Genomic DNA, 72,089 nt, shown 5'->3' on the forward strand with positions numbered 1-72,089 from the left:
TATATATCTATTCACAGGGTTTGCTGTCAGTTTGCTTGCCAGTATGTCTGACCAGAGTGATAGCCAGAACAAATCAGAAGAGCAAGTGCACATGAGTGAGGGAACTAGTCCCTCAAGCAGCTACGATGATGGCAGCAAGAGCACTCCAAGCAATTTGCCCAAGGCAGCCACTAGATCAAGGAAGAAGAAAACCTCAGATTCTAAGGATGAGGACTATGTGGCTACAGAGGAAGAAGTTAGCTCCAAAAAGGAAGTTCTAAAGAAGGAATATGGTACTGCTGCTACAACAAAGCCTGGATTGCATAAGAAGGCCCCTGCCAAGATGGTGCCAACCTTAAAGACCAGGGTCTCAACTGCTGAAACATCTAAGCCAACTGAAGAGGCTGCTGGAGAGAGTAAGAGAAGGAAAGGGAGGGTCAAGAAGACCACTGCCAAAGTCATTGGTAGATCCTCTATAATGAGAGATCCAGGTGAAGAAGATGAAGAGGAAGAGGATATTGCACGAGCACCCAAGCCCCAAAAGCTTATGGGGATGCTATTAAGTCAAGGGCTGACCCTTCAAAGCCCAAGACTGCCCCCAAAGCTGCTGCTCAAGCTCAAAATACTTCTAAGACCAAGAGAAGCACCAGGAACATTTCAGCTGAAGAGAAGAACAAGGCCCCAGTGCCTGAGATGGAAGAAGAAGATGCTGAAGCTCAAGTGCTCAGGAAACTTAAAACAAAGATTCCAGATCACAATGATAGTCATCCAGTGGCAGAAGATATGAGCCTCAGGAAGGATGCAGGCCTAAGACTTTGGAGACAGAGTGATCCCTATGCTATGAGAAGGAGAATTGTAGTGGACTACAGGTTCCACACGAACGAACAACAAGATTTCTATGAAACCATTCTGCTGGACAAGAAGCCCATAGTCTGTAATATGAAATGTGTTGATTGGGAATTCATTGATGAGAATGAAGAATATTTTCCAGGAGTACATGAAAGCTTCAAAGCATGTGGAGTTGATCAGTTTGTGGGACAAAAGCTTACCAAATGGAATGATGAACTCATCATGCAATTCTACTCCACTGCTCATTTTTATCCAGATGGTAGGATTGTGTGGATGTCTGAAGGTACAATTTACCAGTCAACTGTTGATGAGTGGGCTAAGTTGATCAATGCCCCTAAAGAGCATGAAGGTGACTTGGATGTCTATGCCAAGAAGAAGAAAGACCACAACTCTATGGCCAACATGTACAAAGAGATCCCGGACAAAGCATTGGATACACATAAATTTGGGATCCTGGTCTCACCGATAGGGATCTCGGTCTCACCGAGATGGGATTGCAAACTCTTTGTTTCCCTTTGTAATGTTTCGGTCCAACCGAGATGAGCCATCGGTCCCACCGAGTTCGCAATGCAAACTCTCTGTTTCCCTTTCGTAACGTTTCGGTCTCGCCGACATGAGCGATTTGGTCCCACCGATTTTGCCTGCCCAACTCTCTGTTTGCCTATTAACAAAATCGGTCCCACCGAATTTGTGTAATCGGTCTCGCCGAGATTACGTTATGCCCTAACCCTAATCAAATCGGTTCCACCGAGTTGACATGTCGGTCCCACCGAAAATCATAATGTTCACATTTTGAACTAAATCGGTTTGACTGAGTTTTCTGATTCGGTCCCACCAAGTTTGGTAAATTGTGTGTAACAGTTAGATTTTGTGTGGAGGCTATAAATACCCTTCCACCCACTCTTCATTCATGGAGAGAGCCATTAGAACGTGCCTACACTTCCAACATTTATTTTCGAAGAAAGAACCACCTACTAATGTGTTGAGACCAAGATATTCTATTCCAACCACAAGAATCTTGATCTCGAGCCTTCCCCAAGTTCTTTCCACTCAAATCATCTTTCCACCAAATCCAAATCTGTGAGAGAGAGTTGAGTGTTGGGGAGACTATCATTTGAAGCACAAGAGCAAGGAGTTCATCATCAACACACCACCTATTACCTTTTGGAGAGTGGTGTCTCCTAGATTGGTTAGGTATCACATGGGAGCCTCCAACAAGATTGTGGAGTTGAACCAAGGAGTTTGTAAGGGCAAGGAGATCGCCTACTTCATGAAGATCTACCCTAGTGAGGGAAGTCCTTCGTGGGCAATGGCCATGGCGGGATAGAAAAGGTCACTTCTTCATGGACCCTTAGTGGGTGGAGCCCTCCGTGGACTCGCGCAACTGTTACCCTTCGTGGGTTGAAGTCTCCATCAACGTGGATGTACGATATCACCACCTATCGGAACCACACCAAAAATCTCCTTGTCTATATTGCGTTTGCTCCCTCCAAACTCCTCCCTTTACCTTCATATGCAATGTTTTACATTCCACTGCTATACTCTTAGACTTGCATGTGTAGGTTGATTGCTTTACTTGTTCTAAGTTGCTAAAATATACCAAGACATAAAATTGGTAAAAGTCTAGATTTTTATTTGGTCAAGTAGTCTAATCACCCCCCTCTAGACATACTTCCGATCCTACAATAATGATCATCCCTACTCCTTCTCTCTCTTGGTCGTGATTCATCTCTTTTACTTCTCCTCTTAGGTGAATCTTCTCTTTGCTGAGCCATACACTCATTGGAATAGTGTCCGGGTCTTCCACAATTGTAGCAATTACGATCACGACTAGCAGATCTTTTTTCATTATAGGATCTTGATTTTGAACTTTTCTCTTTTCTTCTACTCTTGTAGAACTTGTTGAAGTTCTTCACTATTAAGCTCAATTCTTCATTGGACACTTGTTTCTCACCTTGATGTTGTAGGAGCATCATTTGAAGCTTTATAAGCACCACTAGACTTGTTGTGGAGTTCTTCCTTATCCTTGAGTGACATCTCATGAGCAAAAATTCTAACAATGACTTCCGTGGGCTTGAGATCTTTATAATTGGGCATCATTTGGATCAAGGTGCACATGGTATCATATTTTCCATCCAAGGCTCTGAGGATCTTCATGATGATGAATTTGTCGGTCATATCTTCGCTTCCTAAGCCGACAATCTCACTTGTGATGAGAGCAAGCCTAGAGTACATCTTAGCAACTCCTTCACCATCCTTCATCTTGAACTTGTCAAGTTGACTTTGAAGCACATCCAATTTGGATTCCTTGAAGGACTCGGTACCTTCGTGCATATCAACCAAAGTATCCCAAATTTCCTTTGCATTCTCAAGGCGGCTAATTTAGTTGAATTCTTTGGGGCAGAATCCATTGTAGAGAATATCGCAAGCTCGAGCATTGTATTGCAAGATCTTCATTTCTTCCGCAGATGCTTCACGATCCGGTTCTTTTCCATCCTTGAAGAAATCACCTTCCAAGACAATACGGACGATTGCCCTAACGACAGGGTTATGACCAAGAATATTCATTTTCATCTTATGCTTCCAACTAGCACAATTAGTACCATCAAATTAAACACCTCTACGGTGGTAATTTCCCTCGCTAGACGACATACTCTCCTAGGTTGTGAAACCAAGTCTATGATCACCAAAGCTATAGAAATCAAGGCAAATGGAGACTAGAGCTCTCATACCACTTGTAGGATCAAAAGTAGGTCTAGAGGGGGTGATTAGACTACTTGACGAAATAAAAATCTAACCTTTTCCCAATTTTAGTTGTGGGCGGATTTTAGCAATTAGCACAAGTCAAGCAATCAACCTACACATGAAATTCTAAGTGTGTAGCAACGGAAAGTAAAATGTTGCATATGAAGGTAAAGGGATGGGTTTGGAGAGTACAAACGGAATGATGACACGGAGATTTTTGGCGTGGTTCTGATAGGGGGTGCTATTATACATCCACGTTGATAAAGACGTCAAGCCACAAAGTGTGATAGTTGCGTGAGTGCATGGAGGTCTCCACCCACGAAGGGTCCACAAAGAAGCAACCCTGTCTATGCCACCATGGCCATCTCCCACAAAGGACTTGCCTCACTCGGGTAGATCTTCACAAAGTAGGCGATATCCTTGCCCTTACAAACTTCTTGGTTCAACTCCACAATATTGTTGAGGGCTCCCAAGCGACACCTAACCAATCTAGGAGACAGCACTCTCCAAAAGGTAATATATGTTGTGTTGATGATGAACTCCTTGCTCTTATGCTTCAAATGATAGTTTCACCAACACTCAACTCTCTTTCACAGATTTGGATATGGTGGAAAGATGATTTGAGTGGTAAACAACTTTGGGAAGGCTAGAAATCAAAATTCTTGTGGTTGGATTGGAATTTCTTGATCTCATCGCATGAGTAGGTGGTTCTCTTTCACAAAATGTAGGCTGGAAGTGTAGGCACGTTTTGATGGCTCTCTCACATATGGATAAGGGGGTGGAGGGGTATATATAACCTCCACACAAAATCCAACCGTTACACACATTTGACCCAACTCCGTCAGACCGAATAGAAGAACTCGGTGAGACCGATTTAGTTCAAAATGTGAACATCAAGAATCTCGGTGGGACCGACTGCAACAACTCAGTCGGACCGATGTGCTAGGGCTAGGGCAAAACCTCATCTCAGTGACGCCGATTGCTTGAACTCGATGAGACCGATTTCAACAAAGAGCAAACAAAGAGTTGGTCAACTAAAATTTGTGGGACCAATTGCAAATTTCGATGAGACCAAAATAATTAAAACATGCAATAGAGAATTTGCAAGGCATCTCGTGAGACCGAGATCCACATCGGTCTGACCGAGGTGTTAGGGTTTCTGGTAGTGGCTAGGTCAAGTGAACTCGGTGGCACCGGATAGATCTTTTCGGTGAGGCCGGGTTTGACTTAGAGTTTTGGACATATTTGGAAATGAGAAAGTGGTTGAGGGTTTTGGAGCAATATCACTAAGCACTTTGAGCAAGTAGACCATTAGGCAACACCTCATACCCTTTTAATAGTATTGGCTTTCCTATGGACTCAATATGATCTTGGATCACTAAAATAGAAATGAAGAGTCTTGAGCTTTTGCCAATATGTGCCCTTAGCATTTTGAGGGGTCCACATCTCTAGTCCATGCCTGAAATATTTAACTTGAATGGATATTAGTTCAATGAGCTATAGGTTGTTATGAATTACCAAAACCACCTGGGGATTAGTTGCACTTTCAGAGGGTCATGACACGAACTTTTGCCGACTCTGACATTATACTACTCCTTGAGGTGATGAGGTCGCACTTGACCTGCTTATCACTCTCGAGGTCATCATTGCCACCACGTCCGCAATGCCTGAGTTGACCGCCTCCACCAACAACCATGAGATCTAGTGATGTCATGCTCCTTCCCTTTGACATGGCCTTCCTTGCTGGACCGACTCCACCGAGGGTGGCAATGTACAATCTTCTGTATCCTACTTTCTCTTCAACATCATAGAAACCAAATCCGGCAAGGAAGGTGAGATGTAAGGGAGGGAGCATATGAGACCATCGGGACAACATGCTCATGGGCCATCGGCTGCTAGCTTTGGAACTGCCAGGTCCTTTGGCGACAAGCAGGTTGATGGCTCATTGGGCAACAACATCGGTGGGGATCGCGGCTAACGAGTAGCGCCTCTAGACCCCCATGCCGTGAGCCGCACGTTGAGAGGAGACCACCACATCATGGGGTGCGCATAGAGAGAGGGGGTCTTGGGGATCGATTGTGGAAGAAATCAGTTCTATATATTCTAGCCATGTAAATAAACCAAACTGGATATGCTTCAATATTGAAAAAACCAAATGCGGGAGACAAATAGAGGGACATAGGAATGGGGTAACCATTACGATGACCATAGCTTACCCTTTTATAATAGTAAAGGTAAATATAATAAAGATAAATGAGGGTCACTCCATCTCCAGCCATGTCCTGGGAGGACAGACACCTACTACTTTGGCATATCAAGAAAAGCCAAACCAAACATAGCTTCTTCCCAGAACCTTTTCACATGAAAACGTTGAATAAGTGCATGCATAATATCTTTCAACATAGTAAGGCAAATATTGCATGTATTAACTACCTTTATTCGATGTATTTTCATTGTACATTGTTCACACTATTCCATTTGAACTCATCACCAGAAGACCCTTTGGCCCAAACACGTGAAAGTATTTAATACGAAGTTTTTTCCACAAAGCCATGGTGTCTTTACCTACTATAAAGCACCAATTGCTTCTGTCGGTTCACCATTGCGTAAAATTTACAAAAAAAAGTCCTTGACTTTTATAGAAATAAATCCCCGGTTCCAAAATAAGTGAGAAAAAACAATTCAACGATTAGGACGTTGTAGGCCGATGTTGCCTGACGCTACCTTTGACCCACCACAACTGCTTGATCCTGATGGCTCGGGACTTGGGGAACCACGGCGGCCGGGGTCGAGCGGCATTCAGGAGGGTGGGTAGGTCGCCAGTCTTGTAGGTTGGGCTAGCTGCAGTTGGCATGCGGGCATGGCCTAGGCGAGGCAGTGCTTCTATCAGCGCGCCATGGGAGGTGGTCGCGAGGTGCGGAGGTGGGCGGCGGTGGAGCAACAGAGGAGGAGCAAGAGGCCCAGAGCTCACTGACGTAGTTGCAGGCACGAGCAGCCGGCGAGGAAGAAGTTGGCACGGGAGATCAAATAAACAGAGAAGGTTGCGCAGAGGATACCCCGTGGCTGGCCATGGTGGTTGCAGCCATGACACTCGCAGCTCACATCATGACGCACGAGGTGCAGGCAAGGAGAGGCATGGGTTCCAGCGGACAAGGTCCAATAGCATGGAAGGTGTTAGCGCCATGGGAGGAGGGGAGGCGAGATGTGGATCGAATAGGGCTCTCCCTGGCGGCGCAAGGTTGAGGAGATGAGGGGGACTGGGGAATCGAAGAGAGTGGAGCGGATGGGGCTAGGTTAGGGGATTAGGAGTCAGTGCGGCTGGGCCTTGGCAGGTCGGATGGCTTGTGCACTACTACTCCCTCTCTCCTTTACTTTATTTCTCTAAATTCCTTTAAAGAAATTAGAAAGAAGAATAAGAAGAAGAAGAAGAAGAAGAGAAGGGTGGAAAATAAATGGCTATGATGCATGGTAAATGTTATAACTTTTAATGTAGATCCTAAGTGAAAGTGCAACTAATCCTCGGGTGGTTTTGGTAATTAATTACAACATATATCTCATAGAACTAATATCCATTCAAGTTAAAGATTTCTGGAAGTTCAATGATTGGCGTTGCAAGGACTAGTGATTGTGGACCCCTCAAAATGCTAAGGACATGGACTGGTAAAAGCTCAAGATTTTACATTTTTGGTTAAGATGAGGTTTTCATGATGATCTGGTTGCTCAAGTGCTTAGTGACATTTCTCCAAAATCCTTAGCCACTTTCTCTATCGAAATATGTCCAAAACCCTTCAAGCCAACTCGGTTCCACCAAATCCTACCTATCCGGACCCACCGAGTTCATTTGGACATTACCGCAGCCAAACCCTAACAACCAGATCCAACAATATGGATCTCGGTCCCACTGAGATGGCCTTGCCAGCTCTTTGTCATCTGTTGTAATTCACTAGTACAACGAGCTGCTGTACAAACGTTTTTAACCCCTTTCCGCGGCGACATTTTAAACCATCACGTTGCCAATGTGGGTGATAGGGGAGTCGTTCCCACACGACCCAGAAACCATCGGGGATAGGGAGTAGCAATGCATACCTTTTTCATAACTAAGCGTATGCGTTGCCGGCATGTATCCCAAACGCGAATTTTCATACAACTGTTTGTGATATCTAGCATATCCCGAATGGTCCATCCTTGCTACTCATTTGTTCTCGCATTACCATCGCAGTCGGACTTCTGTGGTGCTATGTCTATGATGTGCGCCCCATCATAAACAGTTCATGATTGTAAAGCGTGTACGATAAGGCAACTATCACAAACATTTAGTTTTCCCGCACTGTTTGTGATATTGTCTGACATCATACATGATTTGCAAACGATGATTGTGTGCATGGTTACAAACATTTCCTCTCCATGAACCGTGTTGGATTATGATGTATATCACACATGTTGTGCTTTATAGACCTTGTACGCTGTAATGACCTGCAAAGCGAATTTTCACACTAATTTAATTGTTGCTATTTAAAATTGTACCGAATTTCAATTTGAAAGTAGGCAATAACTTCATTCATATCCATCAGGTTCAACAACCAATGGATTATTCGATTCATCGGTACATATGTTCAAGAAGTACATCAAAAAAAGAATTACATAAGCACCAAATAAAGAATGATGAACCAGGGTTGTATATTTGTACTACTAAAGTTGGTAAAGAAAGAGGCGAGAGACATTCTGGTTGCTGAACGAGGTGAAGCAGAATGCCCCTATTGTGCTCTCCTCCATGCAGAAGGCACGCACGACTTTAGTACAACCCCTTGTGGTGGCCAGGCACCAATCATGTAGTTTGAGAGGTAATCTAGAGTAAACTGCTTCGGGAACCACTGGAAAGGAAAAAGATTTCAGACATTGTCATCTAACACAACTCATTATGGGCAGTAAAAAGAAGGCTATAGAGTTCTTACTTACCATGCCATAGTTCACTATTGTCTTGGATAAAGTGTAAAAAATAGTTCAATTGACATCTTTTGACCAATTTTCATAACAATCTTTATCAGTTTCCTTATTTGATGTTGGTTCATGAATATCTCATTGCCCCATACGCAGAAAGGGTCGAAGCGTGGATCTTTACCAATGACATATGTACCTAAAAGCACCAAGTTAATATTACAAGCTAAATAACAATTGCACAATGATGTAGTACAACACTCCCTCTGTCCCATTATACAAGATCTTATTACATCCAATATACTCACATATTGGATGAGTTAACATCTTATATTATGGGGCGGATGGAGGTTATTGCATTGTTACAAATATCGGCCGATTAACTGCAGTTAACTGCTGCCGTGTTGTTGTTCTTGCTGCTACTCTTCCATGTATATCTAGACATCATCAGAACATTAAGATAACACTCTTACTTGTTGCTATGTAGCTTGGGATTGCATATTTTTTCATTCAGTACAATGCATGTTGCTATGTAGCCTCAGATATATTAAATATGGCCCTAATTAACCTACCAATAAATGGGTTACATATATATTCAGTGAAATGTCCGATTCGACGATTAGTCCCTTATCAGCCCCCGGACTATATGGTACCAGCTACTGATATCTTGAATAGTGAGTATATATAAGAAATGAGATGAAACTAACCTCGATGGAAAATAGCAGTTGTTCCCAATACTGTCATGTGTGGGTAGATCTAAAGGCATGTGAAGCACAACATGCTAAACATCAACCAAATATATATCCATGGTAGACAACATAATCTACAAATGACAGCTTCAGTGTGTAGGTTTAAGAATGCTAGTTAAGAAAAACAAGAAGTGGAAAGGTTTGTTAACTACAAGAGACATAACATTTAAACATGAAAGGTTTGTTAACTACAAGCAAATATAGTCATTCAAACTGGTATGTGCAGGTCTAAACTACACTAGTTATTGTTAAAACACGAAAATGCGTGTTAACTGCAACATCCATAATAACAACCAAATATCGTAATTCACAGTGGTATTGTTGAAACTATTATTCATCAAATTGAACTTCACAGTAAATAGTTACACATATAGAGCATCACATTGTGAATACCTGAAATAAACAAGGCACAAGGCCATCTCTAGTCGATCCCCTAAAAGTTAACGGAGTAAAACCCTTAGTGGGGTATATATATACTCCAACAATTTATGGTCGTTTCTAGTCGATCCCATAAACTTAACGGAATGAACTTTAATTTGATCAAGTTCAAAGTAGGTTCAACCAAAAGTAGCATGCATTCAAGCATAAAAATAGATAGTTTTGCATAATCAAACATAAAACATAAATTTAGGAAAAAAAACTAGCGCCCACACGGGTGGCATCTTGCATATCGCCCACACGCCTTCTTTACCACTCATTTTGCCACATGTTTAAAGATGAGATCAGCAGGAATCTTTTTGATTTTCAGCTTAAAAATGTTCTATCTCCTAATTAAAAAATCGAATTAAAAATCCGTTTTCACCATTAAATCTGTCTCGACGAGATCTTTAAAACTAGACCCCATGTCGATATGTTTCGACGATTTTTTTGCCTAAAAGTTGCCATGATGTTTACACTGTAGTTGCCATGGTGCTTAAACTAAATTTGCCATGTGGCAATTTCAGTTTGTAGAGCATGGAAATTTTAGTATTTTGATGATGGCAACTCCAGTATTTTGACCATGAAAATTATTTTTTGTATGAACCATGGCAATTTTAAGTGCATGTATCATGGCAATTTTAGTTTATGGTTCATGGCAAGTCTAATTTCTTAGTTCCCTGTTTTATAAATGTCAAAAATTACTTTTAAATGTAGAAAAAATAGCTAAAACATAACATGGCAATTTCAGTGTAAACACCATGGCAATTCATGTGCAATAGACATGGCAACTTTTAACCCAAAAAAATTTCGTCGAAATATATTAATATGGGATCTAGTTTCGAAGATCTCGTCGCGAGGGATTTAATGGTGAAAATGGATCTTCAATCGGATTTTTTATTTAAGAGATCAATCATTTTTAAAACTGAAATCCAAAAAGATTCTCACATGCATGCATGCGGTGACGTGGCGTAGTCTGTGTGTTATAGGGCTTGTGGGCGGGTTTCGCTCCCACCACACATGTGGGCGTTAGCGTTGTCCTAAATTTAAACTAAACTAAACTACTTCCCGTCGATGTAGGGATTGATCCAATCCTTCCTCGTCAGGTATGATGTGCCGCAAGCCGGGTCCGGGCCGGTGCCGTCGTCGGGGTCGTTGGGGATGACACTCCTCCACTTGTCGACGTCGATCTCATCATCCTCACCGCCCTTCCATGATGCCCTTCGCGCCACCATTCTCGCCGCCTTCCACCTCCTCATTGGAGGATAGCACGAGAACCTCGCTGCCCTCCGCATCGAAAAAGATCATTCGGTCTGCCTCCGTGAGTTTCGGGTCCTGCTAGCAGAGCTCTTGCATCTAGGCCTCATCGGCGGCCTAGGCCTCGAGGCGCTCCCTCAACTCGTGGTCCTCCCGCGCCATAGTCGAGCTCACCACCCCTGGCTCCGGTGGGACGAGGTCGACCGGACATGTGCTGAAGGGGAAATTGAGCCTAGCCCCCACGTCGTGGTAGCGGACCTGCCAGCGGTCGTACTCCATGGGCGCGAGATCGGCCATGTGGATGCTACTAAGATGCCGGCAGGTGTGGGTCTCCTGATCCGTTATCTTGGCTACCAAGGTCCCCCACCACCACTGCCGGACCCTGAGGAAGGACGTCGTCGACGGCCGGGCCTGAGGGAGGACGGGGAAGTCCCCGAACCTATGTAGGGGCGCGGCAGCGGGCGTATCATGCGACCGGCGACGGCGGCTCGATAAAGAGCCCGCAGAGGATGACGGGACACCTCGGCGGCCACCCCGCCAATGTCGGGCGAAGAGGCCGCGATAAACCTGTGTTGGGCCATTCGCTCCTCGACCTCCCCTGTACACAGGCAGAGGTTGACGATGGAGGCGTCGGCGGTGATGGCGGCGACCTACCAATGGTTTCCAGCGAGGTAGGGGTGGTGTGTGTCTATGTGAGCAAAGGTTTTGGGTGTGTGTGTGTGTGGAGGGGGCCAAGGTGGTGTTTGAGGAAATACCGCGGGTACTGAAAATTTTACTAGGCAGGAGTAATATGCCTAGGCTACTGAAAATTTGGATCAAGGGCGAGCAAATATTTTTGAGATTGCGAGGGATGTAGGCTGCAGTAAAATGTCAGGGCTAATAAAAATTTGGATCAAGGGATAGAACTAGAGCGGGAGTTACAGACATCGCACACAGTCAAAACATACTTATCATGTGCTATCAAATAGAAAAACCTCTAGGCGAGCAGATATTTTTGATATTGTGAGGGATGTAGGCGGGAGTAAAATACCAGTGCTACTGAAAATTTGAATCAAGGGCTTGAAGCAGAGCGGGAGTCACAGACATCTCACACAGTCCACACATACTAATTATGTGCTATGAAACTTAAAAACCTTCCAGGCGGTACATATTTTCGAGATTGCAAAGTAGTAGATATTTTTTAGAGCGGTAGGGAAGCCTCGTGGAGCCCAGTCTAGTATGCTGATATGAGTGACGGGGCACGGGCAGGGCACATGGGTAGTCTGAGCGAACCATGTCTGTTGCGTCCCAAATCGCAGACAGTTGCTGCATCCAACTCGTCTGTTGTTTATAAATTTGGCAAAAAATAACGAGGGAAAGGGTTAGAACACAAACACACTTGCATGTGAACCAAATATATGTATGAAAAGGGTGGTTTCATGTTCAAATAGCCAATGCACAACTTTGATGCGGCACATGTCGCACAAAGCGCACAGTATTGCTAGTTCGCAACCCCCTATGAACCCCACTTCGTGTCGGCAGTAAGGGAATCCTAGCTATGAATGCATGCCCCAAATAGCTAGGTCTAAAATCTCACCCTACCATAATAAAAAACCTATAGAAATCCATCATGGTCAAACCCCCCTTTCGCTTCCTGACAAAGGTGGGCCGTGTGTCGGCCCACAAATGTGTGCTTGTGGCACAAGATGGGTGAGACCATATATGAACCACCCGCGGGTGGCCCTACTATATGTATGAAAAGGGTGTGGTGTGATATTTAAATACCATTCACAACTTTGATGTCGCACATGTGCCTCACAAATTAACCGTACTTCCCCGTCCCCACGGAGGTTGCAGGTAGTGCGAAGTAGCCCCCCACCCCCACCACACACACACGCATACATCGGTGGAAGAGGGCATCTCACCAAGACGTACTGTAACATGGACCAAGCAGAATCCAACTTGGTTGTATAACCTCTCTCGCTTGTTGTTGGTCAAAGTGCTGGAAAACCTCACGAGGGAGTGCCTGAAGACAAAACCACTATGTGCATGAGGCCCAAAAATATGTATATGGAAGTGGTGTGTGGTGTTTGAATACTCATTCATAAAATTTGATGTGGGACCATGCTTTGGAACCATAAAATCCCCACACGGATCAAGGGTTCACGACGCATAGCATGCGCTCAAATTTAATTAGATCTGGAATGATCAACCTACTATACAGTAACACGAACCAAAGAAGAACAATCCACCCTGGTAACCTTTCTCGTTGTCGGTCGAAATTATGGACGTCCACGCGGGCCCATGAATATATAGGCTTGTCACCGATAACCAAGCAAGTGAGAGTGTCCAAAGACAACCATTGCATGCATGTGTCCCAAACATATTTATGGAGGTCCGTGGTGCATGCATATGTGTTGAATACCCAATGCAGAACATTGATGTGGTGCATAAGTTGAAAATCACACAGTCCCCACACAGAGAAAGAAGTTCATGACGTGTCATGTGCTCGCCCCCCCCCCCCCCCCCCACTTTGATCCAGCAGGATGGATTCATGTGTACCTATGCGCTATTATGTAATCTCACATCATGACGTATACCGCGAGACAAACAAAAAATTAATCCCCTCCTAAGTCAAATTAATTAACCTCTCTCATAATCGGTGAAAGTGATGGACCAACTAGGCCCACAAATTGAAGCATCGCAGATAACCACGTGAGTGAATGCTAGAGGACAACCACCATCACTTTCATGTGTGTGGAATATATATATATGGAGAGGTGTGTGGTGATGTTTTCACTACCTAATGCACGACTTTGATGTGGCATCTGCCTCGAAATCCATAAAGGCCCCACATGGAGTGAGGTTCATGACACATATTATATGCTGGTCCCGTCCCCCTTCGACGCATACTATATACTCCTACCATGACACAACCCTAAAAGAATTTCCTTACGTAATTATCTATATCTATACCAATATAAAAAGACCCAAAGAGGCAGATCCAATTAATCTCGGCCATCAAATCATGTCAATCCAACAATCTAGATTGCTTCAATGTCGAGCGCTATAACGCCCTCGATGCGGCTATAGCTCCCACGTGTCGAGGCACGACTTAGAGACATAACCGCATTGAAAGCAATGTCGCAAGTTAGGCAATCATCACAAAATCCCATGTAATATATAGAGTAAAAGGGGAGATACATAGTTGGCTTACACTCGCCACGTCACATCAAAGTACATAAATAACATCCATCATACAAACACTCATGGCCCGACTATGGCGCCGAAATAGAAGAAAACCCAACATGCGACAAGGCCCTGAATCAAACCCCAACTAGGCACCACTACTGATCATCAGGAAAAGACACGTAGTAACGCTGAGAGTCCTCGTCGAACTCCCACTTGATCTCGTACTCGTCACCTGGAGTGGAATCACCTGGACCTGCATCTGGAGTTATAGTATCTGTGAGCCACGGGGACTCAGCAATCTCGCACCCTCGCGATCAAGACTATTTAAGCTTATAGGAAGGGTAAGGCTAATATAAGTGGAGCTGCAGCAAGCGACTAGCATATATGGTGGCTAACTTATTCGCAAAAGAGGGCGAGAAGAGGAGGCAAAGCGCGAGCGAAGAACTAGAGAACAACCTGCGCAAGCATTACTCCAACACCGTGTCCACTTCCCGGACTCCGCCAGAAAGGGGCCATCACGGTAACACACACGGTTGATTCATTTTAATTAAATTAAGGTTCAAGTTATCTACAACCGGACATTAACAAATTCCCATCTGCCCATAACCGCGGGCACGGCTTTCGAAAGTTAGATCCCTGCAGGGGAGTCCCAACTTAGCCCATGACAAGCTCTCACGGTCAACGAAGGAATAGACCTTCTCCCAAGACGTTCCGATCAGACTCGGTATCTCGGTAACTCAAGACACTTCGACAGGTTAAAACAAGACCAGCAACATCGCCCGAATGTGCCGACAAATCCCGATAGGAGCTGCACATATCTCTTTCTCAGGGCACACTCAGATAGGTCAAGCTACGAGTAAAACCAACCCTCAAGTTTCCCCGAGGTGGCCCCGCAGGCTGCCCGGTTCGGACCAACACTCAGAGGGAGCACTGGCCCGGGGGGGGTTAAAATAAGATGACCCTTGAGTCTGCAGAACCCAAGGGAAAGAAAAGGCTAGGTGACAAATGGTAAAACCAAGGTTGGGCATTGCTGGACAAGCTTTAATCAAGGCGAAATATCAAGGGGTTCCCATTATAACCCAACCGCGTAAGGAACGCAAAATCTGGGAACATAACACCGATATGACGGAAACTAGGACGGCAAGAGTGGAACAAAACACTAGGCGAGAGGCCGAGCCTTCCACCCTTTACCAAGTATATAGATGCATTAAGATAACATAGCAATATAATGATATCCCCACAAGTAAATAAATTTCCCAACAAGGAACGGCTCCAATCTTCACCTGCAACTAGCAACGCTATAAGAGGGGCTGAGCAAAGCGGTAACATAGCCAATCAACAGTTTGCTAGGACATGGTGGGTTAGAGGTTCAACATGGCAATTGGGAGGCCGACAAGCAAATGGTAGGCATCGTAGCATTGGCATAGCAAGAGCGGGAAAACTAGCACAGCAAAGATAGTAGTGATTTCGAGGGTATGATCATCTTGCCTGCACAGTTGTCAGAGTTGACTGGATCCTCACAAGCAAACTCAACGGGCTCCTCGGTAGCGAACTCGTCTCCCGGCTCTACCCAACAAGACAAACAAGCAACAAGGATACAATCAACCACGTGCAAGACCAAGCAATATGATGAAATGATGATATGCTATGCGGGATGTGATGCGGGATGCAAAATGCAAGATATGACAGGAAATGCATGAACTTGACCTCAACTTGGAATTCCAAGGGTGCCACTGGAAATATGAGATGAAATCGCTTGAAAACGATATAAAGAACGCCGGAATCGGAGTTACGGTTTGGAAATGGCAAGCGTTTTAAGAATGACACCGGTCTGCGATTTACAGCAAGTAGGCATCTAAATGCAACGAAATGAACATGCTAAAGCCACCAAAAATGACAACAATAAACATGGCAGGGATGCAAACAAGATGCTTAACAAAATACTAGCACTAAGCCACGGCCAATTCATCCATTAAGAGGTTCAAACAAGCATGGCAAAAACGCAAATGCAAAACAGATTCCAGACTTAGTGAAATTAACACTTGTCTGAAATTTCAGATCACGAAGCCCTCTTCGGAGCAGAAAAATAACATGAAACAAGACCTGATTAAGACAAGTAAGAACATGGCATGGAGCTACTCAACAAGCTTAACAAAAGACGTAAAGTGACCTGGGGCCAAAAGTGTTCACAAAATATACTAACGGGCACACGAACATGGCTAAAACACAATCAGTTTTCAGACTTAGTGAAAACTGAGACATGCTGAAATATAACTCACGAAGGCATGTAAACGAGCTCGATGCACTCACCACGGTGCAAGTCATGGCAAGGCAGGCATACATCCATTAAGAAGGCACAAAATAAAAGCTAGACATGGCAAGAACAATGGCATATCATGCATTGATCAACTACAACAATGCCGGCAAAATCGCAAACGAGTTGTCGATCTGCCCAGATTCACCACGAAGCAAAAGTAGAGCTCGATTGACTCAAGCTAGGGTGCTCCATAATTGCAAAAAAAGACATGGATGGATAGATCATAACATGATTAAGAAAACTCCTTTACTGATAATCCTCAAAAGAGGCACGGATCACTAGGAAACAAGCTGAACATATGGCATCATGAACTAAATAATCCCAGACTTAGTGAAAACTACTAAGTCTCTGAAAACAGATTTACCAGGTGCCTCACTTTGCAAGCTTGCACAAGTCACCACACACATCCTAAAAATGCATGGGTTGCACCTCTAGAAACAAGACAAAATGCTTAACAAAACATATGAAGGACTCACAGGCATAGCATGCACACAATAATCATGGCAAAAATGACAAAAGTCTAAGATGAACTAGCAGATCTGACAATTAACTCACGAAGTCCTCTTCTAACAGCATTTTGGGCATCAAGATGAGCTCAAATGAAAATGATGCAATGGAGCGAAATTATGTACTCGTCGAGGCGAACATTTTGATATATTATATGCCCAAAACGGATCTACGGATGCAAAGTTACGGGGCCTCGAACAGGAGCATATGAAGTGAAAATTCCTGGGACTTAGCAAAAAAAAATCAACCTCTCGGATTAGATCTAGGGTTTCGCACGGAAACCGAGGCGCGGTGCTGCACTGTAGCTGTTCGAGGTTCACCGGAAAAAAAAGGGGCGCGGCGGCCGGAGCTCTCGCCGGAGAGGCGCCGGGGAAGTCGGAGGAGACCCGGGCCGGGCGGATCCGGCGCCGGAGGACCCGCCGGCGACGAGGGCAGCCGCGCCCGAGGGCGGACGGTGAGGCGGCAGCCGCGGCGAAGGGCGGCAGGCGAGGCGGCAGCCGCGGGCGGGCGGCGGCGGAGGGCGCCAGCGACGAGCTCGCGCGGCTCGGTAGGAGGAGGGCGCGGGGGGGCGCGGCGGATGGGCTCGGGGGGGCGGCAATGGGCCTGCCCGGGCCGGCGGCGCGGTGGTAGTGAGGCGCCACGTGGCGGCTTGCGGGTGGACGGGCTGCGGCGGCGGACGCGTCCGGCCGGGGGCGGACGTGTCCGTCGGTGGTGGGGATCCTCTTTTTTTTTAGACTAGGGTTTCGGGGAGGAAGAAGAGATCCGAAAACGGAGGGGTGTATATATATAGGCATAGAGGGAGCTAGGAGAGTCCAAATGAGGTGCGGTTTTCGGCCGCGCGATCGTGATCGAACGCTCTAGGACATGGAGCAGAGTTTTGTGGGTTTTGGGCCAAAATGGAGGGGTATTGGGCTGCAACACACACGAGGCCTTTTCGATCCCTCGGTTAACCGTTGGAGTATCAAACGAAGTCCAAATGGTACGAAACTTGACAGGCGGTCTACCGGTAGTAAACCAAGTCCGCATGGCAAGTCTCGGTCCAATCCGGAAATGTTTAATCCCCACACACGAAAGAAAGCTAGAAATGACCACCGAAGGAGAACGAAGCGCCGGAATGCAAAACGGACAATGGGGAAAATGCTCGAATGCATGAGATGAACACGTATGCAAATGCAACGCACATGATGACATGATATGAGATGCATGACAAAGAAAACAACACACAGAGACAAAGACCCGAACCCGAGAATAAATATAACTTAACGCCGGAAACGGAAAGAGTTGGAGTACAATTAGGGAAAGTTACATCCGGGGTGTTACAACACTCCACCACTACGAAAAGATCTCGTCCCGAGATCTAGGACTGAAAGAACTCCGGGTACTCAGAACGGAGGTGATCCTCGCGTTTCCAGGTAGCTTCACGGTCGGAATGGTGTGACCACTTGACTTTGAGAAATTTGATTGACTTGTTGCGAGTCTTGCGTTCAGTCTCTTCAAGAATAGCAACTGGGTGCTCACGATAGGAGAGATCTTCTTGGAGCTCAATGTCCTCGAAGTTGACGGTGCGGTCAGGAGTCTTGAAGCACTTTCGAAGCTGAGAGACGTGGAACACATCATGAACATTTGCAAAGGTTGAAGGAAGCTCGAGTTGATAGGCGAGGTCGCCTCTCTTGCTGACAATCTTGAAAGGTCCCACATATCTGGGGGCAAGCTTCCCTTTGATACCGAAGCGACGAGTACCTTTCATAGGAGAGACGCGAAGGTAAACATGATCTCCAATCTCGAAAGCCAAATCACGGTGCTTACTATCATAGTAGCTCTTCTGGTGGGATTGGGCTGCTTTGAGGTTATCACGAATGACTTTGCACATTTCTTCCGCTTCTGTGATTAAGTCATTACCCAGCAGCTGACGTTCACCGGTTTCAGACCAGTTGAGAGGGGTACGGCACTTCCTGCCATACAGAATTTCAAAAGGGGCCTTGCCCGAACTTTCTTGAAAACTGTTGTTATAGGAGAATTCAGCATAAGGAAGACAATCCTCCCACTTCATGCCGAAGGAGATCACACAAGCCCTGAGCATATCTTCAAGAATCTGGTTGACGCGCTCGACTTGACCGCTTGTTTGAGGATGGAAAACTGTGCTGAAGCGGATGTTGGTGCCCATGGCCTTCTGAAAAGAATCCCAAAACTTCGAGGTGAAGATGCTGCCACGGTCTGAAGAGATCACTTGAGGAATACCGTGCAGAGAGACAATGCGAGAGGTATAGAGTTCCGCCAATTGAGCTGCAGTGATCGACTCTTTGATAGGCAGAAAGTGAGCCACTTTGGTGAGCTTGTCGATGACAACAAATATAGCATCATTGCCATGCTTGGACTTTGGAAACCCAGTCACGAAGTCCATTTCAATGTGGTCAAACTTCCATTCTGAAATGGCAAGAGGTTGAAGGAGACCAGCTGGCCTTTGGTGTTCTACCTTCACTCTTCTGCAGACATCACATTCATTCACGAATTGAGCGATCTCGCGCTTCATTCGAGTCCACCAATAAGCTTTCTTGAGGTCCTGATACATCTTCGTGCTCCCAGGGTGGATGGAGAGGAGAGAATTGTGAGCCTCATTCATGATCACTTTACGAAGTTCTCCTTTGGGAACAACAATACGATCCTCGAAGAAGAGAGTGTCCTTGTCATCAAGGCGGTAGCACTTGTACTTGGACTGACTCTTGGCAATCCCAATCTTCACCTTTTTCACCATAGCATCAAGAAGCTGGGCTTGGCAAATCTGGTCTTCTAAGGTAGGAGAGACTTGAAGGTTGGCGAGGAAACCTTGAGGAACAACTTGCAGATTAAGTTTGCAGAAAGCTTCACAAAGCTCGGGTTGATAAGGCTTGAGAATCAGACTGTTGCAGTAGGCCTTTCTGCTCAAAGCGTCAGCAATCACATTGGCCTTGCCTGGAGTATACTCAATACTCGGATTATACTCTTGAATCATTTCGACCCATCGAGTTTGCCTGAGGTTGAGATTAGGCTGGGTGAAGATGTACTTGAGACTCTTGTGATCAGTGAAAATATCCAGTTTTCTTCCCAATAGAAGATGTCTCCAAGTCAACAGAGCATGCACAACTGCCGCCAACTCGAGATCATGAGTGGGGTAGTTCTTCTCATTAGGCTTCAACTGGCGAGATGTATAAGCAACAACTTTCTTCTCTTGCATCAAAACTGCGCCAAGACCTTGGAGAGAGGCATCACAAAAGACCTCGTACGGCTTGGATTCATCAGGCGGAGTCAGAACTGGAGCAGTGATCAACTTCTCTTTCAAAGTGTTGAAAGCAATATCACACTCCGGAGACCAAACGTACTTGACGTGCTTCTGAAGAAGATTAGAGAGAGGCTTCGCGATCTTAGAAAAGTTTTCAACGAATCTCCTGCAATAGCTTGCGAGACCGAGAAAACTGCGGAGTTGCTTCACGTTCTGAGGAGGTTCCCAATTCACAATTATGGACACCTTCTCGGGATTCACGAAAATGCCCTTGGCAGAGATGATATGACCAAGATAAAGAACCTCATTGAGCCAAAATTCACACTTGGAGAACTTGGCGTAGAACTGATGTTCTCTGAGCTTATCAAGAACCAAACGCAAATGCTTGGCATGATCTTCCTTGTTCTTCGAGAAAACCAGAATGTCGTCGAGATAGACTAAAACGAAGTCATTGGTGTAGGCGTTGAAGATGAAGTTCATCATGCAAGAGAACGTCGGAGGAGCGTTGGCGAGGCCAAAAGACATGACAGTGTATTCATATGAACCAAAGCTTGTTCTGAATGCTGTCTTGGGAATATCTTCTTCACGAATGCGAATCTAGTGATAACCCATACGGAGATCAAGCTTGGAGAATACTTGAGCACCCTTGAGTTGTTCGAACAGCTCATTGATGTTGGGAAGTGGGTATTTGTTCTTGATGGTCTTCTTGTTCACTGGACGGTAATCAACACAAATTCGGTCCGTTCCATCCTTCTTCTTCACAAAAAGAACACCACAACCCCATGGAGAAGAACTAGGCCGGATAAGACCCATTCTCTCTTGCTCATCGAGTTGCTTCTTCAGCTCCTTCAACTCTTCAGGTCCGTGCTTGTAAGGACGCTTGCACACAGGTTCCGTGCGAGGTTCAAGTTCAATAACGAATTCAACTGGCCGGTGCGGAGGCATTCCTGGGAGCTCTTCTGGAAAGACGTCTTGATATTCGCAAATGACTGGAATTTGAGAGATGGCATCCAATTCACCCTTCTCATTGAGAGAAAACAGACGGATAGTATTATCTCGAGCGGCAAAGACAATTACATCCTCAGACGAATGAGTCAATTGAATCTGCCTGGCTGCACAATCAAGCTGAGCCTTGTGCTTAGAAAGCCAATCCATCCCGAGAATAAGATCAATATCCGAGTTACCAAGAACCGTTGGGGAAGAAAGGAACTTGTAGTCGCCCAACGTGATAGTAACATCTGGCACCTCCAGACTTGCACTCAAACGTTTGCCAGGAGAAACAATATCCATTTGTTTACCCAAATGAGAAGAAACAAACTCATGCTTGGTAAAAAATGGCTTAGACATGAAACAATGCGATGCACCCGTGTCAAAAAGAACTCTTGCAGGAATATCATTAATAGGAAGGTTACCCATGATCACATCTGACGAGTCCTCTGCCTAAGCTGCATTCATCAAATTGACCTTGGCATGCTTGGGGTTATGCTTGACCATAGCTGTACTTGCCGATCTCACAGGAGGAGGAGGAGGAAGATGCCTCTAGTTGAGACACTTGTTGGCATAGTGACCCTTCTATTGGCACTTGTTGCACGTGACCTCTGAAAGCGGATGGTGATACGGAGCACTCGATCTTGGAGCTTGAGACGAAGTCTTGTTCTGAAAGCCAGGGTTGGGTGGGTGGGAAGAACCACTACCACCTTTGCTCTTCTGCTGATACGGCTGACGAAACGGAGGAGGAGGAAGCCAAAACTTCTGCTGCTTGGCCACTTGAGTAGAGGAAGAAGGAGTAACATCTCTGACTCGCTTCCTGGAAGCATCGCACCTCAACTGAGCAGCCTCTTGCTTCAGTGCCATGTTGTAGAACTCATCGTATCTCAAGGGCTCAAAGAGAACAAGAGCGAGCTGAATATCTTCCCTGAGACCACCCCTGAACTGATATATCATGCTCTTCTCATCAGGCACGTCCTGCTTGGCAAAGCGGGCAAGCTTCTGGAACAACTTGTTGTAGTCATAGACAGACAAAGAGCCTTCCTTCAGATTGCGGAATTCCTCACGCTTGCTTTCAACCACGCTCTGCGGAATATGATGAGCTCGGAAATCTCGACGGAAATCATCCCAAGTGATAACACGTCCACCTCTGGAATCCTTGTACTGCCGGAACCATTCTGCAGCTTGATTTTTGAGTTGGAAGGAAGCGAACTTCACAAAGTCCTCAGGCCTGACGTTGTTGCACTCGAAATGCTTACACAGATCCACAAGCCAATCGTCAGCATCGGTTGCCTCAACACAATTGCTGAAAGTCTTTGGCCCGTTAGCAAGAAACTGGTTGAGTGTAGCAAAGTGACTCTGATTGCTGCCTTGATTCCCTTGACTGCCTTGATTGCGCTCTTTGAGAATTTGCATGATCAGCTGTGTGTTTGCATTGGTTGCGGCCATCACAGCTTGCCATGCCTCTGGAGGAGGTGGAGGTGGTGGCGGATCTTGATTCTGATTCTGACTGGTGCTCTTAGCGGGAGCCATCCTGAAGAGGTTGACCACCATTAGCACATAGACAGATAAATGAAGTTGAAACTAACGGAATGAAAATTGCAACATATAGTCTTCACATCCGAACAAAATGAACGAATGCATTCCTCTTCAAATGGTCACATATCCATAAATTGAGAAGCCACGTAGAATTAAGGTAGAGAAATAAATCAACAAGGTACGGATCAAGAACGAATAATCGGTAAGAAATCCCAATCTCAAACCAATATCCGTGGAAGAAGAACTAGAGCTACTAGAATTCCCACCTATGAAACTCCTGAACCTTTCCGGTTATGCAATCAGGTGTTGGGGATACAGGGGAAGCATAATATCTCACCCAAACTAGCAAATCCTACATCCAGCTGTATCCATCCTTCAACACATAACCAAGAAAACTTCGGAAACCATCTACCTCAACCTTCGAAAAGCACCCGTTATACAAGTTGTGGCGATACTCCCGAACTCCCGCCCCAGTACTGGGTGGCGTCGAGGTTATCTCACCAACGAACTGCATAAAAGAGATTTTCGATGTCGGCGAACATATCTCAAGTATTCCAGAATTGCAACGATAAAATTATGATGACAACACCTCAGAGCTCAACTCCCCGGGACACTTCCACTAAACCCCTGACAGGAGGCACCAAGACAATGTTCTCATCATAAGCCATCGGAACGATTCCAAGATACTCGCGTGATCCTAAAAAAAATTTAGTGAAATTTGAGAAGAGAAGAGTTAAAACTCTACGTCAGGATGCCTTACCAGAGCGATGAGCAGACTGGGAAGTAAAAAGAATTCCAAAACTCTCCGATATATAATTCCTAAGTGACTCAAAACATTTTTCTAGACACAACTCGGCCTCTAAAAACGATCAAGCAATGGGGCTCCTAAGGTCGGGGAAAGCTCTGATTACCAACTTATAACGCCCTCGATGCGGCTATAGCTCCCACGTGTTGAGGGACGACTTAGAGACATAACCGCATTGAAAGCAATGTCGCAAGTTAGGCAATCATCACAACATCCCATGTAATATATAGAGTAAAAGGGGAGATACATAGTTGGCTTGCACTCGCCACGTCACATCAAAGTACATAAATAACATCCATCATACAAACACTCATGGCCCGACTACGGCGCCGAAATAGAAGAAAACCCAACATGCGACAAGGCCCTGAATCAAACCCCAACTAGGCACCACTACTGATCATCAGGAAAAGACACGTAGTAACACTGAGAGTCCTCGTCGAACTCCCACTTGAGCTCGTACTCGTCACCTGGAGTGGAATCACCTGGACCTGCATCTGGAGTTATAGTATCTGTGAGCCACGGGGACTCAGCAATCTCGCACCCTCGCGATCAAGACTATTTAAGCTTATAGGAAGGGTAAGGCTAATATAAGTGGAGCTGCAGCAAGCGACTAGCATATATGGTGGCTAACTTATTCGCAAAAGAGGGCGAGAAGAGGAGGCAAAGCGCGAGCGAAGAACTAGAGAACAACCTGCGCAAGCATTACTCCAACACCGTGTCCACTTCCCGGACTCCGCCGGAAAGGGGCCATCACGGTAACACACACGGTTGATTCATTTTTAAATTAAGGTTCAAGTTATCTACAACCGGACATTAACAAATTCCCATCTGCCCATAACCGCGGGCAAGGCTTTCGAAAGTTCGATCCCTGCAGGGGAGTCCCAACTTAGCCCATGACAAGCTCTCACGGTCAACGAAGGAATAGACCTCCTCCCAAGACGTTCCGATCAGACTCGGTATCTCGGTAACTCAAGACACTTCGATAGGTTAAAACAAGACCAGCAACACCGCCCTAATGTGCCGACAAATCCCGATAGGAGCTGCACATATCTCTTTCTCAGGGCACACTCAGATAGGTCAAGCTACGAGTAAAACCAACCCTCAAGTTTCCCCGAGGTGGCCCCGCAGGCTGCCCGGTTCGGACCAACACTCAGAGGGAGCACTGGCCCGGGGGGGTTAAAATAAGATGACCCTTGAGTCTGCAGAACCCAAGGGAAAGAAAAGGCTAGGTGACAAATGGTAAAACCAAGGTTGGGCATTGCTGGACAAGCTTTAATCAAGGCGAAATATCAAGGGGTTCCCATTATAACCCAACCGCGTAAGGAACACAAAATCCGGGAACATAACACCGATATGACGGAAACTAGGACGGCAAGAGTGGAACAAAACACTAGGCGAGAGGCCGAGCCTTCCACCCTTTACCAAGTATATAGATGCATTAATATAACATAGCAATATAATGATATCCCCACAAGTAAATAAATTTCCCAACAAGGAACGACTCCAATCTTCACCTGCAACTAGCAACGCTATAAGAGGGGCTGAGCAAAGCGGTAACATAGCCAATCAACGGTTTGCTAGGACATGGTGGGTTAGAGGTTCAACATGGCAATTGGGAGGCTGACAAGCAAATGGTAGGCATCATAGCATTGGCATAGCAAGAGCGGGCAAACTAGCATAGCAAAGATAGTAGTGATTTCGAGGGTATGATCATCTTGCCTGCACAGTTGTCAGAGTTGACTGGATCCTCACAAGCAAACTCAACGGGCTCCTCGGTAGCGAACTCGTCTCCCGGCTCTACCCAACAAGACAAACAAGCAACAAGGATACAATCAACCACGTGCAAGACCAAGCAATATGATGAAATGATGATATGCTATGCGGGATGTGATGCGGGATGCAAAATGCAAGATATGACAGGAAATGCATGAACTTGACCTCAACTTGGAATTCCAAGGGTGCCACTGGAAATATGAGATGAAATCGCTTGAAAACGATATAAAGAACGCCGGAATCGGAGTTACGGTTTGGAAATGGCAAGCGTTTTAAGAATGACACCGGTCTGCGATTTACAGCAAGTAGGCATCTAAATGCAACGAAATGAACATGCTAAAGCCACCAAAAATGACAACAATAAACATGGCAGGGATGCAAACAAGATGCTTAACAAAATACTAGCACTGAGCCATGGCCAATTCATCCATTAAGAGGTTCAAACAAGCATGGCAAAAACGCAAATGCAAAACAGATTCCAGACTTAGTGAAATTAACACTTGTCTGAAATTTCAGATCACGAAGCCCTCTTCGGAGCAGAAAAATAACATGAAACAAGACCTGATTAAGACAAGTAAGAACATGGCATGGAGCTACTCAACAAGCTTAACAAAAGACGTAAAGTGACCTGGGGCCAAAAGTGTTCACAAAATATACTAACGGGCACACGAACATGGCTAAAACACAATCAGTTTTCAGACTTAGTGAAAACTGAGACATGCTGAAATATAACTCACGAAGGCATGTAAACGAGCTCGATGCACTCACCACGGTGCAAGTCATGGCAAGGCAGGCATACATCCATTAAGAAGGCACAAAATAAAAGCTAGAAATGGCAAGAACAATGGCATATCATGCATGGATCAATTACAACAACGCCGGCAAAATCGCAAACGAGTTGTCGATCTGCCCAGATTCACCACGAAGCAAAAGTAGAGCTCGATTGACTCAAGCTAGGGTGCTCCATAATTGCAAACAAAGACATGGATGTATAGAGAATAACATGTTTAACAAAACTCCTTTACTGTTCATCCTCAAAAGAGGCACGTATCACTAGGAAACGAGCTGAACATATGGCATCATGAACTAAACAATCCCAGACTTAGTGAAAACTACTAAGTATCTGAAAACAGATTTACCAGGTGCCTCACTTTGCAAGCTTGCACAAGTCACCACACACATCCTAAAAATGCATGGGTTGCACCTCTAGAAAGAAGACAAAATGCTTAACAAAACATATGAAGGACTCACAGGCATAGCATGCACACAATAATCATGGCAAAAATGACAAAAGTTTAAGATGAACTAGCAGATCTGACAATTAACTCACGAAGCCCTCTTCTAACAGCATTTTGGGCATCAAGATGAGCTCAAATGAAAATGATGCAATGGAATGAAATGATGTAATCGTCGATTCGAACATTTTGATATATTATATGCCCAAAACGGAGCTACAGATGCAAAGTTACGGGACCTCGAACAGGAGCATATGAAGTGAAAATTCCTGGGACTTAGCAAAAAAAATCAACCTCTCGGATTAGATCTAAGGTTTCGCATGGAAACCAAGGCGCGGCGCTGCACTGTAGCTATTCGAGGTTCACCAGGAAAAAAAGGGGCGCGGCGGCCGGAGCTCTCGCCGGAGAGGCGCCGGGGAAGTCGGAGGAGACCCGGGCCGGGCGGATCCGGCGCTGGAGGACCCGCCGGCGACGAGGGCAGCCGCGCCCGAGGGCGGACGGCGAGGCGGCAGCCGCGGCGAAGGGCGGCAGGCGAGGCGGCAGCCGCGGGCGGGCCGCGGCGGAGGGCGCTGGCGACGAGCTCGCGCGGCTCGGGAGGAGGAGGGCGCGGGGGCGCGCGGCGGATGGGCTCGGGGGGCCGGCGATGGGCCTGCCCGGACCGGCGGCGCGGTGGCAGTGAGGCGCCACGTGGCGGCTTGCGGATGGACGGGCTGCAGCGGCGGACGCGTTCGGCCGGGGGCAGACGTGTCCGTCGGTGGCGGGGATCCTCTTTTTTTAGACTAGGGTTTCGGGGAGGAAGAAGAGATCCGAAAACGGAGGGGTGTATATATAGGCATAGAGGGAGCTAGGAGAGTCCAAATGAGGTGCGGTTTTCGGCCACGCGATCGTGATCGAACGCTCTAGGACATGGAGCAGAGTTTGGTGAGTTTTGGGCCAAAATGGAGGGGTGTTGGTCTGCAAGACACACGAGGCCTTTTCGGTCCCTCGGTTAACCGTTGGAGTATCAAACGAAGTCCAAATGGTACGAAACTTGACAGGCAGTCTACCGGTAGTAAACCAAGGCCGCATGGCAAGTCTCGGTCCAATCCGGAAATGTTTAATCCCCACACATGAAAGAAAGCTAGAAATGACCACCGGAGGAGAACGAAGCGCCGGAATGCAAAACGGACAACGGGGAAAATGCTCGAATGCATTAGATGAACACGTATGCAAATGCAATGCACATGATGACATGATATGAGATGCATGACAAAGAAAACAACACACGGAGACAAAGACCCGAACCCGAGAATAAATATAACTTAACACCGGAAACGGCAAGAGTTGAAGTACAATTAGGGAAAGTTACATCCGGGGTGTTACAAGCGCTCAACACGTTTAGGGTGCAGTTAATTTCATGCCAAATATAGTGCTAATCACATAATAACACGCAAAAAATATCCTACTTAATATCTGCATGCACTTAATATACTTCCAAATTAACGTGCATTGCACGTACACATTGACTAGTTACTAAAAAATATGCATTTTTTTCTTTTGCAAAAGAGTTCTCACGCGCATCTCATCAGTTGTCTTTCACTGACATGTGGGCCAAGGCTACGTTGGCAGTCCACATGGGCGAGACATATACCCGGATATGTATAGAGACACCGTATTTGCACCATATGACCCAAACAGGCAGATCCAATTAATCCCGGCCATCAAATCATGTCAATCCAACAATCTAGATTGCTTCAATGTCGAGCGCTTAACACGCTTAGCGTGCAGTTAATTTCATGCCAAATATAGTGCTAATCACATAATAACACGCAAAAAATATCCTACTTAATATCTGCATGCACTTAATATACTTCCAAATTAACGTGCATTGCACGTACACATTGACTAGTTACTAAAAAATATGCATTTTTTTCTTTTGCAAAAGAGTTCTCACGCGCATCTCATCAGTTGTCTTTCACTGACATGTGGGCCAAGGCTACGTTGGCAGTCCACATGGGCGAGACATATACCCGGATATGTATAGAGACACCGTATTTGCACCATATGACCCAAACAGGCAGATCCAATTAATCCCGGCCATCAAATCATGTCAATCCAACAATCTAGATTGCTTCAATGTCGAGCGCTTAACACGCTTAGCGTGCAGTTAATTTCATGCCAAATATAGTGCTAATCACATAATAACACGCAAAAAATATCCTACTTAATATCTGCATGCACTTAATATACTTCCAAATTAACGTGCATTGCACGTACACATTGACTAGTTACTAAAAAATATGCATTTTTTTCTTTTGCAAAAGAGTTCTCACGCGCATCTCATCAGTTGTCGTTCACTGACATGTGGGCCAAGGCTACGTTGGCAGTCCACATGGGCAAGACATATACCCGGATATGTATAGAGACACCGTATTTGTGCCATATAACAAGTTATAGCACCAGTCTCGCATATTTTACAACTTTGGGCATCAAAGTGCCCGTGCTCGGCGGCTGGAATCCTAGCCGCCGCCAGGAGAGGCCATCTTTCAGCGCCGTCCTCCAGCGGCTCCCCTCTGCCGGCGACCTTGGTTGTGGTTGTGAGGGGGGTCGCCGGATTCATGCGTGGGAATCGTCTTTTACTCCCGTGTAGTTTAGGTTTTTAGGTTGTTCATCGTCTTCGCTTCGGCGGCGGCGATGACGGCGCTGAATAAATGTTATTCAGATTCTTCCCTGACGAGGACATTGGTCCTATGGTTGGGGATGAATTTGGAAACCAGTCTGTTCAAGCAAGTATGGCGTGGCGGCGACGGCATCCTCGTGGTGGACCTGTCCCCTCGGGTTTCGCCGTTGCGACCGTGTTTGCTCCAGCGTCGGCGTGGAGTTTGTGAGTTAGTCCAGGAGCGGATGCAAATTGTGGTCTGCATCGACGACATCTGAAAGACGGAACGTGTGCTGGGTTCGTGGTTCGTGGATGACATGTATGGTTTTCTCCTTCGACATCTTAGTCGTGGTGTGGTGCCAGATCTGGAGTTCGATGGCATGTCCGGGGTGTTGCCCCGGTCTGATTCGTTCAACGGTAATGTCTTCACTTTTGATGAGCCACCTTGGAGGTCCGCAAATATTGGAGCCGCGTCGAACTCGGGTGAGGAGGTGATCCATCATTCTTTTCTTCGGTGGCTGTTGTGGTGGTGTCGGAGGCAGGTGACGAGCTTGTCGGCGTTCTGGGAACGGGGGTCCCCAGACTTGCCTGCCTGCAGCCTGCGGCGTGACTCGAGGAGGGGCCCAGCACGGCCCATCTTCATCAACACAGACCCAAGACCCTTGTGAGGCGTCAAGCCTCGCGGGGTGGACGACACGGAGCTTCCTCAGGCACGGCCTCATCAGGCTGGCTCGCGAGGAGGCGGAGGGATCAAGGCGGGGTACCTCACGAGGTGCCCGTGACGCAAGCCATGACGACCAAGGGCGCCAGGCGGGCACCAGCCCGTGCAGTGTCCTCCTTTCCTCTTTGGTGCAAAGGGAGCAAGCGCAGGCGAGAGCATCAAGTCGTTTTGGTGCAACGAGACCAAGACTAGTCCAACGGCAGGGAGAAAGTCATTGTGGAGCCCAATCCAGCGTCACCACCAGAGCCTTTGGCAGGCGAGGACCAACTTTAGTCAGGATAAGTGTACCAGATGTTCCCCTTCAAAATGGCTAATTGTTGGCGCCCTTCCCGCTCAATATTTGGGAAGAGGCCCAGGGCCTTTGCCTATAAATAGGACTAGCCACCCCCAGGGTAGGGGGGGCAATCAAGAAGGGAGAATCTAGAAGCCAACAGAGAAACTAGCTAGGATCGGATCGAGTAGCATCACACACAGAGAGAGAGAAGGGCGACTGAACTCCTCCTAGCAGTTCATCCCCCCAGCCAAGAACAGACCCTCGCGAGGCTATTCTTCCTTGTATTGCTCATCATCATCAGCCCAAGAGGCAATCCACCACACCACACACTGGAGTAGGGTATTACACCACAACGGTGGCCCAAACCAGTATAAACCATGTGTCTCTTGTGTTGTTCTTTCCATAGCTTAGATCTTAGCGAGGCGGAGGGGTGCAGGTAGGTAGAAGGAGAAATCTCCGCGCGCACCCCAGTGTTCGAACCTCAAGGGTCTGCCGGAACCCGAAATCCGATATTTGGCGTGCCAGGTAGGGGTGCGCCGGAATTCGTCTTCCACCACCCCGTTCTCCTCCGACCATCGCGTCCATGTCTGACGCTCGTCGGGCCCGCGCCGAGCGCCGGGCTGCTCTCGCTTCCCGCGTTGCCCAGACGGCTCCTGTCGGCGGGCGTCCTCGCGAGGAACGCAGGACGCTGGGAAGACCGCTGCCCGCGCCAAGGGTGGCGCGATCGACCTCGCGAGGATCGCTGGCAAGACCCGCCTCGCGAGAGAGACTGGAGGGATCAGCCTCGCGAGGATCGCCCGCAAGGCAACGCAGGCCTCCCTCCGCTGTCGCCGCAGCCAAGGAGAAACGAGGACCGCCATCAAGACGAGGGGGTGGGGGCTTCTAGGAGCCGCGCGCGATCGCCTGCATCCTGGGCGGAGCTCAAGCCCCAGCCTCTCAACGCATCTTCAAGCAGTTCGCCCGCGAAGTGAATGCAGTCCTCCCCAAGCTCGAAGCCACGCGCCCTCTCAGGTGGTCGGCGTGCGCCATCACGTTCAGCTCAGCAGATCAGCTCAAGTGTGCGGCCACAGCCCGAGTCCTCCCGATACTTTATTCCCCAATCATCAGCAACGTGGTGGTCACCAGGACCCTCATCGATGGCGGGGCAGGGCTCAACGTCCTGTCCATGGAAATATTCAACAATCTCCAAGTGCCCTACAGCCAGTTTCAGCCAACCAAGCCTTTCTCCAGAGTCACCAACGGCTCCACGGTCCCGATTGGGCAGGTCCGCCTCCCTGTCACCTTCGGGGCACACGACAACTACCGCACCGAGCTCATCGACTTCGACGTCGCTCACATTCGCCTGCCCTACAACGCCATCCTTGGGTACCCAGTGCTGGCCAAGTTCATGGCTGTAACTCACCACGGCTACAACGTCCTCAAGATGCCAGGAAATGGCGGAGTCATCATGGTGCCCTGTGAAGAGAAGGACGCGGTGTGTTCTCTGGAACGAGCCTTTCAGGCCGCATCGCTGGAAGACCCGGATCGCGGAAGCAGGAGGCTTCCCGAGACCGCCCCCAAGAAGAAGAAGACATCGTCCGGCCCAGCCCCTCAGGAGGCAGGCCCCTCAGGGCCCGCGCCTGCCCAGGGGAAACCTCCTTCCATCGCATAGGAAAGCGCGCCCGACGCCCTCCTCAGGCAGGGCTCGGGGGCTCTCCCCTGGAGGGCCACCGACCTGGCTAAGGTCACGAGGGAGGTGCTTGGGCACCACATGGAGGCGTGTTTCGAAGCACGTTTCCCTCAAGAAGGAGTAAGGCAAGGAGGTCCAGACCCTCAAGAGTTCGTCAGCAAGGCCATTCAGGAGCTACAGGAGTCAAGAGTCATGAAAGGCGGCGGCCGCCTACCAGCTCTGGCTCCCCATCCAGGCGAGGATGGTGGGCTGCGCGTCTACATCGACATACCAGGGCTCAATCGAGTCGCCTCTCTGGAGCGCCTCTGGCCCTCGCGAGTGGGGCGCTGCGAAGGTCCACCCCACAGCTATGTTCGCATGCCTTACGGCTTGCCAAACGCGGCTGCCGCGTACCAGCGCCTCATGAGGGGTATCATGGAGGCTCAAGAGGCCAGGGCGTTCCACAGCCCTGGCGGAGATGGAGATGGTCCGCGAGGAGCCACCAGCGCCTCCGGAGCCTCCCGAGGCCCCTGGGCCTGGGGGGCTCGTGAGGATCGGCTTCCGCAGCCCACCGAGTCTGCTACACCAACACTCCTTCGTCCTCAACATCATCAGGTGACATCTTTCAAGTTTCATTTCCAGCTGGGAGCGCCCCCTAGGGCTGCATTATTCCCAGGCCGCGTGGGTCCGTCCCTGCGGCATGTATCCCTTTTATTTCATGTTGTTAGCTTACTTTGTTGGGGGCGCCCCACGGGCTACATCATCCCCAAGTCGCTCGGGCCTGACCCAGTGATGTCCGCCTTCCCAGCATCTATTTGAATGAATCCACTCCTTCGCGGCTAATGTGTTTGACCTAGTTGCCCGCTCAACTGACGCCAACTGACGGAGCTGCTCCCAAACGGCACGACGCTTGCGCATGGGTCCGTCCCTGCAACTAGGTCACTTGCGGGGAAGTCTGCCCAACTTCGAGGCCCAGCTGGGAATGCCTGTGAAGATTATCCTTTTTGGAAAAGGCCCAGAGCCTGTGAAGAAGGCGAATGCCTGTGAAGATTATCCTTTTTGGAAAAGGCCCAGAGCCTGTGAAGAAGGCGAATGCCTGTGAAGATTATCCTTTTTGGAAAAGGCCCAGAGCCTATGAAGAAGCCGAATGCCTGTGAAGATTATCCTTTTTGGAAAAGGCCCAGAGCCTGTGAAGAAGGCGAATGCCTGTGAAGATTATCCTTTTTGGAAAAGGCCCAGAGCCTGTGAAGAAGGCGAATGCCTGTGAAGCTGTCGCGTTTGGGAAAAGGCCCGGAGCCTGTGAAGAGGGCAAATGCCCGTGAAGCCTGCTCCCCTCAAGAAAGGCCCGGAGCCTGTGAAGAAGGCCAACGCCTGTGAAGCTCGCCGCCCGTGACACTCTCACGTAATAATGAGTTGGGGCTGTACACGCCCCGGAGTCTCAGGAGCTCCGGCCTCTGGCCCTGGGGCTCCCTCCCACGCCCAGTGGCAGCACTTAGCTCCGCGCTGGTGAGAAGACGTTGAAGACTAGATTAGGTGCCGGACGCGGCTTTTTCATTTGCTTTCCGCAGTTGGCTTGTTCATTCTCATTCGAAGTTTTATTGAAGCTGTTGCCATCTTTGACTTGTGGTTCTTCGACTTTTCACTCTCCTGCCTTGATTTCTCTTATGCAAGGCCTCGCGAGGGGGGCAGTCGAGCGCCCTCGTGAGTGTTTCCGTCCTAGTCGTTCAAAGGTTTCGCGACCTGGGTCCATTACAGGAGCACCCCTCCAGTCCGTGCCCCATGGGCACCACGACACGAACACAGGGCCTGGGTTGGTCGCCCCCCCACGGCTGGGGCCGGGAACTATCCACGCGCGGGCACGTAGCCGGAAGGCACGATAACGAAAGCAAAGCGATGATTAATAGCAATAACCCAAATACGCCACCGTGGGGCTCCACGCTACTGTCTTTTTACGCAGGAAAAAGGAAAAGAAAGAACAAATCAGGCGCAGCTCGCCTCACATCGGCCTGCAGGGAAGACTCGAGCTGCCTCCGGGGCTCAGGCAGACTCCCTCTCGCGCTTCACCGAGGCGCGACGGCGGGCAGACGCGCTACCACCTCCCAAGCAGGTATGACGGCGTGGAGGCTGACCGCGGCCACCGCTAGAAGAGTCGCCGCCTGAAGAACCGGTGAAGCTTGGGGAACCCTGAGCGCCGCCAATCACGCGAGCGCTGTCCTCTCCATCATCGCCGAGGCTGGGTCCCCGGCCGCGGTCGTCATCCTCAGGGCAGCACCCTGCGCGGTGACCATCTTCCCCAAACACCCTCACGTAGAGGGTGGCATCGCCGTCAAACTTGAAGTGCAGGGTGCATCGACGGCTCAGGCCACGCGCGCGGGCAAACGTCTGCCAACCACGGGTCAAGGCCAGGCTCCCGGCCGCGGAGACCTCCAGTGAAGCCCATGAGGCCCGACTGCAGCAGCCGTCTGCCTGAAGCCAGAGGCCGCCCGGGAGCTCGCCGAGGAGGAAGCGAGGAAGTTGAAGCCGGGTGCTAGTCGGCTCAGCCGACCACACAACGAACTCCGGCAGCACCTCTGCAGCGCGAAAGCGCGGCCTAGGGGAACGCGCAACCGAAGCGCGCCCCCCGGCCGCAGCAGTCCGCCCGTCACCGTGCTGAAAATCATCTCCACGGCCGCGGGGAGCTGCCGTGGAGGCCACAGGATGTTTGCGAGGGCGCCCTCGGCCGCACTTGGGCGGGGGAGAGGCAGGCTCAACCTGGCGAGCCTTCCCCTTCTCTGCGGCCGAGAACCTCCTCGACGGAGCCATGAAGAAGAAGGAGAAGCAAGGGGGGATGAACTGGAAGGGCGTGCGCCGCTCCGTACTTATAGCCGGCGAGGGCCAACCGTCGGCCCCCACGATCGCAGGTAATCATGACCTGCTTTGCATGCAGGGACTTGTCCAATCCGTGCAGTTGCCGAGGCGCCGTGGGGAAGTGGAGACGCCCACGTCCAATCAACCGCCACGCGGCGCCCAAGGCCGCAGGCTGTTAGGGCCCGGGGCGCTTCGCTCTTGCCCTTTCGCCTCCCTGCATGGCCAAGTCCGGGCGCGCCTTAGACCCGGGGGCTACTGTCGGCGTTCTGGGAATGGGGGTCCCCAGACTTGCCTGCCTGCGGCCTACGGCGTGGCTCGAGGAGGGGCCAGCACGGCCCATCTTCATCAACACAGACCCAAGACCCTCGCGAGGGGCCAAGCCTCGCGGGGCGGACGACACGGAACTTCCTCAGGCACGGCCTCATCAGGCTGGCTCGCGAGGAGGCGGAGGGATCAAGGCGGGGTACCTCACGAGGTGCCCGTAACGCAAGCCATGATGACCAAGGGCGCCAGGCGGGCGCCAGCCCGCGCAGTGTCCTCCTTTCCTCTTTGGTGCAAAGGGAGCAAGCGCAGGCGAGAGCATCAAGTAAAGGCACCCATTTCGGTGCAACGAGATCAAGACCAGTCCAACGGCAGGGAGGAAGTCATTGTGGAGCCCAAGCCAGCGTCACCACCAGAGCCTTTGGCAGGCGAGGACCAACTTTAGTCAGGATAAGTGTACCAGATGTTCCCCTTCAAAATGGCCAATTGTTGGCGCCCTTCCCGCTCAATATTTGGGAAGAGGCCCAGGGCCTTTGCCTATAAATAGGACTAGCCACCCCCAGGGTAAGGGGGCAATCAAGAAGGGAGAATCTAGAAGCCAAGAGAGAAACTAGTTAGGATCGGATCGGGTAGCATCACACAGAGAGAGAAGGGCGACTGAACTCCTCCTAGCAGTTCATCCCCTCAGCCAAGAACAGACCCTCGCGAGGCTGTTCTTCCTTGTATTGCTCATCATCATCAGCCCAAGAGGCAATCCACCACACCACACACTGGAGTAGGGTATTACACCACAACGGTGGCCCGAACCAGTATAAACCCTGTGTCTCTTGTGCTGTTTTTTCCATAGCGAGGCGGAGGGGTGCAGGTAGGTAGAAGGCGAAATCTTCGCGCGCACCCCAATGTTCGAACCTCAAGGGTCTGCCGGAACCCGAAATCCGACAGAGCTTGATGTCAAACTCAGAAATATTCTGCTATCTTTTTAATTTTGTCATGTCGGTTCTTACGTGACTTGTACTTTGTTCTTTATGATATGAATGAGACATGTATTATTATAAAAAAAAGACGAGTTAAGGCACTCCGATGTATTTAACTCAAAAATATACTCCCTCCTTTTATCTACTCCCTCCTTTCCGATTTATATGGCTCAATTCAAAAATCTCACCAACCAAGGTAGGTGATGAGTGATGGAATGATTTTTGTAGTTTGCAAAACCATATAATTAATGTGCTTGTTTTCCTCAAATAATTGTGTATACCAATGCATTAATTGCAGTGCATGCATGCATAAAGCACATGCATTGGTCAATTTTCTTTTAATACTTACATGCAATGATTTAATAAACTTTGAAATCTAAACATGTGATGGAGAACAACCAAATTGAGCCTTATAAAACGAGAAAATTAAAATTCTGAGATGAGCCTTATAAACCGACAAGGAGGGAGTATATTAGACCTAATGCGTTTTTCTGGACATCCTTTTACTATTGACGAGATTATATAACAGTACAAAGGCAGACGACCGAAGCAGCGGGATAGTCGCGGTTACCACCGAAAGAAGTCCTCACTGCTACCAGTCTACCATCACTGCTACCCTCGCATGGAGGCGGACGGCGCCGCCGCCGCAGCGGCTACAAAGGGGAGGGAGGCGGAGATCATGGAGGCCCTCCGCGCCCGCGTCCCCTTCTTCAAGAAGCAGGCCGAGTGAGCGCCTTCTCCACCTCTGCTCGTTTCCCCTTCTCGGACTAGTTGGTTGTGCGGGGTCTATGCCTTCTAGGGTTTTTGTCGGGCGACGCGCGGCGCGCGGCGCGAGTTGCTGTCCGAGGGTTTCGGCGACGGGGATGGGCAGCTTCGGAGTTCGAATTTCAGTCTGTCGCTCGTTGGTGTATGCTCTATTGTTCTGGAACCGAGGGTTTTGGTCGTCTGGATTCAATTTAGTCTGTGCGATGATGGTGGTCGAGGCAAGTAGATGCAACAGGCTGCATTGATTCCAGGTCCGTCCAGAATGTGGCACAGTACCTGTAGCTCCTAAGATTTACTCCCTCCGTTTCAAAATAGATGACCCAACTTTATACTAATCATCTATTTTGGAACGGAGGGAGTAGGTCTTAAGGGGGATGGAAAGGAAGCTCTAGGGTTTTATCCTTTAGACAGAGGGAACTGGAACCTCGTGGACGGTTAATTGTTGTGTACTGCTGGCTTTGTCGATTTTGTGGGCACTTCATTGCTGTGTATGGGTACATGTGTTAGCCAGAGGGAATGGACCTTGGTGTCCTGTAATGCAATGTGCATGGTTGGTTCTTCCTCTCCGCGGTGTTCTGCAAAGCTGTTGCAACTTGCAAGTGCTATACCAAATGCAGCCATTAAAGGTTAGTAAGGCCTAGGAAGCAGTTTTCTTGTGAGCAGGCGGCACTCGAAGAGATCATGACAACTTAAGGTGTTTCTGTAGACCTGAGTGCGTCGGGTAGTACCATCCATCTATGCTTTCTAGTCTAGAAGTAGAGGCCAGTGTTTTCTTCTTCCTTAAAGGAATTTTGGACGATTTGTGCCCTCTTGTTTTGCTTGGCCAACGCAGAAGAATATAATACCGATGTTTCCCCTTTTCAGCTCCTTGACTCTTGAAGGTGTGAGGAGAACATTGGAGAAGGACATGGACTTGAAGATAAATTCACTTGATCCTCATAAAAAGTTCATTAGGCAATGTGTAGACAAGGTATGATGGATGATAATGTACATGGGCTTTCCGATGATGCAATAATTAACATGGAGAAAATACCACAAGTGCAATTAATGGTTCCTAATGTTAACGATATTTTATCTTAACTTTGTTAAATGTTACTTCTATTATTTACAGAAGCTATTGGGCTAAATTATATAAAGGTATCCGTGGCCTTTATTGTTTTTGACTGCATGGAAGGTTAATTGTATTTGTTTATCTGCTAAGAAGGTAGCACTGATTATTTTGCAAATAGTGTATTCTGCAGATCGGCTTATCTTTTGACTAAGAAAATGAAGTTATTTATCTTGGAATTGTAGACTATTCCTGCATAGTCCTTAGTAGGTCGTAGGTGCCAACCTGCCGCCTGCCTAGCTCTTACTCTCTTCAGAGCACTGCATTTTTTTTCTTATTCCAAAAGTGTTATGTCTTACTACAAAAGTAAGCATGGACGATTGTCTCCAATTTAATCAAGTTTATTTAAAAAGTAGGCATTGTAGTTGACTAATTTATCTTCTTTTGTAATGCAAAGTTGACTGATTATCTTCATCAAAATAATAATGTGACTACTTACATGAATGTGAAAACTGAGTACCCATAACGTATTTAATATTTTGTGAAGACACCATAATAACATTTACTTGATATAACACACACGTCGTAGAACAAGCACTTTATAGTCCATTAACCTGTACCTATGACTAGTATTGGTTCGATTGCATGACTAATTCCAAATTTTTGATACACGCATGGCTAAGCACTCTAGGCCATGCAGTAATAAGCAGTAGTTTTTTTGCTATATCAGATGACTTGTCACTGAGAATGAAATCTGCTTAACTTAAGTGGCTGTTTGGATTGTGACTATATTTGCCATATATTGCCACATGATTTTTGCCACACTTGCCACACTTGTCTTACTTGAGTTGTTCAAATTGTTAGCCACACTTTGGCTTGCCTAAAGGAATCTTGCCACACTTTTTGTGTCTATGACATGTGGGGTTCACTGCTCATAAAAAAAATTCTTGCCTTAGATGTGGCTAGAACCAAATACCTAGCTAACTTGGTCAAACTTGCCTAAGGTGAGGCGTGGTAAGGTGTGGCTAGGAACCAAACAGCCCCTAAATGCATGGAGATCACCTTTTTCTATTGATTGAATATCAATGAGCAGGAGCCAGGAGGATATTTAGAGATTATCATTCATATGACAAGTTAATAAGTGAGAGATGAATGATCAGGTGCAGTATGTACTTAAGCTAGATAAATTTAATTGCACTTGTATAGCTAATATGTTGTTACTTTCAACCGTTAAACCTTTGTGTTCATGATTTTGGTCAATTCGTTGTTGAACTCAAAATTTCTGCGCCCAGATTTTGTAACTGGGGAACTTCAATCATATATATTTTTTATTTGATAAAATATTGTGATAGTTCAGATGTTAGTTCCCTTAAGTTTTGTTTGGAAGTTCAGAAAATTAGTTCCATTAGTATAATACTCCCTCCATTCCCAATTGTTAAATTACTAGTTTTATCCCAATTCTACAGGAAATTGTGCTGATATTTTACAACATCAAATATGTATAGTACGGAAATATATTTTATGATGGATCTACTAAATTAATTTTGTTTTGTATACGTGGATGTACTTTTTCTGTAGACTTAGTAAAAAGAAGTTTGACTTAGGACAAAGGTAGAATTTCATTTAATTTGGAGTGGAGGCAGAAGTATTTTTATTTCTTAATTTCAGATAGAACCTGCTAGGTTTGTATTCATCACATACTATTTACTCAGATTTCTGTAATGTTCACTTTTACCATCCGTTGTGCACGATACCAGGTGTTTTCTGGTTGTGACAATGAGAATACTGATAATGCATCAGAGAGGGCTGAAGCTAAAGTGGATAACTTATCAGAAGATGCCCAACCAATGTCGGTCTCAAACAAAATCTCCTCCAGTCCTGATGAGCAGGGGGCAAGATCCAGTAAAACCAATAAAGACCCGGAGGGGGTGAAAAATCACAGTTCTGGTAGTGATATCACCGAAGCTATGATAAAGAAAGCTATTGACAAAAGGGCTTCCTATTTTAGAGAGAACTCAGAGTATGTCTCCTTGACCTGTCATTGTTAATCTCCGCTGTTACTGTTTTGAAAGCTTTGCGATGGCCAGCAATTACTAATATCTTGCTTGAGTATAAGCATCTACCTTTACCTCATGACATAAGCACTGTTAAGGAGTATTAGTATTAGTCTAGGAGTTCTATTAGGCTATGTTTCCTTTCCTTGTACCCCAAGTCATGTGTCATATATATATGCCCCATGGGCTATGTAAAAGATATAAGTTGCATATTTCCTAACATGGTATTAGAGCCTAGATTTAGGTCTCGGGATGTCGCAACTCGTCCTCTCTCCCGATCAAACTTTTTTTCCGATCTGTGTCACGATCCGCACACCCCTTGTGCTAGTCTCCTGACTCCTCTCCCGATCGATATTCTCGTCTTCCATTCCATGACCTGTGACGGCTCTCCCCTTTGACCCCGGTGGAACTCAGCCCAGCCATCCCCTGCATCAACTCGGCTCCGATTGGATCGATGCGCCGCTGGACCTCTACGTACTCTCTGTTGGGCAGCCACGGGCCGTCTCCTGGATTGGGACCCTCGACGGCTGTCCGTGTTCTTCATCGACAGACGCTCCTGTGACCCCAGATCGAAGCCAGCCGCTACCCCATTGATGTCTCCTCATCCAGATAGAGCGACACCCGGCCGTCTTCTCAGCCTCCCTGCTCTCCGCTTGGGCCAGCGCTCGGCTGCGCACGAAGGCTGCTGCTCCAGCCGACCAAGATCAATCTGGCTGGACATGGTAACGCCCGCGGCTGCTTTTCGTCGCAGGACACGCCTGCTGTCTTCCGTCAACAGGGTGTGAAGTGCAGGTGCCAGCTTGCTTCTTCCACCCACGTTGCTGCCTTCCTCCTTCAGGCTGGCTTCCACACAGCTCTCCTCTGCTAGCGTGCATGCCTGACAGTTCACTGCACAGCGTGCTGCTCAATTTCTGCTGCTGTGTGCGCTGCTCTAGCTGTGTGCATCCACAGGCCTGCTCGCTTGCTGCCACGTGCGTGGTTCATCCTCTGCTAGTTTTCCTGGCTACTGCTGCTACTTGCGTGCTGCTCTCGCTGCTGCTTGGATGATGCTGGTCTCCTACATCTACTTCTATCTAGGGTGTTCCTTTTTTTGGCAGATTAGTTTTCTTTGTTTTCCGCTGCGTCCACCAAATCCGTTGAAATTTTGTATTTCTCATGTCATGTGTGTCCACCAAACTTTTATCCGTCAGCCTTTTTCTGGTCATTGTCCTCTCAGTAGGATTTCTGTGGCCTCTCTTTGCATTGCTGATCTAAGCCCATTATCTTGCCGCCGAGCTTATTTCGTTGTCGGTTTTCATGGGCCATGATTCTTTAAGCAATGCTTCATTCTCTTGATGTGCCATCTTCTTTTGACAACCCATCTTCTCTTGATATTTCTCTTGTACCTTCTATTGATGCGGTATCTTCCTCTGATGTGCCATCTCTTCGTTATCCCCTTTGACGACTCGACAGGTTTTGAAGGCATATTTCCTAACAAGCACATATGTCAGAAGTATTGGCGTGAATGTGATAATTTAAAATTGTAAAATTTCTTCTGGGGGCCTGTAGAAAGTAAAAAGGGGTCAACCATTCCATTCGCGATAATTTTAGTTGGAAGACATTATTTCGTATTTCCATAGCATTGTGGAATATCTTTTCTTTTGGGTTTGGGTGTGTGTGTGTGTGTGTGTTCATATTGGAGATACAGTTTTCTCTTCCCATGACCAGTAAAAGATGATGCTTCATGGGTAGTAAACAGTTATGTTGCACATTGTCATGCTATAAAGATTTATTTCCAAAACAGGCAATATTACCGTCAGATGGAACTTGTATAAGTCTGGTGGAAACTTAACATGGGAACTTGAAACGGTCAACGAGATTTAGCTGTTTGCAGTGATCTGATTATTTATTAGGAACCGTGATAATAACAGACTATTAGAGCATCTCCAACACGCGCTATATAAGCCGCGCGCTGAAAAAGATTACTATATAGCGCACGCGCGACCAAAAATAGCGCTCCAGCAGAAGCTTAAAATAGAGCACGCACAAAAACGAAGCTGCAAATTTAGTGCATGCGGGCTGCGGGGCTGCAAATTTGGGGCGCCGGCCCGGGTTGGGCGCTGTGTTTTTGTGCGTCTGGTAAACCTCCCGCATGCAAAAACGCTATTTCGGCGCTGCAATTTTTTTTTAGCGCGTCGCGCTAGCCCGCGTCTGTTGGAGATGCTCTTAAGTGCTCTAGCGTGTCGCAGGTCTTTTATCAAGCATTTCTAATAATAACTAGCATAATACCCGTGCGTTGCCACGGGCGACAAACATACGGAAATTGAACATTTGGTCAGAAGGTCATTAATTCTACTTTGCAGATTTTGACCACGATACATGTGCAAGTTTCATAGTTTTTTTGTTCAAAAGATGTCCTGCTAAGTAGACAATGGATATAATACCAGACATCTTAATCTTCGATAAAAAAACATAGAGGTAAGAAACTCCTACATCTATTGATAAAATAAAACTGCAATAAATTAGTCTAATTGAAACTATTATACTCCCTCCATTCCCTTATACAAGGCCACAAACTCATATTACAGGTACCAAGATAAAATTTAATGACTGCTTTGCAAGTCAATTTTCTCTCTCGTTAACTGGGATCATTAATACGCCATAAGCATGCAACGAATGAATGGGAAGGGAGTAGTTGAGTGTCATTATGACTACATGCATGTAAGTATTAAAAAGTTGCTAGTACGAGGAAACATCATTAATTTTTGTCAAGGTTACTGTTGGTGGCCTTGTATTGATGCAAAATGTATTTTCGATAGTGGCCTTGTATAAGGGAATGGAGGGAGTATCATTCCTACAAATTCAGTACTCCAAAATGACACTAATATGAACTTTAACTAATGTATTCATAAGAAGTGGCTAAGACTGACGAACTTTTTGACCAATACCATTCTGATTCGGGCATATTGTTAGCTCCTCCCTGGCTGATTCAACCTTGGTGTCTCCTTGTATTCTAGTAGACCAGACAAAGTAATCTACACAATGTATTTTAACTGCCAATGCCAGCAACTCAGTAGTCAAATATCTTACATATAAGGTGAAGACAGGTGACTCGGGATACCAAAGCATGCCCATATTTCATCGCATCGACGAAGGTAAGGCAGCAAAAAATGGCCTTGTCTCCAGCTCTGCCCTGATGTATGATGGGCTTCACTACGCTTCTGCTTAATCCTAGGCTCAATCTCAAGATCTGAAACAAAAAAGTGACTCAATCAACGCCTAGCACTGGGTGGTGAGTTATTACCTACTTTTCTACTTGTTCGTACATAAGAATAATATGATCTGTGCAGCTACAACTATGACATGAAGAATCAAGGAGAAAAAGAATGAATCATGTCCATGTTAATTTGCGAGCAGTCTGATGTTTATCAAGTTTGCAACATGTACATCATAAAAGATTTATAGGCAAACACCAGAACACAAGATGTAAATTAGCTCTCTTGCAAGTTACCTCAAAGATAAATATCAGCTAAATTAATATGGCTACTCACTCTTAACTCGCTTATCCATGTATAAAAACATCTCCTGTTCATAGCTCACACCGGAGAACTCCTCCGCCCTAAACTGCCAGGCTCCTCCTGGTACACTAATAACACCATGGGGGCGCCCAAGCCCTAAATGCGTGCATAAGTGAGGCATTGTTGTGCTGCAAACATGGCCAGAAAGCAAGTGTGTGTCCACTAAATAACAGCCCAGCCGGATTAAAATAATGGATATACACTCTTATCATTAAACAAATGTTGTGTGTCCACTACAGGTGCAGAGGTGCCATCCTTTCCCTTTAGCCGCCCAGTATACCTCTTCTTAGCATCGTCACCATCAACAACCTTGCTTTTGTTTGCCTAAAGCCATACAGAAAAAATAATGCCTATCAGGGTTGTTCAACCCTCAAGTGTTCTGTTCCATTGCCAATCACACGTATCACTTGTACCTACAGAGGGAAAATTACCATACGTCAAGCATACAAATCCAAAATGAAAGTCTGTTATGAGCACCATAAAGATAAAAATCATCCATAGCATTTCAGTGCATAGTTGCACACTCTTAAAGACAAAAGTTAGTTTCATACAGTGCATTACCTAGGAACACCATTTGGTGTACTGAGCATAACAATTCCAATTTATTCTATGGCTATGAAATGCCTAAAAGTGAGATTGCGACATGAAAGCAAGCACTCAACAAGGTGATGCCAGTGGTAAGCTCTCTCTGCCACTCCATTGTTGGAGCTTAACTCTTCCAAGCAGCAAAATGATCGATCTCAAGTTCTCAACCAGCAGGATAGCAACATTTAAGGTGTAGTTGTGCCTATTCATATGCCCGGCATTCACACCATGTTCACTTCGGCATTGAATCCTAAATTGATCAAATTTTAACATGTATCAATTCTTTGCCCTGGTTATTGAGTAACATTTCTCATGATTCACCATTTCTGATGTAATTAGGACATATTGTGGAATAAAATGTCATGTGATTCACATATTCAGAGCGAGAATAGGAGGCTAGCAAAATTTCAGGGACAGTTTGGTGCCATAATAAAAGCCCCATAACCGGATCACTAAACCTACGGATTGACCATATCTAGTGAACAAGGGCAAGCATAGTTTTGCACAAATAAATGGTTGCCATACATGCACATGAAAGGCCCAAACAATATAGGGCGAACCAAATAAAGAAGGGTTGAATCAGCAGTCTCACCATCGTCTCAAGGTTCTTCTACCTACGTCCTTCTCTCACCTCCTCGTGAGCAAACCCACCGCCCCATCCAAATCCATCTCATGCATTGATCGATCTCGCTACTAATCATCAAAAACCGAATTCCCACCCTGCCTTGTTGCTATAAATACCGTTTTCCCTTTCGATTGAGCTCCACAATGATCTAATTTATAAATCAATCTGGTATCCTTGTTTTGCTTTTCCACTTTTCCTCAAAACTAACCATATGAAACCCGGCATGGCCTCCAGATCCTCACCCTTCCAGCTTTCCTGATGATGGCCTTCTACATGTCCTACACAAATCTAAATAAGAAATATGATCAAACTAAAGAACTCCAAAAAAGATCAAAGCATGCGATGCAAGCAGGAGAGATAAATGGCACACATCCGAGCAGCTCACCACATTGGCAATATGTCCGAGCAGCTCACCACATTGGCAATACATCCGAGCAGCTCACCATAGGAGAGCTCTCTGAGGTACTTGGGGACAAAGATGGCGAGTGGGTGCAGCCTGTAGAACCCCGGCGTGGCAACATACATGGGAGGCTGCTTGACATGGCATGCTGCGAGCCTATGTCGAAGGTGAGGCTTAGTGTCGGCAAGATGATGCAGGTCTCCAGTCAGCTGATGGAGATGCGTTCCACGGGGTACCCATCGATTTCTAGCCGCCTTAGGCTTTACGGCTGGGGAGGGGTTTGGAGGAGCAGCAGCCGTGGAGGTCACCACCTCGTCTGACTTGCTCCGAGCGGGATTGAGGGCGAGGGAGGAGCTGTCGGCGGCGGCGGCCATCTAGGGGGGTTGGGCCTCTTGAGTGGGAAGAGGTGAGAGGGAGCCATCCGACTTATGAGGGATTAAAAACCCAATGGAGGAAAAACCTATTTCACGCGTAAAAGAAGGCAGGAGAAAAAAAATTGGAACGGAGAAGGTAGGGGAGGGAATCATAGGAGGGAGGAAAACCCTGGAGGCAAGGAAGCTAACGTACCAACTCCCATTTAATAGTGAAGATTGATTGCATTTGCATTATAAAGTACTCGTCTTAAAGTGAATTATCAGGTACTGACTATTAATGTACGAGAATTTTTTTATCAAGTTTAATTATACACTTCAACATGTCTTGTTCTAATTATGCTTCAGATTTTTTCATAATTTCTAGGCATGTCTATTTTATCTTGCCAAAAGCATGTAGGTTTGTATTTACTTGACTTTGGTTTGAATGTTGGAGTCTGGATTAAATCTAAATGAGGAGAGCATAAGTGACTTTTTACATATCATTCCAACATCCATTTTACCTGTTTGTAGCGTGTTTGATTATTCAGCATGTATTCACAAAATGAAGCAATGCAGAACTCTTACTCTACTAGGAGTTCGACGGACTTTAGAAGAAGACCTCAAACTTGAGAGGAAAGCTTTGGATGCTTTTAAGGATTTTATTACGAAAGAGTTAGATAGAGTAAGTTTTAAATGTGCATTAGAAACATGTCTATTTGGTTAGCTCATGTGGTGTGATGCTTGAATTAGCTTTAGCTTAGAAAGGCTTTTTTGTTTCTCTTATTTCTCTGTATGATAGGTTTTGCAAGAACCTGAAAATGGAACAACGGATCATAGTAAACAGGAGGCTTGCAAGGATGCTGGTCAGAAAACAAGTAAAGGCTCTAAAAGAGCTCGTCAAGACTTTGATACCTCTGAACTAAATAATAGTCATAGTGAGAAGGAAGACAGTGATGAGGATGTAAGGCCAATAAAGAAGGTTTTTATTTGTTTTTTATGTTGGGTTCTGGATACTTGTTCTCTCAATATATTAGTTTTACCGTTTTTATATTTTGATTTGCACAGAAACAACAGGCAGCTCCAGCCCATGGCAAACGAGTAGAACGTCTTAAGTCAGTAATAAAATCTTGTGGAATGAGGTAATCCTTTTTTGGATACTTGAATGCAAGTTGATGCATTTTGAAATAATGAATTTTACTAATGTGTTTTCTTAAACTAGTGTGCCACCTTCTGTGTATCGGAGGGCAAAGCAGGCGCCGGAGAGCAAGCGCGAGGCTTGTTTGATAAAGGAGTTGGAGGATATGCTTGAAAAGGAAGGATTGTCTTCACACCCTTCTGAGAAAGGTCCAGTTCGTTGCTGAATTACTTATAATTATTACACGCGGAAGCTTCTGTTAGTTGTTTCTTTTTCTAAAGTTTATATGGGTAGCATTAGGATGTTAGGTAATCGAATTATTCTTTGTGGAGAACTCTCCTTGGGTGCAGGATCCAGCGGTGGGTGCACATGGTTGTGAATCTGCCCACCCGATCCGAGTCTCACTTCTACCTTGATTTAGAAATTGCGGTAATGAGTCTTGTCCCTTGCATCTTAAAACAGAAAAAGGAAAAAATACCGCGTGTTCGTCAAAACTATGAACATTATGGAAGGTGTTTGTTCCCAATAATAATATATACTGCATGACTGAATTGTGATGGGATAATCTCGTTCGAACTCTTTTACCTTGGAGAACTCTCCTTGGGTGCAGGATCAAGCGGTGGGTGCACAAGGTTGTGAACCCACCCACAGGGATCCGAGTTTCTGCCTTGACTAGCAAAGCGTTCGTGTGTTGCAATGAATAAAAAATAAACCACCACGTGCTCATGAATCTGAGAAACAACTTAGTGTACTTTTTATCACTCAAATATTGCATCAGTTAGATGCCTTATATTCTTGAATAGTATCTATGGCGGACCATCTCCAGGTAAATGATGAGTACATTCGATGAGCAAGAAATATATGAGATGCGTCAAAAAGCAGCAAGTAATAATGATGATCTAGAAACAGATTCTGGCCAAAAAACAGAGCACGAATGCTTTGCTAGGCTGATGGTCCATTGGTCTTCTGCATCCGTGCCTATACATACCTTTAACCCGTTGTTGGTGCTCCATCGTTCTTCTGAACATTCTTTTCCGGATCACCGACACAAATCATGTTGGCCATCTCCACAAAACACCACCAGTTGGATTTGCCCAAGCAGGTTTGAGCTGAGCTCCCACCATATTTTCCTTTCAATCAAGTCTTGTCTAAATCATCTAAATGCCTGCAAATAAAACATGCATCTTTGGTAACTTTTTCAACAATTGATAAAACCAAACCAATCTCATGTTAAACCATTTTCTTTCTGTAAATTATTCTAACAAACACATGGCAAGCATATTAAAAGGTATAAATCTCTGCCAAGCATTTTTATCGAACTCTCGATATGGGTAGCTTGATGCACTGATAAAACAAACAGTAGGGAGGGGCAAGGAACGAGGCAACCTGGGATCTGAGAAGGCTGTTAGTCTAGTCGGCTTCAACAGATGGGATAGCTTCGTCCCTGTCCTCGCCACCCGTGGCTCTAGGGGAGTTGTGGTTTTGAGGGCAGCTGCTGCTGAGGTAGAACAGAAGGGAGAGTGGCTTCTCCGGCGGGACTCACCGGCTCCGGGGTGGAAGAGCTCTGAAAAATCGAACCTGAGATCGGCTCCAGCGGCTGTGAACATGGGCCATGGCAACTGAGCGTGAGGAGGGAGGCACAAAGGTCATCCCATCTCCTGGGCTCACGACAAGGAAGCTGCAAGCCGGGAAGGTGACCTCGTTGGCGTCTTTGGCGGTGAAGGTCACCAAATTCCGAGGGGACGACGGCCATGGGAGGTCAAGGCGCATGAACTTCTCGTGCATCTTCTTGCGGCGGCAGTTTGGAGGTTATCCCGTGAGATGGCGGAACGCTTGCGGTGAGGTACGCCAACTTGCCATCCACTGCCCACCAGTCCGACTTCATCGTGGCCTATCACAGAGGCTGGGCCGCCATCTGCGACCATCCAGTGCCATCGGTGATGAAGCCACCTCAGTGGTGTGCCTAACGGCGCTGCGTGTGGATGTGGGAGATGGCGAGCGTCTGGCCCTGTGACCCTGTCTGGTTGTGCAACCAATCGAGAGCACGTTCCAGCCTCACCTGCGGTCCTTCTTTCCCCCTGTGTCCGCCTCCGATCTCCAATTCCGTTAGCACCAGAGAGGCAGTTACGAGAGCACAGGAGAGCTCTACATAAGAGCAGGGCAGTTGTGCTTCGGTGACGCGAGGACCCGGGCGTGTATGTTCTTTTTTTTCTGTTTCTTTTTCGCCCTAACCGATCATGCATGTAGTTTTTCTCCTGATTTTGCGATGATATTTTTTCTCCCATTTTTTATCATGCGGGAAGGAAGGATCTCAGGACAGAAGACAAAACTCTCTTTATAGTAAGTAGAGATTTAGGAATAGTGCATTAGTGAGTCTTGAATCTTAAAACAGAATAGGAAAACTATCACATGTTTCTTAAAACTATGAACACTGTAGAATGTGTTTCCAAATAATAATATATGTGACTGAATTGTGATGTGGTAACCTTGCTCCTGAACTCTTTTAGCTGGTTATATATATTTTTTCTGTTGTGAGTGCTGCCTGGAGTTAATGTTTAGATTACTTGAAGCATGTCTATGTTACATGTAATCAGTTGACTTGCCTAACTGTTATGCATTTTTTAAACAGAAATTAAAGCAGTGAGAAAAAGAAAGGAAAGAGCAAAGGATCTTGAGGGCATAGACATGAGCAATATTATTACGAGTTCTCGTAGGAGAAATGCATCTAGTTTTATACCCCTGCCAGTGCCTAAAATTGAAGCTGATAGTGACAGCGATGATGATGATGATGATGATGATGATGATGATGATGATGGTGAAGAGGAGAATGTGGAGGGTGGAGATAAAGGTGACGACGACGATGCAGAAGCTGGAGATGGATCTGCTGATGGTATGATTCAATTCAATAGTTTGTAACATTTGAATGTACTGTCAACAGCATTGCTATTTACAACTTTCTTTACTGTTGTATTGAGGAGAAGCATCAATTGTTGTCTACATTAACTTTTTTGCGATGAAGTTTGAAAAAATTGAACTTTGAAAGATATGAACCTGGCAGGCAGCACTAGGTGGGGTTTTAAATGTTTTTATCACTTTTGCACCTATATTTATCTTCTTTTGTATCCTGCAAATCAAGTTTGATCCTAAAACTTTGTAGTGGCATAGAAGTCAAGACATTTTTCAGTTTGAGAATTTCAGGAAACTTTACATCTGTTTTCTGTAGATTCCGACGCTGACTGGTAAAGGAGTGACCATGATTCAAATTGCCTAAAATATGTGTAGCTGTGTGAGCCACACAATCTAATGGGAAAAAAGATAACTTTTTGATTCAAAGGATTTCCATGGGAATTTTGGAGGGTTGAAATCCTTGGGGAATTTTCATGTGCCGGTCCTTTGATTCGTAGGTACTGAATCCCATAGGAATTTTTCGTAAGGATTCCATTGTACTACTACATTTCAGCATCGACTCAAACCTGTTGGAAAGAATCCTTCGCTTTTCCTGTGAAGCAATCAAACAAACCAATTTCTTGTAGGATTCAGATGGACATGACGTTGCAATCCTGTATTTTTCCTATTCCTGCATTTTAAGAATCTTGTGAACCAAAGAGGCCCTTAAGCATTTTCTTTGTTAGCGGTTTACTATTTTGTCATTCTCATGCTAAATCTACTAATGTAAAGCTTTATGCACTGTCTGAAATGCCCATCTGTTTCTTACCAAGTGACAATTCTATGCATGTTCAGATGCTGGAAACGGGAGCGATTGACTCTTCTCGCGTTACTACAAGGTAGAAGGAAGTAGTTCTGGCCTTGGCTGGTTCGGGATGAAGCCAGTTGTTCAGAAGTTACTTTCTGGCATCTTATTTATGCTGCCGTTAATATGGTCACTACTATATTATTGACTGGTCTTATTTATATTAGACTAATACACCAGGCAATCAATTGCTGTAGTCCCTTAACCTAATGTATAATATCAGGCGTGTTATCTTGGCAGCTGGCTCAGATTCGTGTGTTCATGGTAGTTTGAAAGCTACATCAACATTACGTTTGTTCGATGTATGTGTGACGTACCAGAAGTCGCATCTTATCGGTTTTGAGAAATTGTCATGTCTGGTGCCCACTCGTGGTGATTTTGTGGGTAGGGATTATTCGTGGCATTCCTTGGCGTAGTCATATTTCGTTTAGTTTTATGGCTGGTCTGATGCAGGCGAGGAGCTCCGATGTTCTTTGTTTCTTTAGCAACAAAACTTAGGGAGTGTTCGGAGTCCCTCCGCTCCCAGACTCGGCTCTGCGGAGCCGGTGAAGTTGTAGGCTAAAATATTAGAGTTAGAAATTAGGTGCTCCGCAACTCCTCTAATTTCATGGATTTGGTGGATATCTGAACAGGGCCTTACTTTACTGAACTCTTTTAATTCCATGGATTTGGTGGATATCCGAACAGGTGATTAATGAGGGACTATGCAACGGTGCCGCACACTGTGCACTAATCCGTTGCAGGACGAGCCCAAAAATGCCAAACCCTGTATTCGCTAATCAAAAGCAGAACGGGCGCAAAAATCTATGGCAAATAAGCAAAAGGGCATGCATCCCGATTCCAGGTCCCATTGCTGAAAAAGAATGTATGAAGATTTTTAACAGCACAATGCAAATTTATTCAGAACACAGGGGATGTGATGACAGTGGAAGCAATGGCTATGCTTGACGGTCTAGTTTTGGCAAATGCTATGAGCTTTAGTAGGACTGAAGCGGAGTCTGATTCTCTCACCGTGGTGAATTATTGCTAAGGACATAACCAATGATGGGATGTAGCAGCGGCGATTTTTGCAGAATGCATAGATTTGGCAACGTTAGTAGGAAAAGTCATCTTCAAGCATTGTTTTCGTGATGCAAATTCTGTAGCACATGAGCTAGCTAAGTTCAATTTTCGTAATAAGTGTGATGATAGTTGGACCGATGAGCCAGTTGGGTTCTTAATTAGCCAACTAGTAAACGATGTAACTGTTTTTTAAGTTAATAAAACTAACTATGATAGCCTTTCCCCAAAAAAGAGATGAGTTTGACCATATTTCCAAGGAGAGATCCATCTTGAGCCGTTTTCCTATGACTCAAATAAAACCGAGAAATCCTTGAGTCTTCGAAAAACCAATGCCTTTTTTTTTCCTTTTTGAATTAGGGGGCCATCCATCTCCTCCAAAGAACACCGAGCAACCAATGTGCTACGACACATGATAACCGACATTAATCCTTACTTAACCCATTGTCATCGACACCAAAATATCATTGAGAAATCAATGCACTTTCAATCTGGTGAATTGATGACACTACGGTTAGAGCATGGCCAAAAGGATAAAATATATAAATGATGCCATGCCAGACTACAAATATAGGAAGCTCCCCCTTGATATGCGTAAATAAACAACTAATGCTTGAAATGCACTTTGCGCATAACAAAGGAGCTCCCCCTATATCAATAGACAAGTGCAATGATATGAGTGAAGCATATAGCAAAGAACACATTGCACAAGCTGGTAAGTGTCCATAAAGATCAACAACGGTGCACAAGGTCACAAACTATAGGTGTGCTGTGAGAGGGGAAGTAGAGATGATATGATATGAATAAGATGCCATGGGTATGAAGAATAGTACTTCTCCCCGAAAAGATATGTGTTTCAGGAAGTGCTACACTTAGGAGAACACTAACTACTTGATATTTTATAGTGAGAGATCAACCTAATAAAAATGACTAGCACGCAATCAAAAGGGTGCAAAAATAAGGGATATACATCTCAGACAATTCATAATAGCATGATATGGTATAGCACCTTCCATTGGAGAAGTTCTCTTCGTCTTTGCAAAATTTCAGCAAAAAACGTTGCCGGACAACAATTTTAACAAAAACAAATTTCTACCAAAACTGCTTGCCTGTGGCAAACTAAAATGTTGTCGTGGCAATTTCAAAAATTACTGCCATGGCCGTAGTTTCTTCAGGTTTTCTTCTTCGTCTTCTTGTACGACCTTCTGCGTCGGGGTCCTCCTCCGCAAACTTGTCACCACCATATGTAACTACTATTTTATCACTGCTATCTCTATGGCCACTACATAAAAATTGCATTACATAAAAGTTGACACGCAGGTCATTAAAGTGACAATCATATGGCTCCAGCCATCAAGTCATACCATAACAAGTAGGTTATGTTAAATATTACAACATATAGATATCTCATACAAATCTCATCAATATGACGAAGTGCAAGGATCGAGAAGAGGGGTCTAGAGGGGGGGTGAGTAGACCCTTAAAAAGCAAAAGTGGCAGTTTTTATTTTCTTCAAGTTAAGGTGGAGTTTAGCACATATTAAAGCACACACAATACATTTCAAGCAAGTATGACAAGAGCATAGGCAGCGGAAAAGGTAAAGCATGCAATTTGCAAGAAAGTAAATGGATGAGATTGGAGTATGCAAACACGATGGAGATGCAGAGAATTTTTGGCGTGGCTCCGATAGGTGGTTGATGCGTAGCATCCTATGGACATCACCATGTCAAGAGTCCGTTCGGCGAGTGACACGTGCGACATCTACTTCACATACACAAAGGTGAATCATCTCCTTTTACACCTGCTCACTTGACCCCTTCGAGGATGGTATACTACTTGACACTCCACGCGTGTGCATACATAGGTATTGTCGGAGCACCACGGATGACGAGGAGGAGTGAGAGTGCAAGTGTACAACTACACCATCCGCGAGGGAAGCATGGAAGAGAAGACGGAAGAAGACGATGCTGCTGAAGCTACAACGACCGGACATTCGGGCCAAAGGCCAGACATCCGGCGCCTGTGCAGCCATGCAGGAGCTGCACCAATAGACGGCCGAAGCATCAGCGGCCGAACATTCGGCCCGTGTGTCGGGACATCCGGTGCAACGCCACAGCTCGGACATCCGGCGTGAGGCACCCGAAGCCATAAGGTCACCCTGCTCGGGCCGGACATCCGACCAACTGCCCTGGACATCTAGCGTCTCGCGAGTGCCCAGACATCCGACCCCCAGCCCGGACATCCGGTGCCTGCCTGCGCGCAGAGTCAGGCCAGAGGCCCATGTATCCCCTCCTCACTTACCCCTTCGTGGACTAGCCTATATATACTCCTTTCCCTTCCTCTAGTTAGGGTTAGCAAATGATTAGCTCATTTGATATAGAGCTTTGCTCATCCATATGGATCTACTCCACCGAGAGAGACCGCGGCCTCTACGGAGAAGATCCAACTTGGATTCAAGACCCCTCACGGGGAGATCCGTCTAGGATATCATCAAGACCTCCTCACGGAGATGAACTAGTTACCATTTGTATCATCCTTTGTTGACTTTGGATCGTGTATCTCTTTGTGTTTTGTGGATCTAGCACATGTGTGATCGTTTCTTGTTGATTTGAGTGTCCCCTCTCGTTTCCCCTCATGATTTCCCTCGTGTTCTTTGTGGGATTCCCTCCAAATCGTGAAAGATCAACCCTAGGGTTTCCACCCTACATCATCTTGGTATCAGAGCAAGGTTGAGCACGAATTTGGAGCCCCTACCCCTTGTTTTTCTAGCCTTCTTTTGTTTGATTTCGTCCTAATTTTGAAAATCCCCACCAAAAATAGCCCACAATTTTTTTGTGATTTGTTGGCTTGATGATATTTTGTTGATTTTGATCTGTGGATTCGTTGTGTCTTGAGTGGATCTAACTTTCCCCCAAGTTTCCCTACTTTCCATCCATGAAATCTCTCCAATTTTGCCCCCAAAATCATCAATTTCCGCCCCAAATCGAGTTTTGAAGTCCAAATCCCGATTTGGAATCGTCCGGCCGGACATCCGGGCCATCGGGCCGGACATCCGGGCCCCGAGCTGGACATCCGGCTCCTGGAGGGCAAAATCGCGCAAGGTTCTGGACACCAGTTCCCTGAAATCCGGACCCTCACCCCCGGATGTCCGACCCCTGGGAATTCAGCCTCCCGTGTTTCACCGTTTTGCCCATAACTTACACATCCGGAGTCCGATTTTCACGTTATTTAGCTCGTTGAGTAGCTATTGACATCCCCCATCACATAAAAATACTACCAACATCATTTGACTCCATCAAATTTTTGGAACTTTGGCATCTTTGCTTAGGGCTTCCACCACATCTTCCGCAAAACCACCATAGCCTTCCACAACCTAACCCATTTTATTCCCCATTGCATTTGAGGTTGTTTGAGTTGTGATTTGAGTCTCCTAAGATGTTTCAGCTACTTAGAGACGGTTGCTTCTTCATTAACCACCACCATAACTTCTGCATAACCTTGCTCACCATACACTTCCGCCACCCCAACTTAACCCAATTTTGTTTATGTTGTGAGTTGTGTCTCCTAAGGTGTTTCGGCTACTTAGGGACTGTTCTTTCAAATCCGACACCGTGTATAGCCCATCATACACTTCCGCCACCTTAACCCATTTTGACCAGGTTTCCACCAATACTTCCGCAACCACCGCCGCATTCTACTACCACCTTTTGACATTTGACGTTTGAGATTTTGAGTTCGCGGTTTTTCCGTTTCCTAAGGTGTTTCGGCTACTTAGGAACACTTCAACTTCGACATCACCGCCACTCATCGTCACCCCGGTCTCGACATCATCATTGACCATTTCATCATTTTGACAACATCATCCGTCCTTATGTACACATGACAAACATTGACGGTAACCTCGACGACACCATTGTATATTCCCCTTGGAATTGCATTGATAACCCCTAGCCCATTTTGCGTCATGTAAGTGCATCTAGTGCCCCTTAGTGATTTTGGTGTATTGAAGACTTATAGGTTAAGGGACTAATGCGTTTGTGAGTGTACACAGGTCTATAAGTCTATGAGGAGTTTGATATTTACAGAGAAAGTCGACCCCTAAAAATGAAGTTCTTCGGCTGAAGACTTTGTATTTCTGAAGACTTTCTGAAAACTTTGAAAGTGAAGAAATTGGTGTAATCCTGAAGACTTGGTATTCATTCGAGGAACATGAAGCGTGAAGACTTTTGTTTTCGTAGTTTCATTTTCTCTTTCTTGAGTCATAGGAAACACCGTACTGTTAAAGGGGGTCGAGGAAATACTAAGGAAAAATTTCCAAGTGATGCTCAACTCAAATCCTACACCTACCAATCCCTTCGAGTGAAGCCATTGGAAATCTCATATACTTTAGTCAATTTCTTCAGTGACAGAGACGAAGTTCTTCTGTCTCCGAGGAATTTGTTCTGACTGAGGAGTTAGGGATTCGTCAGTGCGGATTGCCTACACTGTGAGGAACAAGATAGCCTTGAGGATTTTGATACTCAAAATTCTGACCGTTGCTGTGCTATGCACCAGCTGTCCCAAAATATCTACCCACCTAACGGTCATATCATTGAAGGGCATTTATGTCTTATCATGTCGGGCTGCTTCCCTAGGCTATAAATAGCCGCCCCCTACAACCACTAGCTGGTTGGCTGCTCCGAGAGAAACTGACACTTGTCATTTGAGAGCATCCCATCCTCCGAGGACTTTGAGTGAAAATCATCAAGTGAGGAAAACCCAAACCCAAATACCTACAAACCCCAAGTGATTGAGCATCACCGAAGAGATTGATCCTGCGTGGATCCGACACTTGTTACCTTTGAAGACTGTGCATCTTCCAGACGGTTAGGCGTCATGGTCTAGAGCATCCAAGAGGAAATTGTGGATCACCGAGTGACCAAGTCTGTGAAGGTTTGGAAGTCACCTGAAGACTTACCACGAGTGATTGGGCGAGGTCTGTGTGACCTTAGCTCAAGGGGAATACGGTGAGGACTGAGTGTTCTGAACTGCGTGTTCAGAACTGGGTGTCCGGGACTGTGTGTCCTCAGGTTTAAATACCTAGCCGCCCTAACCAGACGTACAACTGTCACAGCAGTTGGAACTGGTCTACCAAATCATTGTCTTCACCAAGCTACTGGTTCCATTTCCTCAACCCTTCCATTTCCTCATTTATGTGTTGAGTGCTTGTTCATATCTGTTTGAAGACTTTGACTGAAGACTTCCTCTATTTCCTCAGTTCAATTTCTTCAGTCTGTTTGTCTTATCCCGTGTTATCCTGTGTTTACGCTTTCTGTACTCTGTACTTGCTTTCATTTCATCATGAAGACCATGCTCATGCACTGCTATGTTTACTTCTGAGTACTTATTCCGCTGCAAGTAGTTCTTCACTCAGGAATTTCCTCACCCGCAAATTCCTCAGTGAAGAATTCATAAAAATCGCCTATTCACCCCTCTAGTCGATATAACGCACTTCACGTCACTTGCCTATCGAGACTAGCCATTTGAGTATTGCCGGCAACATTACTTGTGCACATTAGTGGTCATCGATCCCCCTTCCATTGCATACATACCATATCATACTGGTATCATATCATCTCTTGTGTCACAAGATTGTTCCCGCATATACACAATTGCTATCTTGGTTTGTGCATTTCACATTGTGGCCATACCAAAATAATAATAATAATAATAAGCTTTTAAGCAAAGAAAAAGAGAGCAAACAAGCTTGTAAGCAATAGCCTTAGCATCATACTAAAGGAAATATGCCCTGGAGGCAATAATAAATTTGTTATTTATATTTCCTTATATCATGATAAATGTCTATTATTCATGCTAGAATTGTATTAACCGGAAACTTAGTACATGTGTGAATTATTGGGGATCGTAGTAGAAATTTAAAATTTTCTACGCATCACCAAGATCAATCTATGGAGTAATCTAGCAACGAGGGGAAGGAGAGTGCATCTACATACGCTTGTAGATCGCTAAGCGGAAGCGTTGCAAGAACGCGGATGAAGGAGTCGTACTCGTAGCGATTCGGATCGCGGTTGATTCCGATCTAAGCGCCGAACCACGGCGCCTCCGCGTTCAACACACGTGCAGCCCGGTGACGTCTCCTACGCCTTGATCCAGCAAGGGGGGAAGGAGAGGTTGGGGAAGACTCCGTCCAGCAGCAGCACAACGGCGTGGTGGTGGTGGAGGAGCGCGGGACTCCAGCAGGGCATCGCCAAGCACTACGAGAGACGAGGAGGGAGAAGGGTAGGGCTGCGCCAAGAGAGAGATTGAATCGTATGTTGGGCAGCCCCCATACCTCAAGTATATATAGGGGAAGGGGAGGGGGCTGCGCCCCCTCTAGGGTTCCCACCCCAAGGGGTGCGGCAGGCCCCTAGATCCCATCTAGGGTGGCGGCCACAAGGGGGAGAGGGGAAGGCGCACCTGGGGTGGGCCTTAGGGCCCATCTGCCCTAGGGTTTGCCCCCTTCCCCTTTTGGAGGCGCCTTGGGCCTTGGTGGTAGGCTCCCCAGCCCACCTAGGGGCTGTTCCCTTCCCACTATTGGCCCATGCAGCCTTCTAGGGCTGGTGGCCCCACCTGGTGGACCCCCGGGACCCTCCCAGTGGTCCCGGTACGTTACCGATAGCGCCTGAAACCTTTCCGGTGACCAAAACGGGACTTCCCATATATAAATCTTTACCTCCAGATCATTCCGGAACTCCTCGTGACATCCGGGATCTCATCCGGGACTCCTAACAACATTCGGTAACCGCGTACATACTTTCCCTATAACCCTAGCGTCATCGAACCTTAAGTGTGTAGACCCTACGGGCTCGGGAGTCATGCAGACATGGCCGAGACAACTCTCCGGTCAATAACCAACAGCGGGATCTGGATACCCATGTTGGCTCCCACATGCTCCACGATGATCTCATCGGATGAACCACGATGTCAAGGATTCAATCAATCCCGTATACAATTCCCTTTGTCTAGCGGTATAGTACTTGCCCGAGATTCGATCATCGGTATCCCGATACCTTGTTCAATCTCGTTACCGGCAAGTCTCTTTACTCGTTCCGTAACACATCATCCCGTGATCAACTCCTTGGTCACATTGTGCACATTATGATGATGTCCTACCGAGTGGGCCCAGAGATACCTCTCCGTTTACACGGAGTGACAAATCCTAGTCTCGATTCGTGCCAACCCAACAGACACTTTTGGAGATACCCGTAGTGCACCTTTATAGCCACCCACTTACGTTGTGACGTTTGGCACACCCAAAGCACTCCTAAGGTATCCGGGAGTTACACAATCTCATGGTCTAAGGAAATGATACTTGACATTAGAAAAGCTTTAGCATACGAACTACACGATCTTGTGCTAGGCTTAGGATTGGGTCTTGTCCATCACATCATTCTCCTAATGATGTGATCCCGTTATCAACGACACCCAATGTCCATGGTCAGGAAACCGTAACCATCTATTGATCAACGAGCTAGTCAACTAGAGGCTTACTAGGGACATGGTGTTGTCTATGTATCCACACATGTATCTGAGTTTCCTATCAATACAATTCTAGCATGGATAATAAACGATTATCATGAACAAGGAAATATAATAATAACCAATTTATTATTGCCTCTAGGGCATATTTCCAACAGTCTCCCACTTGCACTAGAGTCAATAATCTAGTTCACATCGCCATGTGATTAACACTCACAGGTCACATTGCCATGTGACCAACATCCAAGCGTCTACTAGACTCAACGATCTAGTTCACATCACTATGTGATTAACACTCAAAGAGTTCTGGGTTTGATCATGGTATGCTTGTGAGAGAGGTTGTAGTCAACGGGTCTTGCCATATTCAGATCCCTATGTATTTCACAAAACTTTATGTCATATCGTAGATGCTGCTACCACGTTCCACTTGGAGCTATTCCAAATTGTTGCTCCATTATACGTATCCGGTATCTCTACTCATAGCTATCCGGATAGGTGTTAAGCTTGCATCGATGTAACTCTTTACGTCGAACTCTTTATCATCTCCATAACCGAGAAACATTTCCTTATTCCTCTAAGGATAATTTCGACCGCTATCTGGTGATCCACTCCTAGATCACCTTTGTACCCTCTTGCCAGACATGTGGCAAGGCACTCATCTGGTGCGGTACTCAGCATGGCATACCATATAGAGCCTATGACAAAAGCATAGGGGACGACCTTCGTCCTTCCTCTTTCTTCTGCCGTGGTCAATCTTCGAGTCTTACTCAACTTCACACCTTACAACTCAGGTAAGAACCCCTTCTTTGACTGATCTATTTTGAACTCCTTCAAAAACATGTCAAGGTGTGCGTTCTTTAAAAGTATCATCAGGCGTCTTGATCTATTTCTATAGATCTTGATGCCCAATATGTAAGCAGCTTTATCCAGGTCTTCCTTTGAAAATCACTCTTCAAACAACCGTTTATGCTTTCCAGAAATTCTACATTATTTCGGATCAAGTATATGTCATCCACATATACTTATCAGAAATGTTGTAGTGCTCCCACTCACTTTCTTGTAAATACAAGTTTCCAGCAAACATTGTATAAACCTAAAAGCTTTGATCACTCTATCAAAGCATAGATTCCGACTCCGAGATGCTTGCTCTAGTCCATAGAAGGATTGCTGGAGCCAGCATACCTTTTAGCATCCTTAGGATCGACAAAACCTTTTATTGTATCACATACAACTTTTTCTTACGAAAACTGGTAAGAAAACTTGTTTTTGACATCCATCTATCAGATTTCATAATCGAAAAAATACAGCTAATGCTAACATGATCCCGACGGACTTAAGCATCGCTACGGGTGAGAAATTCTCATCGTAGTCAACTCCTTGAACTTGTGAAAAGACTCTTTCCCACAAGTCGAGCTTCATAGACGGTAACATTACCGCCCACGTCCGTCTTCTTCTTAAAGATCCATTTATCTCAATGGCTTGCCGATCATCGGGCAAGTCCACCAAAGTCCATACTTTGTTCTGATACATGGATCCTATCTCGGATTTCATGGCTTCTAACCATTTGTCGGAATACGGGCCCACCATTGCTTCTCCATAGCTCATAGGTTCATTGTTGTCTAACAACATGATATCTAAGACAGGATTACCGTACCACTCAAGAGTAGTACATATCCTTGTCGACCTACGAGGTTTGATAGCAACTTGATCCGAAGCTTCATGATCACTATCATTAACTTCCTATTCAACAGACATAGGCTCCACAGAAAACATCTTTCTGTGTTGCATCACTCTCTGGTTGAAGTAAAGGTCCGACAACCTCGTCAAGTTCTATCTTCCTCCCACTCAATTCTTTCGAGAGAAACTCCTTCTCGAGAAAGGACATGTTCTTAGCGACAAACAATTTGCCCTCGGATCTGAGATAGAAGGTGTACCCAACTGTCACCTTTGGGTATCCTATGAAGATGTGTTTGTCCGCTTTGGGTTCGAGCTTTTTCGGCTGAAGCCTTAAGCATCGCAGCACCAAATATTAAGAAACGACAACTTTGGTTTCTTGCCAAACCAATGTCCATACGACGTCGTCTCAATGGACTTAGATGGTGTCCTATCTAAAGTGAATGCAGCTGTCTCTAACGCATAACCTCAAAGTAAAAACGGTAGATCGGTAAGAGACATCATAGATCGCACCATATCTCATAAGGTTCGATTACGACGTCCGGACACACCATTACCTTGTGGTGTTCCAGATGGCTTCAACTGTGAAACAATTCCACAATGTCTTAAGTTATTTCCAAACTCATAGCTCAGAAATTCCTCTTTTGATCAGATCGTAGGAACATGATCTTCTTGTTATGATGATTCTTAACTTCACTCTGAAATTGCTTGAACTTTTCAAACGTTTCAGACTTGTGCTTCACTAGGTAAATATACCTATATCTACTCAAATCGTCAGTGAAGATGAGAAAATAGTGATATCCACCGCACGCTTCAATTCTCATTGGATCACACGCATCAGCAGGTATGATTTCCAACAAGTCACTTGCCCGTTTTATTTTACCTGAAAGCGGGGTCTTAGTCATCCTGCCCATGAGGCATGGCTCGCATGTGTCAAGCGATTCAAAATCAACTGACTCCAAACATCCATCAACACGGAGTTTCTTCATGCATCTTACGCCAATATGACCTAAGCGGCAGTGCCACAAGAAAGTGGTACTATCTACATCTTTTGGTGTGAACATGTGTATTACCACGACCGAGATTCACTGAACCATTCACATAGGGTGCATGACCATGAAGGGTATTATTCATGTAAACAGAATAACCATTATTCTCTAACTTAAATGAATAACCGTATTGCAATGAACATGATCTAATCATATTCATGCTCAACGTAGACACATGATAACATTTATCTAGGTTCAATACTAATCCCGAAGGCAGATGGAGCGTGCGACGATGATCTCATCAACTTTGGAAACACTTCCAACACACATCGTCACCTTGCCCTTAGCCAGTCTCTGTTTAGTCCGTAGCTTTTGCTTCAAGTCACCAATAATAGCAACTGAACCGGTATCCAATACCCAGGTGCTACCAGGAGTACTAGTAAGGTACACATTAATAACACATATATACTTTGTTGAAGTTGCCAGCCTTCTTATCTACCATGCATTTGGGGTAATTCCGCTACCAGTGACCGTTCCCCTTATAATAGAAGCACTTAGTCTCGGGTTTGGGTTCAACCTTGGGTTCCTTCACTGGAGCGGCAACTGGTTTGCCATCCATGAAGTTTCCCTTCTATCCCTTGCCCTTCTTGAAACCAGTGGTCTTGTTAAACCATCAACACTTGATGCTCCTTCTTGATTTCTACCTTTTGCGGTCTTAAGCACCGCGAACAGCTCCGCGATCAACTCCATCCCTTGCATGTCGTAGTTCATCACGAAGATCTGGTAGCTTAGTGATAGTGACTAGAGAACTCTATCAATCACTATCTTATCTGGAAATTTAACTCCCACCTGATTTAGTGATTGTAGCACCCAGACATTCTGAGCACATGCTCACTAGCTGAGCTATTCTCCTCCATCTTGTTGGCAAAAGAACTTGTCAGAGGTCTCACACCTCTCAACACGGGCATGAGCCTGAAATCCCAATTTCAGCTCTTGGAACATCTCATATGTTCTATGGCGTTCAAAACGTCATTGGAATCCCGATTCTAAGCCATAAAGTATGGTGCACTAAACTATCAAGTAGTCATCAGGATGTGTCTGTCAGGTGTTCACAACATCCACAGACGACGTTGTAGGGGTTTGCACCTCGAGCGGTGCATCAAGGACGTAAGCCTTCTGTGTAGCAGTGAGGACACTCCTCGGATTACGGACCCAGTCCGCATCATTGCTTACAATATCTTTCAACTTAGTCTTTCTCTAGGAACGTATTGAAACAGGGAGCTACAATGTGAGCTATTTATCTACAACATATTTGCAAAGACAATTTAGACTATGTTCATGATAATTAGGTTCATCTAATCAAACTATTCAATGAACTCCCACTCAGATAGACATCCCTCTAGTCATCTAAGTGATACATGATCCGAATCGACTAGGCCGTGTCCGATCATCACGTGAGACGAACTAGTCATCAATGGTGAACATCTCATGTTGATCGTATCTTCTATACGACTCATGTTCGACCTTTCGGTCTTCCGTGTTCCGAGGCCATGTCTGTACATGCTAGGCTCGTCAAGTCAACCTAAGTGTTTCACATGTGTTCCGAGGCCATGTCTGTACATGCTAGGCTCGTCAACACCCGTTGTATTCGAACGTTAGAATCTATCACACCCGATCATCACCTGGTGCTTCGAAACAACGAACCTTCGCAATGGTGCACAGTTAGGGGGAACACTTTTCTTGAAATTTTAGTGAGGGATCATCTTATTTAAGCTACCGTCATTCTAAGCAAATAAGATGTAAAACATGATAAACATCACATGCAATCAAATAGTGACATGATATGGCCAATATCATTTTGCTCCTTTTGATCTCCATCTTCGGGGCTCCATGATCATCGTTGTCACCGGCATGACACCATGATCTCCATCATCATGATCTCGATCATCGTGTCTTCTTGAAGTTGTCTCGTCATCTATTACTTCTACTACTATGGCTAACGCTTTAGAAATAAAGTAAAGTAATTACATGACATTTATGTTGACACGCAGGTCATAAATAAATAAAGACAACTCCTATGGCTCCTGCCGGTTGTCATACTCATCGAACATGCAAGTCGTGATTCCTATTACAAGAACATGATCAATCTCATACATCACATATATCATTCATCACATCCTTTTGGCCATATCACATCACATGGCATATGCTGCAAAAACAAGTTAGACGTCCTCTAATTGTTGTTGCAATTTTACGTGGCTGCTATAGGTTTTCTAGCAAGAACGTTTCTTACCTACGCCAAAACCACAACGCGTGATATGCCAATTTATATTTACCCTTCATAAGGACCCTTTTCATCGAATCCGATCCGACTAAAGTGGGAGAGACAGACACCCGCTAGCCACCTTATGCAACCAGTGCATGTCAGTCGGTGGAACCAGTCTCACGTAAGCGTACGTGTAAGGTCGGTCCGGGCCGCTTCATCCCACGATGCCGCCGAATCAAGATAAGACTAGTAACGGCAAGTAAATTGACAATATTGACGCCCACAACTGCTTTGTGTTCTACTCGTGCATAGAAACTACGCATAGACCTAGCTCATGATGCCACTGTTGGGATCGTAGCAGAAATTTAAAATTTTCTACGCATCACCAAGATCAATCTATGGAGTAATCTAGCAACAAGGGGAAGGAGAGTGCATATACATACCCTTGTAGATCGCTAAGCGGAAGCGTTGCAAGAACGCGGATGAAGGAGTCGTACTCGTAGCGATTCGGATCGCGGTTGATTCCGATCTAAGCGCCGAACCACGACGCCTCCACGTTCAACACACGTGCAGCCCGGTGACGTCTCCTACGCCTTGATCCAGCAAGGGGAGAAGGAGAGGTTGGGGAAGACTCCGTCCAGCAGCAGCACGACGGCGTGGTGGTGGTGGAGGAGTGCAGGACTCCAGCAGGGCTTCGCCAAGCACTACGAGAGACGAGGAGGGAGAGGGGTAGGGCTGCGCCAAGATAGAGAGAGATCGAATCGTATGTTGGGCAGCCCCCATACCTCAAGTATATATAGGGGAAGGGGAGGGGGCTGCGCCCCCTCTAGGGTTCCCACCCCAAGGGGTGCGGTAGGCCCCTAGATCCCATCTAGGGTGGCGACCACAAGGGGGAGAGGGGAAGGCGCACCTGGGGTGGGCCTTAGGGCCCATCTGCCCTAGGGTTTGCCCCCTTCCCCTCTTGGAGGCGCCTTGGGACTTGGTGGAAGGCGCCCCAGCCCACCTAGGGGCTGGTCCCTTCCCACTATTGTCCCACGCAGCCTTCTAGGGCTGGTGGCCCCACCTGGTGGACCCCCGGGACCCTCCCGGTGGTCCCGGTACGTTACCGATAGCACCCGAAACCTTACCGGTGACCAAAACGGGACTTCCCATATATAAATCTTTACCTCCGGATCATTCCAGAACTCCTCGTGACGTCCGGGATCTCATCCGGGACTCCGAACAACATCCGGTAACCGCGTACATACTTTCCCTATAACCCTAGCGTCATCGAACCTTAAGTGTGTAGACCCTACGGGCTCGGGGGTCATGCAGACATGGCCGAGACAACTCTCCGGTCAATAACCAACAACGGGATCTGGATACCCATGTTGGCTCCCACATGCTCCACGATGATCTCATCGGATGAACCACGATGTCAAGGATTCAATCAATCCCGTATACAATTCCCTTTGTCTAGCGGTATAGTACTTGCCCGAGATTCGATCGTCGGTATCCCGATACCTTGTTCAATCTCGTTACCGGCAAGTCTCTTTACTCGTTCCGTAACACATCATCACGTGATCAACTCCTTGGTCACATTGTGCACATTATGATGATGTCCTACCGAGTGGGCCCAGAGATACCTCTCCGTTTACACGGAGTGACAAATCCCAGTCTCGATTCGTGCCAACCCAACAGACACTTTCGGAGATACCCGTAGTGCACCTTTATAGCCACCCAGTTACGTTGTGACGTTTGGCACACCCAAAGCACTCCTACGGTATCCGGGAGTTGCACAATCTCATGGTCTAAGGAAATGATACTTGACATTAGAAAAGCTTTAGCATACGAACTACACGATCTTGTGCTAGGCTTAGGATTGGGTCTTGTCCATCACATCATTCTCCTAATGATGTGATCCCATTATAAACGACATCCAATGTCCATGGTCAGGAACCGTAACCATCTATTGATCAACGAGCTAGTCAACTAGAGGCTTACTAGGGACATGGTGTTGTCTATGTATCCACACATGTATCTGAGTTTCCTATCAATACAATTCTAGCATGAATAATAAACGATTATCATGAACAAGGAAATATAATAATAACCAATTTATTATTGCCTCTAGGGCATATTTCCAACATGAATACATAAACAAACATAGTGTCCCTAGTATGCCTCTACTTAACTAGATCGTTAATCAAAGATGGTTAAGTTTCCCAGCCATAGACATGTGTTTTCATTTGATGAACGTGATCACATCATTAGAGAATGATGTGATGGAAAAGACCCATCAGTTAGCTTAGCATAATGATTGTTTAGTTTTTCTGCTATTGCTTTCTTCATGACTTATATATGTTCCTCAGACTATGAGATTATGCAACTCCCGAATACCGGAGGAACACCTTGTGTGCTATCAAACATCACAACATAACTGGGTTATTGTAAAGATGCTCTACAGGTGTCTTCGATGGTGTTTGTTTAGTTGGCATAGATCGAGATTAGGATTTGTTACTCCATGTATCGGAGAGGTATCTCTGGGCCCTCTCGGTAATGCACATCACTATGAGCCTTGCAAGCAATGTGACTAATGAGTTAGTCATGGGATGATGCATTACGGAATGAGTAAAGAGACCTGCCCTTGACGAGATTGAACTAGGTATGATGATACCGATGATCGAATCTCGGGCAAGTAACATACCGATGACAAAGGGAACAACATATGTTGTTATGCGCTTTGACCGATAAAGATCTTCGTAGAATATGTAGGAGCCAATATGAGCATCCAGGTTCCGCTATTGGTTATTGACCGGAGATGTGTCTCGGTCATGTCTACATAGTTCTCGAACCCGTAGGGTCCGCACGCTTAACATTCGATGACGATTTGTATTATGAGTTTCGTGTTTTGATGAACCAAAGTTTGTTTGGAGTCCTGGATGAGATCACGTACATGACGAGGAGTCTCGAAATGGTCGATACATGAATATTCATATATTGGAAGGTTACATTCGGACACCGGAATGGTTCGGGTCGTTTCAGATGAGTTTCGGAGTATCGGGGGTTACCGGACCCTCCTGGGAAGTTATTGGGCCTCATGGGCCTAGTGGTGGAAGAGAGGAGGCGAGCCATGGAGTGGCGCGCGCCCCCTATCCCAGACCGAATTGGACTAGGGTTTGGGGGGCTTTCCTTCTCTCCTCCTCCTTCAATCCTTCTCCTACTAGGAATAAGAAAGAGGAGGGGAATCCTACTTGGACTGGGGAGTCCTAGTAGGATTCCCCACACCTGGCACGCCCCCTTGGGCCGGCCACCTCTTCCCTCCCCTCCTTTATATACGTGGCCAGGGGCACCCCATAGACACACAAGTTGATCTTTTAGCCGTGTGCGGTGCCCCCCTCCACAGTTACACACCTCGGTCATATCGTTGTAGTGCTTAGGCGAAGCCCTGCATCAGTAACTTCATCATCACCGTCACCACGCCGTCGTGCTGAGGGAACTCTCCCTCAGCCTCAACTGGATCAAGAGTTCAAGGGACGTCATCGAGCTGAATGTGTGCTGATCGCGGAGGTGCCGTGCGTTCGGTACTTGATCGGTTGGATCGCAAAGACGTTCGACTACATTAACCGCGTTACTAAACGCTTCTGCTTTCGGTCTAGGTACGTAGACACACTCTCCCCTCTCATTGCTATGCATCTCCTAGATAGATCTTGCATGATCGTAGGTAATTTTTTTTGAAATACCGCGTTCCCAAACAGTGGCATCCGAGCCAGGTCTATGCGTAGATGTTATATGCATGAGTAGAACACAAAGAGTTGTGGGCGATAATAGTCATACTGCTTACCAGCAATGTCTTACTTTGATTCGGCGGTATTGTTGGATGAAGCGGCCCAGACCGACATTACATGATGGCGTTCATGAGACTGGTTCTACCAACGTGCTTCACACATAGGTGGCTAGTGGGTGTCTGTTTCTCCAGCTTTAGTTGAATCGAGTTTGACTACGCCCGGTCCTTGTTGAAGGTTAAAACAACACACTTGATGAAAAATCGTTGTGTTTTTGATGCGTAGGTAAGAACGGTTCTTACTAGAAGCTCGTAGCAGCCACGTAAAAATTGCAACAACAAAGTAGAGGACATCTAACTTGTTTTTGCAGGGCATGTTGTGATGTGATATGGTCAAGATGTGATGATATAAATTGTTGTATGAGATGATCATGTTTTGTAACAGTTATCGGCAACTGACAGGAGCCATATGGTTGTCGCTTTATTGTATGAAATGCAGTTGCCATGTAATTGCTTTACTTTATCACTAAGTGGTAGCGATAGTCATAGAAGCAATAGTTGGCGAGACGACAATGAAGCTACGATGGAGATCAAGGTGTCAAGCCGGTGATGATGGTGATCATGACGGTGCTTTGGAGATGGAGATCAAAGGTACAAGATGATGATGGCCATGTCATATCACTTATTTTGATTGCATGTGATGTTTATCCTTTATGCATTTTATTTTGCTTAGTACAGTGGTAGCATTATAAGATGATCTCTCACTAAATTTCAAGGTATAAGCGTTCTCCCTGAGTATGCACCGTTGCTATAGTTCGTCGTGCCGAGACACCACGTGATGATCGGGTGTGATAAGCTCTACGTTCACATACAACGGGTGCAAGCCAGTTTTGCACAGGTAGAATACTCGGGTTAAACTTGACGAGCCTAGCATATGCAGATATGGCCTCAAAACACTAAGACCGAAAGGTCGAACGTGAATCATATAGTAGATATGATCAACATAGTGATGTTCACCATTGAAAACTACTCCATCTCATGTGATGATCGGACATGGTTTAGTTGATATGGATCACATGATCATTTAAATGACTGGAGGGATGTCTATCTAAGTGGGAGTTCTTAAGTAATATGATTAATTGAACTTTAATTTATCATGAACTTAGTACCTGATAGTATTTTGCATGTCTATGTTGTTGTAGATAAATGGCCCGTGCTACTGCTCCTTTGAATTTTAATGCGTTCCTAGAGAAAGCTAAGTTGAAAGATGATGGTAGCAAGTACACGGACTGGGTCCGTAACTTGAGGATTATCCTCATTGTTGCATAGAAGAATTATGTCCCGGAAGCATCGCTAGGTGCAAAGCCCGCTACAGGAGCAACACCAGATGTTATGAACGTCTGGCAGAGCAAAGCTAATGACTACTCGATAGTTCAGTGTGCCATGCTTTATGGCTTAGAATCAGGACTTAAACGACGTTTTGAATGTCATGGAGCATATGAGATGTTCCAGGAGTTGAAGTTAATATTTTAAGAAAATGCCCAAATTGAGAGATATGAAGTCTCTAATAAGTTCTATAACTGCAAGATGGAGGAGAATAGTTCTGTCGGTGAACATATACTCAGAATGTCTAGGTATCACAACCACTTGACTCAACTGGGAGTTAATCTTCCTGATGATAGTGTCATTGACAGAGTTCTTCAATCACTGCCACCAAGCTACAAAAGCTACGTGATGAACTATAATATGCAAGGGATGAATAAGACAATTCCCGAGCTCATCGCAATGCTAAAGGCTGTGGAGGTAGAAATCAAAAAGGAGCATCAAGTGTTGATGGTCAACAAGACCACTAGTTTCAAGAAGAAGGGCAAAGGGAAGAAGGGGAACTTCAAGAAGAACGGCAAGCAAGTTGCTACTCAAGTGAAGAAGCCCAAGTCTGGACCTAAGCCTGAGACTGAGTGCTTCTACTGCAAAGGGACTGGTCACTGGAAGCGGAACTGCCCCAAGTATTTGGCGGATAAGAAGGATGGCAAAGTGAAAGGTATATTTGATATACATCTTATTGATGTGTACCTTACTTGTAACTCCCTCGATGCGGCTATATCTCCCACGTGTCGAAGCACGACTTAGAGGCATAACCGCATTGAAAGCAATGTCGCAAGTGAGGTAATCTTCACACAACCCATGTAATACATAAGGGAAAAGATACATAGTTGGCTTACAATTGCGACTTCACACAAATACATGAATAAAGCATTACATCAACCAGATACAATCAGGGCCCGACTACGAAGCCAAAATAAAAGAAGACTACCCCAAAAGCTACCAGATCCCCGATCGACCCCAACTAGGCTCCACTACTGATCAACTAGAACGAAACAACACAAAGGACAAGATCTTCATCGAGCTCCCCCTGAGCTTGGTTGCGTCACCTGCTCGGTTCAACAGCACCTGCAAGCTGGTTTTGGAAGTATCTGTGAGTCACGGGGACTCAGCAATCTCACACCCTCGCGATCAAGACTATTTAAGCTTATAGGAAGGGTAAAAGGTATGAGGTGGAGCTGCAGCAAGCGACTAGCATATTTGGTGGCTAACATACGCAAATGAGAGCGAGAAGAGAAGGCAAAGCATGTGCGAGAAAACTATGATCAAGAAGTGATCCTAGAACAACCTACGTCAAGCATAACTCCAACACCGTGTTCACTTCCCGGACTCCGCCAAGAAGAGACCATCATGGTTACACACGCGGTTGATGTATTTTAATTAAGGTCAACTTCAGGTTTTCTACAACCGGACATTAACAAATTCCCATCTGCCCATAACCGCGGGCACAGCTTTCGAAAGTTCAAAACCCTGCAGGGGTGTCCCAACTTAGCCCATCACAAGCTCTCACGGTCAATGAAGGATATTCCTTCTAGCGGGAAGACCCGATCAGGCTCGGAATCCCAGTTACAAGACATTTCGACAGGTAAAACAAGACCAGCAAGACCGCCCGATGCGCCGACATCCTGATAGGAGCTGCACATATCTTGTTCTCAGGGCAACACCGGATGATCGCTCCGTACAACTAAAACCAGCCCTCAAGTTTCCCCGAGGTGGCGCTGCAAAGGACTCTAGTTCGGACCAACACTTAGACAAGCACTGGCCTGGGGGGTTAAAATGAAGATGACCCTCGGGATGCGCGACTCCCAAGGGAAAAAGTCTAGGTGGCGAATGATAAAACCAAGGTTGGGCCTTGCTGGAGGAGTTTTATTCAAGGCGAACTGTCAAGGGGTTCCCATAATAACCCAACCGCATAAGGAACGCAAAATCCGGGAACATAACACCGATATGACGGAAACTAGGGCGGCAAGAGTGGAACAAAACACCAGGCATAAGGCCGAGCCTTCCACCCTTTACCAAGTATATAGATGCATTAATTAAATAAGAGATATTGTGATATCCCAACAAAATATCCATGTTCCGAACATGGAACAAGCTCCAATCTTCACCTGCAACTAACCACGCTATAAGAGGGGCCGAGCAAAGCGGTAACATAGCCAAACAACGGTTTGCTAGGACAAGGTGGGTTAGAGTCTTGGTTTAACAATATGGGAGGCATGATAAGCAAGTGGTAGGTATCGCGGCATAGGCATAGCAAAAGAGCGAGCAACTAGCAAGCAAAGATAGAAGTGATTTCGAGGGTATGGTCATCTTGCCTGAGATCCCGCAAGGAAGAAGAACGAGTCCATGAAGAAGACAAGCGGACGTAGTCGAACGGGTCCTCAAAATCACGACGTTATCGGAACCAACCCGAAGAAGCAACACCGGAAAGAAGCACACAACATAGTAAACAAACAACACATGAACAAGGCATGATATGCGGGATGCGGTATGCGATGCATATGCATGATTTGGAAAGGAATGATGAACCTGGCCTCAACTTGGAAATCCAAGAGTGCCACTGGAGAGGTGAGGTGATTTCGGTTGAAATCGATATAAAGATCACCGGAATCGGATGCACGGTTTGGAAATGGCAAGCAAAACAAATATGGCACCGGTCTGCGATAATCAGCAAGTAGCCATCTAAATGCAACAAGTTAAATATGCTACAGCACTCACACATGGCAACAAAATACATGGCAGGGATCCACTCATGATGCTTGACAAAATATGAACACTGAGCTACGCCTAATTCACTCAATAGGAAGCTCAAACAAGCATGGCAAAAGTGCAAATGATAACAGGTTTCAGACTTAGTGAAATTAACACAAGTCTGGAATTTATCATCAGGAAGCAAATTTTAGAGCATGAAAAATACATGCTACAGGAACTTAACATGGCAAAGCAAGGCATGGCATGAAGCTACTCAAAGCACTTAACAAAAGTCCCTTAATGACCTTGAGCCAAAAGGGATCAGAAAATACAATTGCAAGCATGTGAACATGGCAAAAACATAAACAGATTCAGACTTAGTGAAAAACTGGAGCATGCAAAACAGATTAACAAGTAGGCATGTTTACGAGCTAGATATACTCACTACAGAGCATGGAATGACAAACTAAGCATACAAACATCAAGAATACATGACATAGAAGCTAGACATAGCAAGAACAACATCATAGCATGCACGGCTCAACAACAAAAAGCTTGGAAAAATCGCTAAACAAGTTAACAATCTGCC

The 72,089-nt window shown here is 46.1% G+C and overlaps 1 protein-coding gene across 4 annotated transcripts; it reads left to right on the top strand.

Annotated features, from left to right (window-relative positions):
• Positions 1 to 36,424: 36,424 nt before the first annotated feature.
• Positions 36,425 to 50,405, top strand: LOC125551416 (inner centromere protein A-like). Of its 4 annotated transcripts, none has more exons than XM_048714652.1 (9): positions 36,425 to 36,610; positions 37,514 to 37,619; positions 39,455 to 39,717; positions 45,803 to 45,953; positions 46,071 to 46,250; positions 46,337 to 46,410; positions 46,491 to 46,615; positions 49,036 to 49,296; positions 50,148 to 50,405. In XM_048714652.1, the coding sequence occupies exons 1-9, from the start codon at positions 36,507 to 36,509 to the stop codon at positions 50,168 to 50,170; spliced, it is 1,287 nt and encodes a 428-aa protein (XP_048570609.1). In that variant the 5' UTR covers positions 36,425 to 36,506; the 3' UTR covers positions 50,171 to 50,405. The 4 variants fall into 4 exon arrangements, with proteins under 4 accessions (XP_048570609.1, XP_048570610.1, XP_048570611.1 ...); XM_048714653.1 differs by having other exon boundaries at positions 46,071 to 46,232; XM_048714654.1 differs by having other exon boundaries at positions 45,848 to 45,953.
• Positions 50,406 to 72,089: the final 21,684 nt, after the last annotated feature.

The sequence above is a fragment of the Triticum urartu genome, chromosome 4 (assembly GCF_003073215.2).
Source record: "Triticum urartu cultivar G1812 chromosome 4, Tu2.1, whole genome shotgun sequence".
In the NCBI taxonomy this organism is placed as follows: Eukaryota; Viridiplantae; Streptophyta; class Magnoliopsida; order Poales; family Poaceae; genus Triticum; species Triticum urartu.

What these genes read in the sequence shown, in the direction of transcription:
- LOC125551416 (XM_048714652.1), top strand. Translation starts at nt 36,507, where the DNA reads ATGGAGGCGGACGGCGCCGCCGCCGCAGCGGCTACAAAGGGGAGGGAG. An exon ending in TTAGGCAATGTGTAGACAAG is followed by an intron (nt 37,620 to 39,454) that starts GTATGATGGATG and finishes GCACGATACCAG; the next exon opens with GTGTTTTCTGGTTGTGACAA. An exon ending in TTACGAAAGAGTTAGATAGA is followed by an intron (nt 45,954 to 46,070) that starts GTAAGTTTTAAA and finishes TCTGTATGATAG; the next exon opens with GTTTTGCAAGAACCTGAAAA.